Source organism: Triticum dicoccoides, chromosome 7B (assembly GCF_002162155.2).
Source record: "Triticum dicoccoides isolate Atlit2015 ecotype Zavitan chromosome 7B, WEW_v2.0, whole genome shotgun sequence".
NCBI lineage: Eukaryota > Viridiplantae > Streptophyta > Magnoliopsida > Poales > Poaceae > Triticum > Triticum dicoccoides.
Window position 1 is genome coordinate 247,708,105 of NC_041393.1, and position 64,139 is coordinate 247,772,243.

General features: G+C 46.3%; 1 protein-coding gene across 1 annotated transcript; it reads left to right on the forward strand.

The window, feature by feature from the left end:
* Positions 1 to 23,762: 23,762 nt before the first annotated feature.
* LOC119336300 (probable E3 ubiquitin-protein ligase ARI8) lies at positions 23,763 to 32,615 on the forward strand. The gene is made up of 15 exons (XM_037608295.1): positions 23,763 to 24,112; positions 25,193 to 25,314; positions 25,816 to 25,918; positions 26,043 to 26,133; positions 27,958 to 28,130; positions 28,259 to 28,360; positions 28,501 to 28,589; positions 29,097 to 29,204; positions 29,298 to 29,388; positions 29,490 to 29,579; positions 30,588 to 30,635; positions 30,758 to 30,829; positions 30,932 to 31,025; positions 31,126 to 31,276; positions 32,002 to 32,615. Exons 1-15 carry the CDS (start codon positions 23,906 to 23,908, stop codon positions 32,258 to 32,260), a joined length of 1,800 nt encoding a protein of 599 aa, XP_037464192.1. The 5' UTR covers positions 23,763 to 23,905; the 3' UTR covers positions 32,261 to 32,615.
* The last annotated feature ends 31,524 nt before the right edge of the window (positions 32,616 to 64,139 follow it).

The window sequence follows — 64,139 nt, forward strand, 5'->3', positions numbered from 1 at the left end:
TGAGACCTACGCCAAAAATTCCTATAAATACTGAAACCTCCAAAAAATAACCTGGATCGGGAGTTCTGCCGCCGCAAGCCTCTATAGCCATAGAAAACCAATGTAGACCCGTTCCGGCACCCTGCCGGAGGGGGGATCCCTCACCGGTGGCCATTTTCATCATCCCGACGCTCTCCATGACGAGGAGGGAGTAGTTCATCCTCGGGGCTGAGGGTATGTACTAGTAGCTATGTGTTTGATCTCTCTCTCTCTCTCTCGTGTTCTTGATTTGGCACGATCTTGATGTATCGTGAGCTTTGCTATTATAGTTGGATCTTATGATGTTTCTCCCCCTCTACTCTCTTGTAATGAATTGAGTTTTTCCTTTGAAGTTATCTTATCGGATTGAGTCTTTAAGGATTTGAGAACACTTGATGTATGTCTTGCATGTGCTTATCTGTGGTGACAATGGGATATTCACGTGATCTACTTGATGTATGTTTTGGTGATCAACTTGCGGGTTTAGTGACCTTGTGAACTTATGCATAGGGTTTGGCACACGTTTTCGTCTTAACTCTCTGGTAGAAACTTTGGGGCACTCTTTGAAGTTCTTTGTGTTGGTTGAATAGATGAATCTGAGATTGTGTGATGCATATCGTATAATCATACCCACGGATACTTGAAGTGACATTGGAGTATCTAGGTGACATTAGGGTTTTGGTTGATTTGTGTCTTAAGGTGTTATTCTAGTACGAACTCTAGGATAGATCGAATGGAAAGAATAGCTTCATGCTATTTTAGTACGGACTCTTGAATAGATCGATCAGAAAGGATAACTTTGAGGTGGTTTCGTACCCTACAATAATCTCTTTGTTTGTTCTCTGCTATTAGTGACTTTGGAGTGACTCTTTGTTGCATGTTGAGGGATTGTTATATGATCCAATTATGTTATTATTGTTGAGAGAATTTGCACTAGTGAAAGTATGAACCCTAGGCCTTGTTTCGAAGCATTGCAATACCGTTTGTGCTCACTTTTATCATTAGTTACCTTGCTGTTTTTATATTGTCAGATTACAAAAACCTATATCTACCATCCATATTGCATTTGTATCACCATCTCTTTGCCAAACTAGTGCACCTATACAATTTACCATTGTATTGGGTGTGTTGGGGACACAAGAGACTCTTTGTTATTTGGTTGCAGGGTTGTTTGAGAGAGACCATCCTCATCCTATGCCTCCCACGGATTGATAAACCTTAGGTCATCCACTTGAGGGAAATTTGCTACTGTCCTACAAACCTCTGCACTTGGAGGCCCAACAACGTCTATAAGAAGAAGGTTGTGTAGTAGACATCAAAGACGTTCGACTACATCAACCGCGTTAACATAACGCTTCCACTTTCGGTCTACGAGGGTACATGGACACACTCTCCCCCTCTCGTTGCTATGCATCTCCTAGATAGATCTTGCGTGATCGTAGGAATTTTTTTGAAATTGCATGCTACATTTCCCAACATTAGTTTTCTTTTGAGCTTTCATAAACTTATAGCTCTAGTGCATCCATTGCATGGCAATCCCTACTCACTCACATTGATATCTATTGATGGGCATCTCCATAGCCCGTTGATACGCCTACTTTATGTGAGATTATCTCCTTCTTTTTGTCTTCTCCACAACCACTATATTCTATTCCACCTATAGTGCTATGTGCATGGCTCATGCTCATGTATTGCGTGAAAGTTGAAAAAATTGAGAACATCAAAAGTATGAAACAATTGTTTGGCTTGTCATCGGGGTTGTGCATGATTTAAATATTTTGTGTGATGAAGATGGAGCATAGCCAGACTATATGATTTTGTAGGGATAAGATTTCTTTGGCCATGTTATTTTGAGAAGACATAATTGCCTTGTTAGTATGCTTGAAGTATTAATGTTTTTATGTCAATATTAAACTTTTGTTTTGAATCTTATGGATCTGAACATTCATGCCACAATAAAGAAAATTACACGGATAAATATGTTGGGTAGCATTCCACATCAAAAAATTTGTTTTTATCATTTACCTACTCAAGGACGAGTATGAATTAAGCTTGGGGATACTTGATACGTCTCCAACGTATCTATAATTTTTGATTGTTCCATGCTATTATATTATCTGTTTTGGATGTTTTATATGTATTAATATTTTATATTATTCTTGGGACTAACCTATTAACCTAGAGCCCAGTGCCAATTTTTTGTTTTTTCCTTGTTTTTGAGTCCCGCAGAAAAGGAATACCAAACGGAGTCCAAACGGAATGAAATCTTCGCGATGATATTTCTTGGACCAGAAGACAACCAGGAGACTTGGAGATGAAGTCGTAGGAGCCACGAGGAGGCCACAAGGACGAAGGGCGCGCCCAGGGGGTAGGGCGCGCTCCCACCCTTGTGGGCCCCCCGTGACCCTCCTGACCTAATTCCTTCGCCTATATATTCCCAAATATCCCCAAACCACCAGAGGCATCCACGAAAACACTTTTCCACTGCCGCAACCTTCTGTACCCGTGAGATCCCATCTAGGGACCTTTTCCGGCACCCTGTCGGAGGGGGATTCGATCACAGAGGGCTTCTACATCAACTCTATCGCCCTTCCGATGAAGCATGAGTAGTTTACCATAGACCTACGGGTCCATAGCTAGTAGCTAGATGGCTTCTTCTCTCTCTTTGATTCTCAATACCATGTTCTCCTCGATGTTCTTGGAGATCTATTCGATGTAATACTTTTTTGCGTTGTGTTTGCCAAGATCCGATGAATTGTGGATTTATGATCAGCTTATCTATGAATATTATTTGAATCTTCTCTGAATTCTTTTATGCATGATTTGATATCTTTGTAATTCTCTTCGAACTATCGGTTTGGTTTGGCCAACTAGCTTGTTTTTTTGCAATGGGAGAAGTGCTTAGCTTTGGGTTCAATCTTGCGGTGTCCTTTCCAAGTGACAGTAGGGATAGCAAGGCACGTGTTGTATTGTTGCCATCGAGGATAAAAAGATGGGATTTTCATCATATTGCTTGAGTTAATTCCTCTACATCATGTCATCTTACTTAATGCGTTACTCTGTTCTTCATGAACTTAATACTCTAGATGCAGGCGGGAGTCGGTCGATGTGTGGAGTAATAGTAGTAGATGCAGAATCGTTTCGGTCTACTTGACATGGACATGATGCCTATATTCATGATCATTGCCTTAGATATTGTCATAACTTTGCGCTTTTCTATCAATTGCTCGGCAGTAATTTGTTCACCCACCGTATTATTTGCTATCTTGAGAGAAGCCCCTAGTGAAACCTATGGCCCCCGGGTCTATTTTCTATCATATTAGTTTCCGATCTACTATTTTGCAATCTCTTACTTTCCGATCTAAACCAAAAATACCAAAAATATTTACTTTACCGTTTATCTATCTCTATTAGATCTCACTTTTGCAAGTAACCGTGAAGGGATTGACAACTCCTTTATCGCGTTGGGTGCAAGTTGTTTGATTGTTTGTGCAGCTATTAGGTGATTTGTGCATTGTCTCCTACTGGATTGGTAACTTGGTTCTCAGACTAAGGGAAATACTTATCTCAACTTTGCTGCATCACCCTTTCCTCTTCAAGGGAAAAACCAGCGCAAGCTCAAGAAGTAGCAGGCCAGACGCCGAGGACCGTGGTGTCTGGTATTGGAAACCAAGGACTCTTCCTTGAATACCAAACAGACTTTTAGGAGGCTCTTTCTCTAAGAAATGACCCCGGGGCTCAACATATAAATAGAGGAGCAGGGCTAGCCCCTGGGGGACACCACGATTCACCAAGCCTTGTGCCGGCGCCCCCTCTCCCTTTGTTCATCCTCCGTCCTAAGTCTGTTGTGCTTGGCGAAGCCCTGCGGAAATAGTTTCACCACCATCGTCACCACGTTGTCGTGCTGCCGGAACTCATCTTCTACTTTGCCTCTGTTACTGGATCGAGAAGGCGAGGATGTCATCGAGCTGAAGGTGTGCTGAACGCGGAGGTGCCGTACGTTCGGTACTTGATCAGGACGAATCGTGAAGGTGTACGACTATATCAACCGCATTGATAAACGCTTCCGCTTAGCGATCTACAAGGGTATGTATATGCTCTCCTCATCTCATAGCTATACATCTCCATGGATAGATCTTGCGTGTGCATATAATTTTTTCTGTTTTCCATGCAACGTTCCCCAACAGTGGCATCATGAGCCAGGTCTATGCGTAGATGATATGCACGAGTAGAACACAAAGGAGTTGTGGGCGGTGAGGTTCATATTGCTTCTCACCAATGTATTATTTTGATTCGGCGGCATTGTGGGATGAAGCGGCCTGGACCAACCTTACATGTCCACACACATGAGAACGGTTCCACCGACTGACATGAAACTTGTTTTGCATAAAGGTGGCCAGCGGGTGTCTGTTTCTCCTACTTTAGTTGAATCGGATTTGACTACGGCGGTCCTTGCAGAAGGCTAAATAGCAACTTGATAATGACCTTTGTGGTTTTGCGTAGGTAAGAACGGTTCTTGCTAGTTGCCCATAGCAGCCACGTAAAACTTGCAACAACAAAGTAGAGGACGTCTAACTTGTTTTTGCAGGGCATGCTGTGATGTGATATGGTCAAGATATGATGTGATATATGTTTATGTATGAGATGATCATGTTTTGTAATAAGTTCACGACTTGCATGTCGATGAGTACGACAACCGGTAGGAGCCTTAGAGTTGTCTTTAATTATTATATGACCTGCGTGTCAATCACTAAGCACCACGTAATTGCTTTACTTTATCGCTATACGTTAGCAATAGTTGTAGAAGCAATAGTTGGCGAGACGAGCCCGACTCAACGATGGAGATCAAGGTGTCACGCCAATGACGATGGAGATCATGCCGATGCTTTGGAGATGGAGATCAAAAGCACAAGATGTTGATGGCCATATCATGTCACATATTTTGATTGCATGTGATGTTTATCCTTTATGCATCTTATTTTGCTTAGAACAACGGTACATTATAAGATGATCCCTTCACTTAATTTCAAGATAAAAGTGTTCTCCCCGAGTATGCACCATCGCTAAAGTTCGACGTTTGGAAGCACCTCGTGATGATCGGGTGTGATATACTCTAAGTTCACATACAACGGGTGTAAGTCAGTTTTGCACATGCAGAATACTTGGGTTAAACTTGACGAGCCTAGCATGTACAGACATGGTCTCAGAATACTGGAGACCGAAAGGTCGAACATGAGTCATATAGTAGATATGATCAACATAGATATGTTCACCATTGAAGACTACCTCATCTCACGTGATGATCGGACATGGGTTAGTTGATTTGGATCATGTATCACTTAGACAACTCGAGGGATGTTGATTTAAGTGGGAGTTCATTAGTAATTTGATTATTTGAACTAAAATTTATCACGAACTTAGTCTTAATAGTTTTTGCATATTTATGTTGTAGATCAATGGATCGTGCTACCGTTCCCTTGAATTTTAATGCGTTCTTAGAGAAAACTAAGTTGAAAGATGATGGTAGCAACTACACGGACTAGGTCCATCACTTGAGGATTATCCTCATTGTTGCACAGAAGAATTATGTCCTTGATGCACCGCTAGGAGACATACCTGCTACAGGAGCTGAAGCAGATGTTATGAACGTCTGGCAAGCTCGATCTGGTGACTACTCGATAGTTCAGTGTGCCATGCTTTACGGCTTAGAACCGGGACTTCACAAGCGTTTTGAACGCCATAGAACATATGAGATGTTTCAAGAGCTGAAGTTAATAATTCAAGCAAATGCCCGGGTTGAGAGATATGAAGTCTTCAACAAGCCGATGAGCACAGGAAGCCGGAAAGAGCGCAACTTCTAGAGTGCTGGGGGTTAGAGCCGTCAAAGCGCCGATGAGCCCAAGAAGCCAGAAAAAGCACAACTTCTAGAGCGTTGGGGTCGGAGCCACTACAGGAGGAACGCCAGCAAGCTAGACGAAAACGCGGGTCCATGCCTACTGGGGCCGCAACAGAGATGGCCAGATCCACCGTGTGCACGTCGTCGCATCATCGACGATGAGGAGATACGCACCACCACCAAGCAGAAGGGCTGCAGGCCTGAGTGGGCCCAGATTGGGTCTGCCTGCAGCACCAGTGCACAAAGCATGCATCCACCGGCGCACCACGCACGACCACGGCCCCATGTGCGCACGCGCTAGAGAAAGGAAGCGCATCATGCACGACCATGGCCGGTCCATGCACACGCGCCAAAGAAGGAAGACGCACCACACACGAGCAGCGCGCCCACGCACGCGCCGCGAGATGCACGGGCAACACGCACACGCAGCGGGGACTCGATCCCTCCATCGTGGTCCCGGTGGCCAAAACCATCGCTCTCATGCGCGTAGCCAGGGAGGTAGGACGCCGCCAAGGATAGGAGTGCTGGCTAGAGAGGAGAGGCACCGCCACGAAAGAAGGAGCCCCCACCACAGAACCGCCCGCGTCGTCGGGAGGCCATGGCCTCGCATCTCGCCGCCACAAAAGTAGGAACGCTCCGCTGCCACCATCCTTGGACATGCACAGACTTCGTCGGCATCCCCTTCGGCAGTGTCAACACGAGTGGGGGCAGATCTAGGGGTGGCTGGTGACGCGGGAGGGTCCCCTCGAGTTGCTTGGGAGGTGATGACACCGGGGGGGGAGGGGAGGGCGACATGTGAACATAAACAAAAAAAAAGAGTAGTCCATCCAAAAAAGAAAGAAAAAAGAGTGTGAAAGCATGTTCCAAACACACATATAATTAAAACGAGACGCATTAAATACGATACTACTCTAACACCGACAGAAATAGAGTGACTAATACTTAACTATAATACTCATAAAACATGTGAACACAAACAGACTCACAACAAGTAAAGAAAGTAGTCCATCTAAAAAGGGAAACGATTAGAATCAACCGTCCCATCACGGCCCGCCGCACACGCAGCCGATATGAGTTTGATCCTACGATGCACGACCTCTAATCAACCGGCCAGGAACTTCATCATTGGACGCCTCTGCCACCTTTACAATTTTTCTGCAATATCATCTGTGTTGTAAAAGTCTTTCCACAACAACATCCATGCTTCAAAAAGGTTAAGATGGTTTTTTCCCTGCAACATTATCTATGTTGCAGAAGTTCTTTCACAGCGACACCCACATGTTTAAAAAAAGTCAAGACGGAACTAATAATTATATCACATAACCTCTATTTGCAAATGTTTATGTAACAAAAGGTCTGTTATAAAGGGTTGTGAACATTGTCTTTGTTGCACTTGTGACGAAAGGGGCGAGCCGATGGATGGCCTCGACCGTGGAAGCAGCAAAGATCCGCTGGCTGACGCGTAGCGTTGCCCATTAAAAAAGAAAGAAAGAGAAAAGAATAGTGCGAAAGCATGTTCCAAACATACGTGTAACTAAAGCGAGAAATCTTAATATTCCAGAGTTATACACGAAATCTTAATCTTACAGAGTTTTTTTTTTATAATTAATATCTTCCTTTATTCCATCAAAACGATCGTATCACTTACAAGGAAGGAGATCAGCTCATCTGGTGGTGAATCCATCCAGACACTGGGTTTAGAGTGCCGAGAGCATCTCCACTCGCGCCCCTAACAAGCCCCCAAGGGCGACTTTTTTAGCGCCGACGTCGAAAAAATCACCCAGTCGCACCCCCAGGACGCCTAAATCCGTCGGATCGGCCCGTTTTTGGGCCCGGCAATCCCAGACCGAACCCAGCGCACTGGGGGGGCCTGGGGGCTCCGGCGAAAGGGAAAACACATCTAGGCCACCTCTGTCAGGCGAAAACGCATCTTGGACGTCCAGATTTGCCGCTCGCGCGCACGCCCTCCCGCCACCTTGCCGATCCCGACGGCGCCCACCCCCCCACCGCCGCTAGATAGGCCATTCGTCCGCCGGAAAAGAGAGAGGGTTTCGCCACGCCATCCTCCACCCCGTCCCTGTGCGAGCTTTCCAGCGCCCCGGCCGCGCAGGGCGGGATACCGGCGGCTACGCGCCTACCACGCCCGCCAGGTGTTTGGCGATTTGTCTGCTCGACGATGGACTCGGACTATTGGGGAACGTAGTAATTTCAAAAAAATTCCTACGCACATGCAAGATCATGGTGATGACATAGCAACGAGAGGGGAGAGTGTTGTCCATGTACCCTCGTAGACCGTAAGTGGAAGCGTTATGACAACGTGGTTGATGTAGTCGTACGTCTTCACGATCCGACCGATCCAAGTACCGAACGTACGGCACCTCCGAGTTCAGCACACGTTCAGCTCGATGACGATCCCCGGACTCCGATCCAGCAAAGTATCGGGGATGAGTTCCGTCAGCACGACGGCGTGGTGACGATGATGATACTCTACCGGCGCAGGGCTTCGCCTAAACTCCGCGACGATATGACCGAGGTGGAATATGGTGGAGGGGGGCACCGCACACGGCTAAGGAATGATCCGTAGATCAACTTGTGTGTCTCTAGGGTGTCCCCCTGCCCCCGTATATAAAGGAGCAAGGGGGGAGGCCGGCCGGCCCTAGGGGGCGCGCCAAGGAGGGGAGAGTCCTCCTCCTAGTGGGAGTAGGACTCCCCTTTCCTAGTCCCACTAGGAAGGAGGAAGGGGGAAGGAAAGAGAGGGAGAGGGAGAGGGAAAGGGGGGCCGCGCCCCCTCCCCTAGTCCAATTGGACTCCTCAAGGGGGGAGTGCCACCTCCTGGGCTGCTGCCCTCTCTCTCCCCTCAGGCCCACTAAGGCCCATTACTTCTCCCGGGGGGGTTCCGGTAACCCTCCGGCACTTCGATTTTCTCCGAAACCACCCGGAACGCTTCCAGTGTCCGAATATAGTCGTCCAATATATCAATCTTTATGTCTCGACCATTTCGAGACTCCTCGTCATGTCCGTGATCATATCTAGGACTCCGAACAAACTTCGGTACATCAAAACTTATAAACTCATAATAAAACTGTCATCGTAACGTTAAGCGTGCGGACCCTACGGGTTTGAGAACTATGTAGACATGACCTAGAACTATTCTCGGTCAATAACCAATAGCGGAACCTGGATGCCCATATTGGTTCCTACATATTCTACGAAGATCTTTATCGGTCAAACCGCATAACAACATACGTTGTTCCCTTTGTCATCGGTATGTTACTTGCCCGAGATTCGATCGTCGGTATCCAATACCTAGTTCAATCTCGTTACCGGCAAGTCTCTTTACTTGTTACGTAATGCATCATTCCGTAACTAACTCATTAGCTACATTGCTTGCAAGGCTTATAGTGATGTGCATTACCGAGAGGGCCCAGAGATACCTCTCCGACAATCGGAGTGACAAAACCTAATCTCGAAATACGCCAACCCAACATGTACCTTTGGAGACACCTGTAGTACTCCTTTATAATCACCCAGTTACGTTGTGACGTTTGGTAGCACCCAAAGTGTTCCTCCGGCAAACGGGAGTTGCATAATCTCATAGTTACAGGAACATGTATAAGTCATGAAGAAAGCAAGAGCAATATACTAAACGATCAAGTGCTAGGCTAACGGAATGGCTCATGTCAATCACATCATTCTCCTAATGATGTGATCCCATTAATCAAATGACAACACATGTCTATGGTTAGGAAACATAACCATCTTTGATTAATGAGCTAGTCAAGTAGAGGCATACTAGTGACGTTATGTTTGTCTATGTATTCACACATGTATCATGTTTCCGGTTAATACAATTCTAGCATGAATAATAAACATTTATCATGATATGAGGAAATAAATAATAACTTTATTATTGCCTCTAGGGCATATTTCCTTCAGTCTCCCACTTGCACTAGAGTCAATAATCTAGTTCACATCGCCATGTGATTTAATACCAATATTCATATCTGTATATGATTAACACCCATAGTTCACATCTTCATGTGACCAACACCCAAAGGGTTTACTAGAGTCAATAATCTAGTTCACATTGCTATGTGATTAACACCCAAAGAGTACAAAGGTATGATCATGTTTTGCTCGTGAGAGAAGCTTAGTCAACGGTTCTGTCACATTTAGAGCCGCATGTATTTTGCAAATATTCCATGTCTATAATGCTCTGCACGGAGCTACTCTAGCTAATTGCTCCCACTTTCAGTATGTATCCAGATTGAGACTTAGAGTCATCTGGATCGGTGTGAAAGCTTGCACCGATGTAACTCTTTACGACGGGCTCTTTTATCACCTCCATAATCGAGAAATATTTCCTTAGTCCTTACTAAGGATATTCTTGACCAATGTCGAGTGATCTACTCCTAGATCGCTATTGTACTCCCTTGCAAAATAAAGAGCAAGGTATACAATAGGTCTGGTACACAGCATATCATACTTTATAGAACCTATGACTGAGGCATAGGGAATAACTTTTCATTCTCTTTCTATTTTCTGCCATGGTCGGGTCTTGAGTCTTACTCAACTTCACACCTTTGCATCACAGACAAGAACTCCTTCTTTGACTGTTCTATTTTGAACTATTTCAAAAATTTATCAAGGTATGTACTCATTGAAAAATCTTATCAAGTGTCTTGATCTATCTATATAGATCTTGACGCTCAATGTGTAAGCAGCTTCACCGAGTTCTTTCATTGAAAAACTTTTATTCAAGTATCCCTTTATGCTATCCAGAAATTCTATATCATTTCCGATCAACAATATGTCATCTACATATAGTATTAGAAATGCTACAGAGCTCCCACTCACTTTCTTGTAAATACGGGCTTCTCCAAAAGTCTGTATAAAACCATATGCTTTGATCACACTATCAAAGCGTTTATTCCAACTCCGAGATGCTTGCACCAGTCCATAAATGGATCGCTGGAGCTTGCACACTTTGTTAGCACCTTTTGGATCAACAAAACCTTCTGGCTGCATCATATACAACTCTTCCTTCCAGAAATCCATTCAAGAATGCAGTTTTGACATCCATTTGCCAAATTTCATAATCATAAAATGCAGCAATTGCTAACATGATTTGGACAGACTTAAGCATCGCTACGGGTGAGAAAGTCTCATCGTAGTCAACCCCTTGAACTTGTCGAAAACCTTTTGCAACAAGTCGAGCTTTATAGACAGTTACATTACCATCAGCGTCAGTCTTCTTCTTAAAGATCCATTTATTCTCAATGGCTTGCCGATCATCGGGCAAGTCAACCAAAGTCCATACTTTGTTTTCATACATGGATCCCATCTCAGATTTCATGGCCTCTAGCTATTTTGCGGAATCTGGGCTCATCATCGCTTCATCATAGTTCGTAGGTTCGTCATGGTCAAGTAACATGACTTCTAGAATAGGATTACCGTACCACTCTGGTGCGTACCATACTCTGGAAGACCTACGAGGTTCTGTAGTAACTTGATCAGAAGTTTCATGATCATCATCATTAGCTTCCTCACTAATTGGTGTAGGAATCACTGGAACTGATTTCAGTGATGAACTATTTTCCAATTCAGGAGAAGGTACAATTACCTTATCAAGCTCTACTTTCCTTCCACTCACTTCTTTCGAGAGAAACTCCTTCTCTAGAAAGGATCCATTTTAGCAACGAATATCTTGCCTTCGGATCTGTGATAGAAGGTGTACCCAACAGTTTCCTTTGGGTATTCTATGAAGACGCACTTCTCCGATTTGGGTTTGAGCTTATCAGGATGAAACTTTTTCACATAAGCATCGTAGCCCCAAACTTTAAGAAACGACAGCTTAGGTTTACTGCTAAACCATAGTTCATACGGTGTCATCTCAACGGATTTAGATGGTGCCCTTTTAACGTGAATGCAGCTGTCTCTAATGCATAACCCCAAAACAATAGTGGTAAATCAGTAAGAGACATCATAGATCGCACCATATCCAATAAAGTGCGGTTACGACGTTCGGACACACCATAACATTGTGGTGTTCCAGGTGGCGTGAGCTGTGAAACTATTCCACATTGTTTTATATGAAGGCCAAACTCGTAACTCAAATATTCGTCTCCGCGATCAGATCGCAGAAACTTTATTTTCTTGTTACGATGATTTTTCCACTTCACTCAGAAATTCTTTGAACCTTTCAACTATCTCAGACTTATGTTTCATCAAGTAGATATACCCATATCTGCTCAAATCATCTTGTGAAGATCAGAAAATAACGATACTTGCCACGAGCATCAGCGCTCATTGGATCGCATACATCGGTATGTATTATTTCCAATAAGTCAGTAGCTTGTTCCATTGTTCCGGAGAACGGAGTTTTAGTCATCTTGTCCAAAAGGCACGGTTCGCAAGCATCAAATGATTCATAACCAAGTGATTCCGAAAATCCATCTTTATGGAGTTTCTTCATGCGCTTTACACCGATATGACCCAAACGGCAGTGCCACAAATAAGTTGCACTATCATTATTAACTTTGCATCTTTTGGCATTAATATTATGAATATGTGTATCACTACCATCGAGATCCAACAAACTATTTTTGTTGGGTGTATGACCATTAAAGGTTTTATTCATGTAAACAGAACAACAATTATTCTCTGACTTTAAATGAATAACCGTATTGCAATAAACATGATCAAATCATATTCATGCTCAACGCAAACGCTAAATAACATTTATTTAGGTTTAACACTTATCCCGAAAGTTTAGGGAGTGTGCGATGATGATCATATCAAACTTGGAACTACTTCCAACACTCATCGTCACTTCACCCTCAACTAGTCTCTGTTTATTCTGTAACTCCTGTTTCGAGTTACTAATATTAGCAACCGAACAAGTATCAAATACTCAGGGGCTACTATAAACACTAGTAAGGCATACATCAATAACCTGTATATCAAATATACCCTTGTTCACTTTGCCATCCTTCTTATCCACCAAATATTCAGGGCATTTCCGCTTCCAGTGACCATTTCTTTTGCAGTGTAAGCACTCAGTTTCAGGCTTTGGTCCAGCTTTGGTCTTCTTCACGGGAGTGACAACTTGTTTGCCATTCTACTTGAAGTTTCCCTTTCTTTCCCTTTGCCCTTTTCTTGAAACTAGTGTTCTTTGTCAATCATCAACACTTGATGCTCTTTCTTGATTTCTACCTTCGTCGATTTCAACATCACGAAGAGCTCAGGAATCGCTTACGTCATCCCTTGCATACTATAGTTCATCATGAAGTTCTAGTAACTTAGTGATGGTGACTAGAGAATTCTGTCAATCACTATCTTATCTGGAAGATTAACTCCCACTTGATTCAAGCGATTGAAGTACACAGACAATATGAGCACATGGTCACTAGTTGAGCGATTCTCCTCCATCTTTTAGCTATAGAACTTGTTGGAGACTTCATATCTCTAAACTCGGGTATTTGCTTGAAATATCAACTTCAATTTCTGGAACATCTCATATGGTCCATGATGTTCAAAACGTCCTTGAAGTCCCGATTCTAAGCCGTTAAGCATGGTGCACTAAACTATCAAGTAGTCATCATATTGAGCAAGCCAAACATTCATAACGTCTACATCTGCTCCTGCAATAGGTCTGTCACCTAGCGGTGCATTAAGGACATAATTCTTCTGTGCAGCAATGAGGATAAACCTCGGAACATGGATCCAATCCGCATCATTGCTACTAACATCTTTCAACACAATTTTCTCTAGGAACATATCAAAATAAACATATGAAAGCAACAACGCAAGCTATTGATCTACAATATAATTTGCAAAATACTACCAGGACTAAGTTCATGATAAATTTAAGTTCAATTAATCATATTACTTAAGAACTCCCACTTAGATAGACATCCCTCTAATCCTCTAAGTGATTACGTGATCCATATCAACTACACCATGTCCGATCGTCACGTGAGATGGAGTAGTTTCAACGGTGACCATCAATATGTTGATCATATCTACTATATGATTCGCGCTCGACCTTTCGGTCTCCGTGTTCCGAGGCCATATCTGTTATATGCTAGGCTCGTCAAGTTTGACCTGAGTATTCCGCGTGTGCAACTGTTTTGCACCCGTTGTATTTGAACGTAGAGCCTATCACACCCGATCATCACGTGGTGTCTCAGCACGAAGAACTTTCGCAACGGTGCATACTCAGGGAGAACACTTCTTGATAATTTAGTGAGAGATCATCTTAAAATGCTACCGTCAATCAAAGCAAGATAAGATGCATAAAGGATAAACATCACATGCAATCAATATAAGTGATATGATATGGCCATCATCATCTTGTGCTTGTGATCTCCATCTCCGAAGCACCGTCGTGATCACCATCGTCACCGGCGTGACACCTTGATCTCCATCGTAGCATCGTTGTCGTTACGCCATCTATTGCTTTTACGACTATCACTACCGCTTAGTGATAAAGTAAAGCAATTACAGGGCGTTTGCATTTCGTACAATAAAGCGACAACCATATGGCTCCTGCAAGTTGCCGATAACTTCGGTTACAAAACATGATCATCTCATACAATAAAATATAGCATCACGTCTTGACCATATCACATCACAACATGCCCTGCAAAAACAAGTTAGACGTCCTCTACTATGTTGTTGCAAATTTTACGTGGCTGCTACGGGCTTAGCAAGAACCGTTCTTACCTACGCATCAAAACCACAACGATAGTTCGTCAAGTTAGTGTTGTTTTAACCTTCGCAAGGACCAGGCGTAGCCACACTCGGTTCAACTAAAGTGAGAGAGACAGACACCCGCCAGCCACCTTTAAGCACGAATGCTCGTAACGGTGAAACCAGTCTCGTGTAAGCGTACGCGTAATGTCGGTCCGGGCCGCTTCATCTCACTATACCGCTGAACCAAAGTATGACATGCTGGTAAGCAGTATGACTTGTATCGCCCACAACTCACTTGTGTTCTACTCGTGCATATGACATCTACGCATAAAACCAGGCTCGGATGCCACTGTTGGGGAACGTAGTAATTTCAAAAAAATTCCTACGCACACGCAAGATCATGGTGATGACATAGCAACGAGAGGGGAGAGTGTTGTCCACGTACCCTCGTAGACCGTAAGCGGAAGCGTTATGACAACGCGGTTGATGTAGTCGTACGTCTTCGCGATCCGACTGATCCAAGTACCGAACGTACGACACCTCCGAGTTCAGCACACGTTCAGCTCGATGACGATCCCCGGACTCCGATCCAGCAAAGTGTCGGGGATGAGTTCCGTCAGCACGACGGCGTGGTGACGATGATGATGCTCTACCGGCGCAGGGCTTCGCCTAAACTCCGCGACGATATGACCGAGGTGGAATATGGTGGAGGGGGGCACCGCACACGGCTAAGGAACGATCCGTAGATCAACTTGTGTGTCTCTAGGGTGTCCCCCTGCCCCCGTATATAAAGGAGCAAGGGGGGAGGCCGGCCGACCCTAGGGGGCGCGCCAAGGAGGGGGGAGTCCTCCTCCTAGTGGGAGTAGGACTCCCCTTTCCTAGTCCCACTAGGAAGGAGGAAGGGGGAAGGAAAGAAGGGAGAGGGAGAGGGAAAGGGGGGCCGCGCCCCCTCCCCTAGTCCAATTCGGACTCCTCAAGGGGGGGGGCGCCACCTTCTAGGCTGCTGCCCTCTCTCTCCCCTCAGGCCCACTAAGGCCCATTACTTCTCCCGGGGGGGGGGGGTTCCGGTAACCCTCCGGCACTCCGGTTTTCTCCGAAACCACCCGGAACTCTTCCAGTGTCCGAATATAGTCGTCCAATATATCAATCTTTATGTCTCGACCATTTCGAGACTCATCGTCATGTCCGTGATCATATCCGGGACTCCGAACAAACTTCAGTACATCAAAACTTATAAACTCATAATAAAACTGTCATCGTAACGTTAAGCGTGCGGACCCTACAGGTTCAAGAACTATGTAGACATGACCTAGAACTATTCTCAGTCAATAACCAATAGCGGAACCTGGATGCCCATATTGGTTCCTACATATTCTACGAAGATCTTTATTGGTCAAACCGCATAACAACATACGTTGTTCCCTTTGTCATCGGTATGTTACTTGCCCGAGATTCGATCGTCGATATCCAATACCTAGTTCAATCTCGTTACTGACAAGTCTCTTTACTCGTTACGTAATGCATCATTCCATAACTAACTCATTAGCTACATTGCTTGCAAGGCTTATAGTGATGTGCATTACCGAGAGGGCCCAGAGATACCTCTCCGACAATCGGAGTGACAAAACCTAATCTCGAAATACGCCAACCCAACATGTACCTTTGGAGACACCTGTAGTACTCCTTTATAATCACCCAGTTACGTTGTGACGTTTGGTAGCACCCAAAGTGTTCCTCCGGCAAACGGGAGTTGCATAATCTCATAGTTACAAGAACATGTATAAGTCATGAAGAAAGCAATAGCAATATACTAAACGATCAAGTGCTAGGCTAACGGAATGGGTCATGTCAATCACATCATTCTCCTAATGATGTGATCCCATTAATCAAATGACAACACATGTCTATGGTTAGGAAACATAACCATCTTTGATTAATGAGCTAGTGAAGTAGAGGCATACTAGTGATGCTATGTTTGTCTATGTATTCACACATGTATCATGTTTCCGGTTAATACAATTCTAGCATGAATAATAAACATTTATCATGATATGAGGAAATAAATAATAACTTTATTATTGCCTCTAGGGCATATTTCCTTCACGGACGACGAGGAGGCGCTCGCGGCGCTACTGGAGGAGGAAGCCAAAGCCGACGCCCAGGACGAAGATCATCTCATGGTCCTCGCCGCCCTGGCCAGCCTGCTCGCGAGCAATGTAAGCCTCAGCGAGGTGGCTCGGCGCCGGGCCAGATGAAGGCAAAGAACCGGCATCGACTGGAAGGCTATTGCTTGCCCTACTCGGACTACTTCTCCGACGCTCCACTGCATGGCGACAAAGTATTTCGGCGCCGTTATCGGATGAGCCGAAAGCTCTTCCTCAGGATTGTGAAATCCATTAGGGAGTTCGACAGCTACTTCAAGTGCAAGAAGGATTGCACCGGCACACTTAGATTCATATCACACCAGAAGTGCACGACAACTATGAGGATGCTTGCATACGGAGCTCCTGGTGATTCACTAGACAACTATGAGCGCATGGCCGAGTCCACGACCATTGAGTGTTTCTACAAGTTCGGATCCTAGCACATAATGCATCAAGAGGATTTCATGGGATGCTTGGAAGCATCGACTGCATGCATTGGAAATGGAAGAACTGTCCATTTACTTGGCATGGGATGTACAAAGGTGCCAAAGGCGGTTGTAGTGTGGTACTTGAGGCAGTTACCACACACGACCTCTGGATTTGGCACTCCTTCTTTGGTATACCAGGAACTCACAATGACATCAACGTACTGCAGTGCTCCCCTGTCTTTGCCAGCTTGTTGAATGTCATTCTCCTCCGGTGAACTTCGATGTCAATGGGCGGCACTACAACAAGGGATACTACCTAGCAGATGGCATCTATCCAAGATGGTCCATATTTGTGAAGACTATCTCAAACCCTGTGCCAGGAGGCGGGAGCTCCCACTTTGCGAAGGTTCAGGAGGCTTGTAGGAAGGATGTCAAGCGGGCATTTGGTGTGCTCCAATCTCGATTTACTGTTGTCCGGTACCCTGCTCAGACCTGGTCGAAAGATCAAATGTGGGAGATCATGACTTGCTGTGTCATCTTGCACAACATGATCATTGAGAGTGAGCAGGAAGAACCAGTGTTTGACACTGAACCATATTACAGGCAGGGTCCTCTTGCCCAAGTTGATCACCAGCTACCGGCAACCTGGACTGCCTTCCTCAATATGCGTTAGGAGATCCGAGACCGACAGGTGCATCAACAACTGCAGCAGGATCTGGTGGAGCACCTATGGAGGCCCAAGGGCAATGCCTAGCTCGGCGTGTGATGAAATATGAGTTTTCATTTGTTGAACTATATAATTTGTATTGAACTATTTGATTTTTTATTGATTTTCTGTGATGAACTACGTGATAAAAATAGCTTATGTTCAATTTATGCCGAAGCACGCCGAATACGGGTCGAAATTGGTCAATTTGCGTCTATAGTGGGCCAATTTGCGTCGAAAATGGGTTGAAAAGTGGACCAATTTACGTCAGGCGGCATGGGTGCGGCGGTTGGGAAACAGATCGCCCCAAGCCGATATTTCAACCGGCGCGCCACCAGGGCGGCGCTTTTTCTAGCCCCTGGGGTACCGAACGAGTGGAGATGCTCTTAGCTAATTTAGCTAGCTCATGAGCAACCTAATTACAATCTCTACTACAATGCTCAAACATAACATGATTAAAATCTAACTTCATGAAGAAACATTCATCGATAATGGCACTTGCTACTAAATTCGAGCCACTTTCATTAAGATCATTGACAACCCCTTCATTATCCGAGGCCACTTCAATCTTGCTGCAACCCACCATACGTACCAAGTTCAGTTTGAATCTAACTGCTATTGCTCCAGCGGTGAAAGCATCATAACAAGGACTCAATCTTTCGTTTGCAGCGGCAATAAACTTTAATCTCTACCTAATAATAAAGCAAATTGGGTTTCGGCGGTCCGTCATGCACTTTTGCAGAAACCTCCCTGCGTTTTCTATGAATTAACCCGCAGTACACACTTAAGTCATAACCGAACCGTTATTTTACGTTTTTACGGAAACCCCCCTGACGTATTAGATAATCCACCCGCCAATCATATACAAGTCAAACACATGTTTTTTCTAAATTATCCATATCTTTTAAACCGTAACTCCGATTTTAACATGTTATATATGAAAATTGATTAGAAAAATGTGTAGAATCTGAATATGATGTTATTTTGTTTGTAAAATATTTTTTAAATATTATTTTGGAAGATATTTAAGTCAAACAAATATTTTTCTTAAATATCCATATCTATTAAACCGTAACTCTGATTTTAACATGTTATATATGAAATTTGAATAGAAAAATATGTAGAATTTGAATATGATGTTATTTTTACCTATTAAATATTCTAAAATATTATTTTAAAAGCAAACTTGTAACCTATAGGGCACGCCCGTTTTTCTTTCGTACCCCGCGACGATCTGGATTGCAAATAAACAACCACTAAAATCATAAAGAGACGAAAGAAAACATCGATAACCACACATGAGCACCTCTGAACAAACTGGCAGGGGAAAAACAACATTCAAACACACTTTGGTTTGTGTGAACACCAAGGCCACTGAAGATGAGAAGGAGGATAAGCGGCAACACAAAAATGATGCCTCGCTAAAATAAAGGGCATGAACATATTATGCTTATTGGGTTTAGAGTGTGTGTTATTTTTTTCTCCCGTTGCTACGTACGACACCTCCGAGTTCAGCACACGTTCAGCTCGATGACGATCCCCGGACTCCGATCCAGCAAAGTGTCGGGGATGAGTTCCGTCAGCACGACGGCGTGGTGACGATGATGATGCTCTACCGGCGCAGGGCTTCGCCTAAACTCCGCGACGATATGACCGAGGTGGAATATGGAGGAGGGGGGCACCGCATATGGCTAAGGAACGATCCGTAGATCAACTTGTGTGTCTCTAGGGTGTCCCCCTGCCCCCGTATATAAAGGAGCAAGGGGGGAGGCCGGCCGGCCCTAGGGGGCGCGCCAAGGAGGGGGGAGTCCTCCTCCTAGTGGGAGTAGGACTCCCCTTTCCTAGTCCCACTAGGAAGGAGGAAGGGGGAAGGAAAGAGAGGGAGAGGAAGAGGGAAAGGGGGGCCGCGCCCCCTCCCCTAGTCCAATTTGGACTCCTCAAGGGGGGGGGGGCGCCACCTCCTAGGCTGTTGCCCTCTCTCTCCCCTCAGGCCCACTAAGGCCCATTACTTCTCCCGGGGGGGTTCCGGTAACCCTCCGGCACTTCGGTTTTCTCCGAAACCACCCGGAACGCTTCCAGTGTCCGAATATAGTCGTCCAATATATCAATCTTTATGTCTCGACCATTTCGAGACTCATCGTCATGTCCGTGATCATATCCGGGACTCCGAACAAACTTCGGTACATCAAAACTTATAAACTCATAATAAAACTGTCATCATAATGTTAAGCGTGCGGACCCTACGGGTTTGAGAACTATGTAGACATGACCTAGAACTATTCTCGGTCAATAACCAATAGCGGAACCTGGATGCCCATATTGGTTCCTACATATTCTACGAAGATCTTTATCGGTCAAACCGCATAACAACATACGTTGTTCCCTTTGTCATCGGTATGTTACTTGCCCGAGATTCGATCGTCGATATCCAATACCTAGTTCAATCTCGTTACCGACAAGTCTCTTTACTCGTTACGTAATGCATCATTCCGTAACTAACTCATTAGCTACATTGCTTGCAAGGCTTATAGTGATGTGCATTACCGAGAGGGCCCAGAGATACCTCTCCGACAATCGGAGTGACAAAACCTAATCTCGAAATACGCTAACCCAACATGTACCTTTGGAGACACCTGTAGTACTCCTTTATAATCACCCAGTTACGTTGTGACGTTTGGTAGCACCCAAAGTGTTCCTCCGGCAAACGGGAGTTGCATAATCTCATAGTTACAGGAACATGTATAAATCATGAAGAAAGCAATAGCAATATACTAAACGATCAAGTGCTAGGCTAACGGAATGGGTCATGTAAATCACATCATTCTCCTAATGATGTGATCCCATTAATCAAATGACAACACATGTCTATGGTTAGGAGACATAACCATCTTTGATTAATGAGCTAGTGAAGTAGAGGCATACTAGTGATGTTATGTTTGTCTATGTATTCACACATGTATCATGTTTCCGGTTAATACAATTCTAGCATGAATAATAAACATTTATCATGATATGAGGAAATAAATAATAACTTTATTATTGCCTCTAGGGCATATTTCCTTCACGGACGACGAGGAGGCGCTCGCGGCGCTACTGGAGGAGGAAGCCAAAGCCGACGCCCAGGACGAAGATCATCTCATGGTCCTCGCCGCCCTGGCCAGCCTGCTCGCGAGCAATGTAAGCCTCAGCGAGGTGGCTCGGCGCCGGGCCAGATGAAGGCAAAGAATCGGCATCGACTGGAAGGCTATTGCTTGCCCTACTCGGACTACTTCTCCGACGCTCCACTGCACGGCGACAAAGTATTTCGGCGCCGTTATCGGATGAGCCGAAAGCTCTTCCTCAGGATTGTGAATTCCATTAGGTAGTTCGACAGCTACTTCAAGTGCAAGAAGGATTGCACCGGCACACTTAGATTCATCTCACACCAGAAGTGCACGACAACTATGAGGATGCTTGCATACGGAGCTCCCGGTGATTCACTAGACAACTATGAGCGCATGGCCGAGTCCACGACCATTGTGTGTTTCTACAAGTTCGGATCCTAGCACATAATGCATCAAGAGGATTTCCTGGGATGCCTGGAAGCATCGACTGCATGTATTGGAAATGGAAGAACTGTCCATTTACTTGACATGGGATGTACAAAGGTGCCAAAGGCGGTTGTAGTGTGGTACTTGAGGCAGTTACCACACACGACCTCTGGATTTGGCACTCCTTCTTTGGTATACCAGGAACTCACAATGACATCAATTACTGCAGTGTTCCCCTGTCTTTGCCAGCTTGTTGAATGTCATTCTCCTCCGGTGAACTTCGATGTCAATGGGCGGCACTACAACAAGGGATACTACCTAGCAGATGGCATCTATCCAAGATGGTCCATATTTGTGAAGACTATCTCAAACCCTGTGCCAGGAGGCGGGAGCTCCCACTTTGTGAAGGTTCAGGAGGCTTGCAGGAAGGATGTCGAGCGGGCATTTGGTGTGCTCCAATCTCGATTTACTATTGTCCGGTACCCTGCTCAGACCTGGTCGAAAGATCAAATGTGGGAGATCATGACTTGCTGTGTCATCTTGCACAACATGATCATTGAGAGCGAGCAGGAAGAACCAGTGTTTGACACTGAACCATATTACAGGCAGGGTCCTCTTGCCCGAGTTGATCACCAGCTACCGGCAATCTGGACTGCCTTCCTCAATATGCGTCAGGAGATCCGAGACCGACAGGTGCATCAACAACTGCAGCAGGATCTGGTGGAGCACCTATGAAGGCCCAAGGGCAATGCCTAGCTCGGCGTGTGATGAAATATGAGTTTTTATTTGTTGAACTATATAATTTATATTGAACTATTTGATTTTTATTGACTTTCTGTGATGAACTATGTGATAAAAATAGCTTATGTTCAATTTGTGCCGAAGCACGCCGAATACGAGTCGAAATTGGTCAATTTGCGTCTATAGTGGGCCAATTTGCATCAAAAATGGGTTGAAAAGTGGACCAATTTACGTCAGGCGGCATGGGTGCGGCGGCTGGGAAACAGATCGCCCCAAGCCGATATTTCAACCGGCGCGCCACCAGGGCGGCGCTTTTTCTAGCCTCTGGGGTGTCGAACGAGTGGAGATGCTCTTAGCTAATTTAGCTAGCTCATGAGCAACCTAATTACAATCTCTACTACAATGCTCAAACATAACATGATTAAAATCTAACTTCATGAAGAAACATTCATCGATAATGGCACTTGCTACTGAATTCGAGCCACTTTCATTAAGATCATTGACAACCCCTTCATTATCTGAGGCCACTTCAATCTTGCTGCAACCCACCATACGTACCAAGTTCAGTTTGAATCTAACTGCTATTGCTCCAGCGGTGAAAGCATCATAACAAGGACTCAATCTTTCGTTTGCAGCGGCAATAAACTTTAATCTTACAAGAGTTACGATCGAAACGCATACTACTCCGATACCGACACGAAGACAGAGTGACCGTACTAGTTGGAATACTCTCCGGCCCCGGCCCTTCGGAAAACCCGAAAAGACTCATTAAAAAACCCACCACCACCACGGTGCCGCTGCCGACTGAATTTTTGTCAGAAAAGACCACCTACACATTTATATTGCCAGAAAAGACCGCACCCAAAACGTATTGGCAAAAAAGACCACATGCACTGTGGCGGCAGGTCCGGCAGCCGACACGTGGAACCTGCCGCCACAGCAGCTGGCGGTAGGACCTGCCGCCACAGCCGACGGCGGCAGCTTGCATGTAACAGGTTTTTCGCCTCTACAGTGATACATAACAGAACGGAGATGGCATGTGAGCCATGCCGTCAAAGAAGGTGGCGGCAGCTCATTTTACTGCGCTAGTTAGCCGCTCGTTGGTTGTTAGTAATTACCAAGATAGTAGCGTTGATTGGCAAGAGTGCGTTGAACGTGAGCCGAGACTGCATGGTGGAGTAGGGTCAGGTCGTTGGCTTAATTGCGAGATTTTTCAGCGTAGAGTGATTGGTTTAATTCTTGCCCAGCCCATGTATTTTCCTCGCGCCGCTAAGTGCTAGGCGTAGAGTACCTTCTCAATGAGATGCTGCGTCGCACGACAGTAAAAGAAGCTGCCGTCACCCTCTATGGCGGCAGGGCCCACCTAGCCTTTCCGTTCCGTTGTGGATCGATGCAGAGGCGAAAAATCTGTTAAACAGAAGCTGCCGCCGCCGTCTGTGGCGGCAAGTCCTGCCGCCGGCTGCTGTGGCGGCAGGTGCCACGTGTCGGCTGCCAGACCTGCTGCCACAGTGTACGTGGTCCTTTTTGTCAATACGGTCCGGGTGTGGTCTTTTTTGACAATACGAAAGCATAGATGGTCTTATATGACAAAAATTCCTGCCGACTCGCCCACGCAACTCCATCGGTCTCGCCTCGCACATCTTCCTCACCGCCTCCTGCCCCGCCCCGCCCACCTCGCCGGAACCCTACCTCCTACCCCTTCGCGCCCCTGCCCGATCCGCCGATCATCGGACTTGGCAAGCGCAATGGACTCCGACTCCGAGATGCCCGTCGCTAGCGACGAGGAGATGGTGGACGACGAGGACTACTACTACTACAGCGACGAGGGTGAGGGCGACGACGGGGACGCCAGCGGCGGCGGCGGCGCCTCCGGCGACGAGGATGTATCGGCTGGAGACTACGAGGGCCGGGAGGCCGAGGGGAGCGACGAGGCCGTCTCCACGCGCGAGCAGGTGAGCCGGTGAATCAATCCATATGGCCGGACACAGATCGGGCCCTTGCTTCCCTGGTGCTTTCGCCTTTTTGGGGATTGTTAGGGTTTGAGACCAAACGGGCTAAAAAAACACTATAGAGTAATGATGTCACATCCACTCGGAAAGGTGAACAGTTCTTGGTTAGTTCTTGGCTGCTTTAGCGGTGAGCGGTGGCCTGTTGCCTGATGCTGAATGGAGCGGTTCTCTTGGGAGACCGGTTGCTAAAACTAAAGGGGTTAAGATGCCCTTGCGGGGTGTGACGAATAATGAGATTTGGCATTTGAATGTGGGGAATTTTTCAAGGAGCATTGATGTTCATTGCCAAACTGTTAGCGTTTGTTAGAGCTGGCTTGACCTGCTTGTACCTGTCGCTTTTAGTTATAATCCTTGTTGTAGTTATTCAATGAGTCAAGTATTTTCCTTAATAAGGAGTAAGATAGCGAGTCAAGTTCTTGTCTACAATTCAGTGGGTCAAGGCAAGAAGTCTTGGGCTGTAACAAAGCCACTAAGCTGGATAATGCTTGATTTACTTGTGATACTGTTCTGTTGCAAATTGATGATTAAACACAAATTATGCACGGGATAATGCTTGATTTACTTGTGATATAATTGGTGAGTATCATATCAGTTAATGGATCAGATTTGTCACTAGTAAGCAGTGAGATGGGTTGCAGGCTTGCAGCTCTGTTTATTTCTGTAGTTTGCTCGTTCCGTCTATGTAATGGACGATTAGCTTGATCAGGGATGCACTGCTTCTACGGGCTCTGCCTAGTGTTCAGCAGGCAAGAGTTATGCTTGGACGCATCCAATAGCTGTACCAATTCATGATATATGTTAACCTTTAGATGCTTGATAATAGGTTGCCGATTCGATAACTTTCTGTCCTGAGCTGGAGAACCAGTTGGATACTGTGTTTTTTCTGGAAAATCAAGTTGTTCTTTCTTTACATGATTTACAAACTGGCATTGCATTCCCCTGTTGCATTACTCTTCCATGTCATATTGCTTCATTCTATATGCTTGAGTTCTCTAAAAGAGTTTTTGTTCCTGCTATCTACAGAGATACATTGTTTTAACCGAAAAGGATATATCTGAACGCCAAGAGGAAGATATAAGCGAGGTATCTGCATTACTGTTGATTCCAAGGGAAGAAGCATCTGTCCTTCTTCACCACTATAAATGGTCAGTTTGTTATCTCAGTCCGGTAACTTCTAGTAATATTTGGATTGTGCTCTGCGATACACAGGCTACTCATGTCACATCTAAACATAATATTCTATGGTTATAATCTCTTTCTAACTTTCTACCACATCTAAAGATGCTCTACGAGCATACCACCTCATTGGTATTTCAAAAATTTGCAGTGTAGTTTTGGATAGAGCCCGCAACTGTTCCTGCAAAAATACCCTCCTGAGAATAATCCTATAATTGTGCCTTTTTATCCGTACATCTTGTATCTAAAGTTCTAAACACCAGACATTGATTTTTTTTAAATTTTTTTGTGCCTTACGTTCTTTGAATTTACTAATTTCACCTTGATTGTGAAATTTTACGTAAGGCAATGCGCACACTTTTCTTGCTTGGTGGTTGGAAATTGAAGAGTTGGATCTTTTGGTACTATTTGGAAGTAATGTTGTTTATTTGTATTTGTTCTCTGTTGATACGTTCTAGTTCTTTATTCAGGGACATCAGCAAGGTGAATGATGAATGGTTTTCTGATGAAGACAAAGTCCGTGGTATTGTTGGCTTACTTGTGAATGGAACTGATTTTCATAACTCGAGGAAGGTATGTACTATTTGTTAAAATATTGGCACTTCTGTTTCCTATGTCAGATCAGGGTCATTTTGCCCCATTGGTTCTGGGTCTATGTATACCATTTTCTAACCTCTGACAGTTGTTTTGGTTGCAGCTAACTTGTGGAATATGTTTTGAAGGGTACTCTTCAGATATGATGAGTTCTGCGGGCTGCGCTCATTTTTATTGCCATGAATGTTGGGAAGGTCTCTCTCTCTCTCTTTGTGTGCTTGAACGTCTGGTCACATTACTGTCTATTTCTCTGCTTCTGACTTTCTGAGTACCAGTTCTTTCATGCAGTTGTAGGTAAGCATGCATAGCACACTTACTACAAAATTATTTAATTTCGCCTTGTTGGCTTTCCCAAATTTATTTTGTTTCGGTGGCTGTGATTTGAGTCATTGAGCACCGCTTAAGAAGAATGACAAGCGTGACCAAAAATCAGTTTGGTTTCATGCCTGGGAGGTCGACCATGGAAGCCATTTTCTTGGTACGACAACTTATGGAGAGATATAGGGAGCAAAAGAAGGACTTGCATATGGTGTTCATTGACTTGGAGAAGGCCTATGATAAGATACCGCGGAATGTCATGTGGTGGGCCTTGGAGAAACACAAAGTCCCAGCAAAGTACATTACCCTCATCAAGGACATGTACAATAATGTTGTGACAAGTGTTCGAACAAGTGATGTCGACACCGATGACTTCCCGATTAAGATAGGACTGCATCAGGGGTCAGCTTTGAGCCCTTATCTTTTTGCATTGGTGATGGATGAGGTCACAAGGGGTATACAAGGAGATATCCCATGGTGTATGCTCTTTGCGGATGATGTGGTGCTAGTTGACGATAGTCGGACGGGGGTAAATAGGAAGTTAGAGTTATGGAGACAAACCTTGGAATCGAAAGGGTTTAGGCTTAGTAGAACTAAAACCGAGTACATGATGTGCGGTTTCAGTACTACTAGGTGTGAGGAGGAGGAGGTTAGCCTTGATGGCCAGGTGGTACCTCGGAAGGACACCTTTCGGTATTTGGGGTCAATGTTGCAGGAGGATGGGGGTATTGATGAAGATGTGAACCATCGAATCAAAGCCGGATGGATGAAGTGGCGCCAAGCTTCTGGCATTCTCTGTGACAAGAGAGTGCCACAAAAGCTAAAAGGCAAGTTCTACAGGACGGCGGTTCGACCTGCAATGTTGTATGGCCGGAGTGTTGGCCGACTAAAAGGCGACATGTTCAACAGTTAGGTGTGGTGGAGATGCGTATGTTGAGATGGATGTGTGGCCACACGAGGAAGGATCGAGTCCGGAATGATGATATACGAGATAGAGTTGGGGTAGCACCAATTGAGGAGAAGCTTGTCCAACATCGTTTGAGATGGTTTGGGCATATTCAGCGCAGGCCTCCAGAAGCTCCACTGCATAGCGGACGGCTAAAGCGTGCGGAGAATGTCAAGAGAGGGCGGGGTCGACCGAATTTGACATGGGAGGAGTCCGTTAAGAGAGACCTGAAGGATTGGAGTATCGACAGAGAGCTAGCTATGGACAGGGGTGCGTGGAAGCTTGCTATCCATGTGCCAGAGCCATGAGTTGGTTGCGAGATCTTATGGGTTTCACCTCTAGCCTACCCCAACTTGTTTGGGACTAAAGGCTTTGTTGTTGTTGTTGTTGTTGTTTGGCTGTGATTTGAGTAATGTTTGACATGTGTCTGTGCTTAAGACATGATGATATTATGAGTAGGACATAAAAGGTTTAGTTTTGATTTTCTTTAAAGAACCTGAAGGTTCGAAGTATTCTACTTTGCATCCTTTCATTTTCGATAGATATGCATTAGGCGCAGTTGGGTGATATATCCTGCTGTGAAGGTTAAGATTTAAAGGTTTCAACAGCACACAAGATCTTTCACGTGCATGCAATGTTAATGTCAGTTAATATTTGGTCCTATGATGCTACTATTCAACTCTCCTGTTTCACACTTATCTCTCCGTTTCAGTCTTTATTATGGAACTTCTGATAATTAAGTCAAAATTTGTAGGTTATATCAGCGCTGCTGTAAGTCAGGGTCCGGGATGTTTGTCATTGCGATGCCCTGATCCATCGTGCAGTGCTATTGTTCTTCAAGGCATGATAAATAAGTTAGGCAAACACGAAGATAAAGAGAAGTACGCACGATTTGCCTTGCGTGCATATGTGGAAAGTCGCAAGAAGGTAAGTTGTTCACACGATTATCTGGGGGGCTTTCTTGTTTCTACTCTATACCTGCAGATACATTAGCAATTCTGATATTATGTACTTTTTATGTTACACCTTTATGTAATCTTAATTATTTCGTGCAGACGAAATGGTGTCCAGCTCCTGACTGTACATGTGCAGTGGAATTTGTTAGTGATGTAAACTATGATGTCTCATGTAACTGCACATTCCGATTTTGCTGGAATGTGAGTGCTACTGCTTCCATTTTACTATCAACCTGTTGCTTCTGTTTTTCCTAGCGATTGGATGCTTCTGTTTTAATCTTTTATTGGTTCTAGTGATAATACATGCTCTGGATTCACTAATGCTCGTTCTATGTTTGCAGTGCACAGAAGAAGCTCACAGACCAGTGAACTGTGAGACTGTTTCTAAGTGGATTCTGAAGAACAGCGCTGAATCTGAAAATATGAACTGGTTGGTTACTTGCTCAGTATAGTAATATTTGATGCGTTCTTATCCTTCACCTCAAATACTATGTTTGCGCTGCTAGTGGTCAGTTCAGATAAATAGATTATTATGTAAGCAGTTTCCTGATTTTGTGTGGACTGTAGGGCAGGTTGGTTGATACATGATCTGTTCGCATTTTCCATTTTCTTACCTATAATAATTTTAAAAACCAAACGGGGCCTCAGTGGTTTCTGATTGCCTACTTTGTTTTTTTTTTGTTAATGGACACTTGGAAGTGGTTCATTCGTTCATTTATTCAATTGACGTGTTCTGCCATTTATTTGAAAAATCTGAACTGAGCAATAGAGGCACAAGTGAAGATACTGCTATATGTTAGTAATAGCAGGAGCATATACCATTAAATTGGTGTATCAACATGATGAATGGGAGTTAGCCCATAAATGCGCTAATGAGTATTTATGTTGCTTTAAATCATATCAGCTGGCTTAACATGTCATGGGTGCTCATTTTCAGGATACTGGCTAATTCTAAGCCCTGTCCAAAATGCCAACGACCGATAGAGAAGAACCAGGGATGCATGCATATGACTTGCACACCTCCTTGCAAATTTGAGTTTTGCTGGTATATTTCACTGCCCATTCTTGATGAAAGGCGTTAAGATTTACAGTTATCATGTTTTCATGCTTGTCATTTGATTTTTTTTAAACATTTTAGGTTATGTCTGGGTTCATGGGTAGAACATGGTGAGAGGACTGGTGGCTTTTATGCTTGCAATCGCTATGAATCGGCAAAGAAAGAAGGAGTTGTACGTTTTTTCGACTATGCATCTGTACCCTATATTTATGGCCCTGTGTGGTTCGCTGTATTGTTTGCTGCTCTTCTTTAACCTAATTAGTTATGTTGCAGTATGATGAGGCTGAAGCAAGGAGGGAAAGGGCTAAACACTCACTCGAGAGATATATGCACTACTATGAACGCTGGGCATCTAATCAGACAGTATGTTCAAGATACTTAAGTTTGGTGTCTATGAGTTTCTCTGTTTCTATGATTACCACACATGCAGCTTGCATTATTCTCCTGCTCATGAGTTACCTTTATGTTTTTTACCCGTCTCACCTACCTGGACAAGTATTGCATTATCCACAAATGCGGCTTGCATTATTCTCATGGTCATGCGTTACCTTTATGTTTTCTAACCTCCTCACCTACCTGGACTACTATTGTGTTATCCATGCATTTTAGAATGTGCTATTCAGCTACATTACAAAGCCGCAACTACAGCTGTCAGTGCAGTAACCTAACCAAAGAAGACAAAAGATGAGATACTAGATGGGAGACAGACTCTGGCATCACCATACATGATAATTTCTCTGTACAGAAAAAATTAGGCATATTATTCTACAAATGCAGTCAAGGTTCTAAGATTTTAGCTACCAATATGTCCAAAAGTTTCTGGAACACTTAGTCTCACAAATTACAGTTTTTAGGAATATCACAATTGAAAATCATAGTCACATAATCATGCTTTACGGTCTGAAAAGTCAAACACCTTATATTTTTTTGGTGGAGGGAGTATTAGCAAAGTTGTAACTCTTGCAACCTTGTTTCATCAGACATCCTAAACAAATTAGGCTGGTAAAAAGTCATCTTATGAAAGAACCGTCAAATACAGACAACTGCCCTAACTCTTGAAAAACAACCAACACCCTTCAGCTGTTAGCATCTTCTTAGGACCATCTCTTTGGCTTCGTTGAGGCTTGTCCTTTTCGTGAGCTTCTTCTGATGAGCAAGTATTGTGTCCATGATTATACTTGGTTGGAGCACTAACCCAAGTCCTAATAAAACCAAATATTTTTTTACTTGCATTGTCGTGTGTATTACCTGACCAGTTGGCAAACATTTTTTTAATCTGTTGGGCATGTCTATGATGAATGGTTCGATGAAGTCTTTTTTCAACTATATTAAGTTTCTGTGGTGCTGATGTGCTGATGTGTCTATTGACAGTCGAGGCAGAAGGCAATAGCAGATCTGCAAAAGGCGGAAAAGGAACAAGTAAGGATCTACATTATGTTATTGGCACTGCCTTTAGTGCTCCAGATCTGAGTTTTTCTGTTTGTTCTTTCCTGATTTGCTCTTTTATGTAACACTAATTTTGTTTCTCTTGTGTGCTAAAGCTTGCAAAGTTAACTGATATTTATGGAATACCGGAGACACAACTGAAGTTCATTATTGAAGCTTGGTCACAGGTTCGATGTCATAGTTTTATGTTATGGTCAAACAGACTTTTGACACTTTGTACTCAGCAAATCTTCTTATATCTGATGATGCATCACTACACTACATTACAGATTATAGAATGCAGGCGAGTGCTTCAATGGACGTATGCGTATGGCTATTATCTCGAGGACAAGGTCAAGAGTGGATTTTTTGAGTATCTGCAAGGTTGCTATTTCTGTGCATTTACAGAGGTCGTCCATAATTCAGAAGGTTTTTCACATGCTTGCAAAAATCTTAGAACTTCTGTAATCCTAAATGTTCACAGGTGAAGCTGAGTCTGGTTTGGAACGTCTCCATCAGTGTGCTGAGAAAGACCTGCTAGCGTTTTTGCCATTCTCAAAACATGATACTACTGAAGATCATCCTTCACCAGCTGAATTTGGTGAATTCCGTGTGAAGCTTGCTGGTCTGACAAGGTATTACAGACTTGCAGTCTTCATATCGTTGTGTTATCTAGTTAATATATGTTGGTTCTTCTCCTTGAGTTTTCTCTTCTGCTCATTGGAGCTTATTCTCTCTTTGAAAGTTGAACTGAACTTGACCAAGGGCCAGTTCTTTTGCTGGCTTCTAGAATAAGCTGGAATTAGCTACCCCCTACCCAGCTTATTGTAGAAGCCCAACCAATATTTTTTTTAGATTAGCATGCACTTCTCTTGGTGCTGAACAGATGGTAAAAGTGAGAGATTGTCTAGCATCGTTGTTTAGGGTTGGGAGAGTAGGTGCAGATAAAGAGAAGCTAGCACCCACGCTAAGCTAAATAAAGTACTTTTGATTAACTTTTGTGTAGTTCAAACGATAAATAATTTAAAATTCTTAGCACTACAGGTGGTGCTAACAGATGTTGTAAAAGAAGTTTATAGGGTTGAATGGTGGGAGAAGGCTGATGTGTCAACCTAATTTTTGGGTGCCAAGGATGCTGATGCTCTTTGAAATTGTTGATTCTATTAGATAACATTCTGAGGGCCCAAATTCATCAAAATAGTGGTACATGAAAGGCGATGGATGGATGAATTAATTAGGCTTCTTTGATTCACTGGTCATGCTAGCAACGCATTATGTAATGACATTTTGTCTGAGCAACATGTTTCCATGCTCATAGATGGCCATTGTGATGTGCTTATATGCTAATGTTGCGCTGCAGTATAACTCGGAATTACTTTGAGAACCTTGTTCGAGCATTGGAAGATGGGTTGGAGGATGTCCAGTGTGCCGGAGAGGCTGCAACCTCAAGCAAGGCCACCAACTCGAAGAAAGCAGGAGCTAAAGGCAAAGCGGCGAAGAAGCAGCCGTCCAGATCATCTTCGGACCATTCTGATGATACTTGGCCATGCGAGCGCTGCACATTTCTGAATCCCTCTTCAGCGGATGCGTGTACTGCCTGTGATAAGCAGCGGTACTAGTAGATTAATAAACGGCTCAAAAGGCAGTGACACAAGAAGCTCAAAGCGCATGAAAACATGTGTGTGCTTATGCTTTAGAAGGTGAAGCAGAGCTCTCAACGGATGCAACGGTGTACATAAGAAAGGTCCAAGGCCCGCCCTATGTTTTATGTAGATCCCAACGGATATCATTGGTTACAAGGTCAATGTGCTTTTGCCTGTGTGTTGTAAATATTGGTTACGCATAGGTGTAGTGTGGTGGGTTTCTTATGCGGTCCATCCACCTTGCTCCCTTCGTTTCTCCTAACCTAAAACATATTAGGTTAAGACTTACCAAGAATTGTTTTATTAATATATGATTTCTTTTTGTGTGGAATGTGTGATCCATGTGATCTGAAATTGTTGTTTCCAAAACATTTCTCTGTTCCTAAATATAAGTGTTTTCCGATATTCAAATAGACTACTACTCCCGTAAAGAAATATAAGAGCGTTGCAATTGAAGAAAAATAATTAGATTATACAGATATGCCCGTGCGTTTGCAACTGAAGAAAAATAATTAGATTATACAGATATGGTAGAGACAATATAAGTTTGAAACATATGCCAGTATTAGGAAAGGACTTTTGAAAGATTTAAGCTGTGTCAATTTTTTGGGCAGAAAAACGGAAACCCTTTTCGCCACCCATGATGTACTAAATAAAATCATAAAATGACATCCATAGATCCTCAAAAAACCTCTATGTTTATTTTGTTTGTTATTTACAACACATGATGCACGGGTTTATTTTGTTTGTTATTTACGGATCTGTTTGAATGGATCCGTTTGAATTTTGTGAACATCTTCTTAATTTTTTTTTCTAAACTCCCAAATATGTTTTGAATACACAATAAAATCATGAATATTTTTTATCTGTGAACATTTTTGCAAAATCATGAATTCTTTTATAATGTGTGAAGAGTTCTTTTTTAAATACCAGACACTTTATGATTTTTAAAATATTTTTTGAAATCATGAACATTTTATGATTTCTTAAAAACATCCGAAAGTCGTAATTTTTGGAAATTTGAAAATTTTGGAATTCCAGAATTAATTTAAAGAAGAAAAAAACAGAAATAAGAAAAGAAAAAAAAGGAGCGTCACACACGGCAATGGGCCAGCCCATCAACACCTGCGGGTGGTGGAGGAGGCATGCTCGCAAGACAAAAAAACAGAGGAATAAAGGAGAACAACTAATTAACGAGCGCTCCTTCGGGAGCCTCGCAACGATCAATGCCATTTGGCGTGCTCTCAGCCATTCATCACGTGTCGCGCTCTGGGCGCTCTTTTCGAATTTTTTTTCCGCACGCGTTTTCGACTTTTTAACGGTTTTTTTGAGTTTTTTCGACGTTTCGGTTTTCCACCGGTCTTCCTTAGCTTTTCGATCAAAATAAAAAAAATATTATTTTTTACGCAAAAAAACGCATTTTTTTCCTTTCGCGAGAGTCACGGTTTTGCTTCCGCGAGAGGCACGGTTTTGCTTTCGCGAGAGTCACGGCCATGCCTCTTAGAAACGAAAAAAAACACGTTTTCTGTTTTTTTCCTTTCGCGAGAGTCACGGTTTTGCTTCCGCGAGAGGCACGGTTGTGCTTTCGCGAGAGTCACGTCCGTGTCTCTCGAAAACGAAAAAAACACATTTTCTGTTATTTTTTTATGAGAGTCACGGTTTTGCTACCGCGAGAGGCACGGTTGTGCTTTTGCGAGAGTCACGGCCGTGCCTCTCGGAAACGGAAAAACACGTTTTTTTTTCTTTCCCGAGAGTCATGACCGTACCTCCTTGAAAACGGAAAAAACGCGTTTTTTTCCTTTCGCGAGAGTCACGGTTTTTGCTTCCGCGAGAGGCACAATTGTGATTTCGTGAGAGGCACGGGCGTGCCTCTTTCGGAAAGAGAAAAAATCCATGCTCCCAATTCGGTTTTTTCGTCCGCTTTTTTGTCCTTTTTTTGTAAAAAAAGTTCATCAAAATCTATCAACATTGGATCTAGTTTTGAAGATCTCGATGCGAGGAATTGTTCGAGATTTGGATGCACGGTAAGAGATAAAACATTTGAATAAACAGATCTACGAAAAAAGGAAAAACTCCCGGGTTGCGACAAATGGCGCACATGCAGCGCGCCACTTGTCGCAACCCTGGGGAGGTTGGAGTGATATTTGCAACAAGTACTCCTCAACTAGTGATTTCGGGAATAAATGGCAGATCCTAGGATCGAATCCGGGTACCCCGAGCTGAAGGGAGAGGCTCTAGCCATTGCGGTACTGGTGGGCTTTTACAATATATGGGTATCATGCTATAAGAACCATATCCGACGATGATGAATTTTTAAAAACCGAATCACTTTTGGCACTTACGTGTGGCACTGGTGGGTAATTGTTATCAACTTTGAGGGTAATTTAGATGACGGTGAACGGGCAGAAGCACTCCGTGCTTTATTATTATATAGAAAGATAGAAAGATAAAGTAGTTGTCTAAAGAGGGAAATACATGAGTGGTGTTTGAACTTGCCACGAATGTGCACGTTAGTGCATGAACTTGCAAAATACATTGAATTGGTTTCATAACTTGGCATGGGCGTGCATATACGGTTCAAATCTCGTTTGTATACGGCAGACACGCCAACGTGGCACGGGACCCGCTGTTAGTGATAGCAAAAACAAAGGCGTGTGGACTAGGTTGTTGTGAAAACCCCCCAAATTATTACTATTTTCTTACAAAAAGGCCCTCTGAGGGGAAACCGATAAATTATTATAAAATAAAAACAACAACCTACCGTCACATGCATGCGTGGCTAGCCAGTCGACCAATTCACATTTGCTGCTAATTAATGATTCATAAGCTTTATTTATACATTTGGCTGAACAACATAAATAAAAGGAATTTAATCCAGCAAAAATAGTACCAAGTCTGTGATTTGAACAACTGACCAAAATGTTAAAACTAATTATGTAATTAGGGGAAAATCTCCCCTTGCCCAACCGTCGTGCGGTTGTTCCCGCAACGGACACCTCCCTTCTATTCCTTGGAACCGACGCCCCCTAGCGATGGATCGTCATGTCTCTTCGGGACGTATAAAAGGGGTATGTAACCATCGATCAAAACACTCGATCACTTTTGATTCGAAACACGTTATCAGCCGTAGGACTCTACCAGAGAGCGAAAAAATACAGAGAAGAGGAAGAGATCGAGAGTTCGAGACTTGCCGTTTTCTACGGGGACAATGCGGTGGATGAGGAATTATGCCTTGTGGACAGTGGTACCACAAACTCCATACTGAGGGAGATGAAATATTTCCAAGCTCTGAAAAAGATGAATGGAGATATTCTAACTATCGCTGGACGCGATACAGTGATTGTTGGTACCGGACGTGCCATATTCACCCTCCCAAGTGGTACACAAGTGACGATTGAGGATGCTTTATTGTATCCCGACTCATCACGTACCCTGATCAATTATCGAGATATCTGTAAGAAATGATTTTCATATTGTGACGTCCGGATAATCAAGCTACAGTAATTTCATGCTAATGGTGCCATGTCATCATTTTCACTGTTGCTAAATCCCCCTTTGATTTAATCCGGTTCAAATTCAAATTTCAAATTCTAAGTAAAATCCAAAAGTTCTCAAACATAATAACTAAAATGTTGATCATGTGATAAACATTCATTTCTTAATATTGGTGGTGAGCCAACTTTTTAGAAAGTGGCTTAGTGCCCTAGAATGAAATGAAATAGAGGCTTTTAAAAAAAAGGAAAGGCTATAAAAAAGGGCTTCACTTGCTCCCCCGGGCCTCGGCCCATCAGGGATAGGCCCAGCTGGTCCGGCCCAGCCCCTCCCCGGGTCGCCTTCTCCCCCTGTTCCCTCAACCGGGGTCGCAACAGGGGCGAGCCCCGCCGGACCGCCTCTTCGGCGGCTCCCGGAGAGGATAAGGTCGAGCCCCCCCTCCTCGACGCCTCGGCCTCCTCCCCACCTACCTCCACTCGCCTCTCTCGCCTCCCAGATCCACCTGCTCATCCCCCTCTCTGTCTCGCTCGCCCGCCTCACCCGAGCGCCATCGTCGCCGTCTCCACGTCGATTCCCCGGCCACCAGCCGCCCCGCGCCGCCCGGAGGCGTCCAGGAGGACTACCGCCGTCCGCTCCATCGTCCACGCCCACGCGCAGGAGCTGGGAGCCCCTTCATCGCCGGGCCGACCCTTCTTCCTCCGCTCTGGCCACCACGAGCTCGCCAATGACTCCGGCCACCTCGACTCTCCCTCGGGCCTTCCCAGCAACGGCTGTGAGCACCTCGTGCTCCCCTTCCTCCTACCCCCTCGTTTTCTATGCCCTAGCCGTCCCGCCACGTTACCGAGCTCCGCCGCCCGCCATCCGCCTGCGCGCCCGCGTTTGGGCACGCGTCAGGGCGCCCGCGGCGCCGCCCCGTGCTCGCGTATAGTCCCCATAGTCGCCCCGCCTCGCTTTCGATCGAGGCCCGAGCGCCGCCGTCCGCTGATGGGCTCGCCGTCGTCGCTTCGGTGCTCCTCCGGCCACGCCACCGCCATAGATTACCTCGCCGTCGCACGCTCATTCCAATGCACCCACGCGCGGCCCTTCCCTTGCTCTGTGCGCGATTTCCGACCACCCCCGCCGCGCGCCGCCGCGCAGTTTGCTCGCCGGCGCAACTCCGACGCCGGCCGCCGACGTGGCCGACCTGGGGCCACTCCCAGAGTCGCTGCCAGCGGGCCCCGCGGGCCTCAGTTGACTGGGTTGACCCAGTCAACTGCTGACTGGGCAGCCCAGTACCACTGACATGCAGGCCCCACCGCATATTAAGCTAATTAAAATGTTTTTATAATTAAAAGTAATTAGTAAACTAATCTGCCTTTGACATGTGGGGCCTAGCTATTAATTAACTCCATTTTAGTTAGTTTAGACTTTTGTTAGTCCACTGTCTATGACAGGTGGGACCCACTGGTCAGTTTGACCTGGTCAGCCGTCCTGTTGACTGCTGACGTCACAATGATGTCATGCTGACGTAGTAATTCCTTTCTGTTAATTTAAATAATTTCAGAATATTTTTAAAACTTTGAAAATTCATGTAAAATAAACCGTAACTCGGATGAAAAAGTTTTCTACATGAAAGTTGCTCAGAACGACGAGACGAATCCGAATGCGTGGTCCGTTCGTCCGCCACATGTCTCTAGCATAGCAAACATGCAGCCTTTCCCCTCCGGTTCATTAGTCTGACATACATTCAGAACCGGGAAAACTTTCCCGCATGTTTCCCCCTTCGCCAGTATCGCCTAGCGCTGCGTTAGAACACCTCTAGCCCCGCTTATTGTCTTGTTATGCTTATGTTTGCGTGTATTTACTATTTCTTCCCCCTCTTCTTCTCCGGCAGACCTCGAGACCGCTGCTGATGCCCTTGTGATCGACTACGTCGACGACGACCCTCCTTCTTGTCTGAGCAACCAAGCAAGCCCCCCCTTTGATCATCCCGATATCGCCCATTCTATACTCCCATGCTTGCGTTAGATTTTGCTACTGTTATTGTTTGCTCCTATTCTGATGCATAGCCTGCTTTTGTACCTGCTTATTGTTACCCACCTGCTTATCCTAAACTGCTTAGTATAGGTTGGCTAGTGATCTATCAGTGACCCCCACCTTGTCCTTGTTGCCCCTGCTTCATCTTCGACGACTCGATCAACATGATCGATGACCAGAGCCTGACACCTCACATCACGTCACGCCCCTTTAGTTGCTCGACTCTGCAGAGCTACTATCAAGTGCCGAGGGTGAGACCTCATAATGCACTCCCGATGACAACTCTGTAGTGTAGCTATTCGGTCGTGGTTAACGAGGGTGATTTCCTCTTTCACCATTCTCGATACGGCTCTGTCGTGCAACCCCTCAAGTGTGAACCTCGGGGGTGGTTCCTCTTACGTTCACCTTGATGATTACATCAAGTGGAATCCTCCGTGGGTGATTCCTCGGGTTTTCCCCTTGATGTTTGGACACACAGTTACCTTGACTTTACTTGAGACCTTTGGGAAAGTTGGGCGGGCCTAGAGAGCACCCGCAAGATGGTTACGAGGCACGGCCGGGCCAGCAGGCCGCCCCCGAGTGGGCTGGGCTAGCCCTTGCCGTATTTCCTTGAGACGGGGCGACGGGGTCACCTTATCGTGAGTCTCTGCTCGTCTCCGCAAGCTAATAATACACTATGGTTTGGGTATTTGTTCTGAGTTGGCCTTTGGCCTTTACGCACCAACCACCACGCGAGAATAGATATGGGCCTCGATGTCGCAGTATCAGCCGAAGCTTTGTTAGACGTCCAGTTCAGCATTGCGGCACGGCCTGGTCGGCGCCCCAGTGGAGGTGGCCTGGATCGCCCTGCGCGCAACGATCTAGAGTGCAACGGGCGATGGGCCCAGACCCCGGAGTGCTTAGGATGTAGACCGGCGGGGACCTCTCTGCTGAGCCTAGGTAGGGCTGCCACGTGTTGATCTTCTGAGGCTGGGCATTGACTCAAAAAAGTGTGTCCGGCCAGAGTGATCGAGCATGTTGGAAAACGTGGTATACCCCTGCAGGGAAGATTATCTATTAATAGCCGTGTCCACAGTAACGGACGTTCAGACTTATATCCTGATCTTATACAACTACAAATGGATACTTGAATATGTGGCTCCGGGATTGCTTTCTCCTAGGGAGTCGAGGAAGGATCTCTGGGCATTAATGTTACAACATGCTTGTCAATTATAAACTGCTATTCTTTACTCTTCTACATGCTTCAAGATGCTTGGAGCTGCTTGAAGATGCTAGTCTTCGATAGGCTAGGCCTTCCCCTCTATTCTGGCATTCTACAGTTCAGTCCACAGATACAAACCTTCCATTTGATACCAATGCATACTTAGTATAGATCTGATGCTTGCGAGTACTTTGGATGAGTACTCACGGTTGCTTTGCTACCCCTTTCCCCTTTCTTTCTTCTTTCCGGTTGATGCAACCAGATGGTGGATCCATGGAGCCAGATGCCACCGCCGACGGTTACTGCTACGTGAAGACCGCCGACAACCAGGTGTAGTTAGGAGGTCCCAGACAGGAGGCCTTGCCTCTTCGATCGCGTTGCTTTTGTGCTAGCCTTCTTAAGGCATCCTTGGTTAACTTATGTCTGTACTCAGATATTTTTGCTTCCGCTGTCTCTTGTGTATCGAGCTTGTATTCGAGCCCTCGAGGCCCCTGGCTTGTAATATAAAGCTGGTATTATTTTATTTGTGTCTAGAGTGGTGTTGATACTCCATAACACAGAGGGCAATTCTTCCACCCAACAACCCGACGTCCGCTTCAACGGGACCATAAGCCTGGGCTTAATACCCTTCAAGATTTCTTGATTCGCCCACTCGGCTTGACCATTGGACTGGGGATGAGCCACGGATGCTACATCAAGCCGGATGTGCTCTCGTTGGCAGAACTCCTCCATCTCACCTTTAGAAAGGTTTGTGCCATTATCTGTGATGATGCTGTGAGGAAACCCAAAACGAAAAATAATCTTTTTGAGAAATTGAACCGCCGTGGCCGCATCACACTTACTGACAGGTTCCGCTTCAGCCCATTTAGTGAACTTGTCAACCGCCACCAACAGGTGGGTCTTTTTATCCTGGGAGAGCTTAAAAGGTCCCACCATATCAAGCCCCCAAGTGGCAAACGGCCAAGTGATAGGAATCACCCGTAACTCCTGAGCCGGAACATGAGCTTGACGTGAAAATTTCTGACAAGCGTCACACCGCTTTACCAGATCCTCCGCATCAGCATGAGCTGTCAACCAATAGAACCCATGACGAAAAGCTTTAGCCACCAGGGATTTTGAACCGGCGTGGTGACCACAATCCCCTTCGTGGATTTCACGTAGAATCTCTTGACCTTCTTCAGGGGAAATACAACGTTGAAAAACGCCTGAAACACTGCAACGGTGTAACTCGCCATTGTGAATAACCATGGACTTGGACCGCCGGATGATCTGTCTAGCGAAAACCTCATCATCTGGTAACTCGCCCCGGTTTAGATACGCCAAATATGGAACCGTCCAATCCGGAGTAGTATGTAAAGCGGCCACCAACTGGGCCTCCGGATCAGGAACAGCTAAATCCTCCTCTGTAGGCAACTTGACAGACGGGTTATGCAAGATATCTAAAAAGGTATTGGGTGGTACCGGTTTACGCTGAGATCCCAGACGGCTTAAAGCATCTGCTGCCTCGTTTTTGCACCGGTCAATATGCTCAACCTGATAACCCTTAAAATGACCTGCCACAATATCCACCTCGCGTCTGTAAGCCGCCATTAGTGGATCCTTAGAATCCTAAGTACCATAGACTTGCTGAGCCACCAGATCAGAATCTCCGAAACAGCGAACCCGGCTTAAGTTCATTTCCTTAGCCACCCGGAGACCGTGGAGTAAGGCCTCGTACTCAGCTGCATTATTAGTACAAGGAAACATTAAGCGGAGAACATAACAAATTTTATCACCGCGAGGGGAAGTAAGAACAACTCCAGCCCCCGAGCCCTCTAATTGCCTGGATCCATCAAAGTGAATGGTCCAATATGTATTATCCGGTTTGTCCTCTGGTGCCTGTAACTCGGTCCAATCATTGATGAAGTCAACAAGTGCTTGTGACTTGATTGATGTCCGAGGCATATACTTCAATCCGTGCGGGCCAAGCTCAATTGCCCACTTTGCAACCCGGCCAGTTGCCTCCCTGTTCTGAATTATATCGCACAAAGGAGCTGAACTGACCACTGTAATGGGATGGCCTTGAAAGTATTTTTTGAGCTTCCGACTTGCCATAAAAATCCCGTAGACCAGCTTCTGCCAATGCGGATATCGCTGCTTTGACTCGATAAGCACTTCACTGATGTAGTAAACCGGCCGTTGAACCGGGTATTCCTTACCAGCCTCCTTGCGCTCTACCACAATCGCCACGCTGACAGCACGGGCATTAGCAGCCACGTACAATAACAAGGGCTCTTTGTCAACCGGAGCAGCAAGAACCGGCGGTTCAACCAACTGCCGCTTTAAGTCCTCAAACACCGCATTAGCCGCATCACTCTAGACGAAATTGTCTGTCTTCTTCAACATCTGATACAAAGGAATTGCCTTTTCTCCCAAACGGCTAATAAACCGGCTAAGGGCGGCGATTCGACCCGCCAAACGCTGAACATCATTGATACACTTTGGTTTAGCCAAAGATGTAATCGCTTTGATTTTTTTTTCTGGATTAGCCTCAATTCCTCTGTTGGACACCAGAAAGCCTAAGAGCTTGCCTGCCGGAACACCAAAAACACATTTGTCCGGATTAAGCATCATTTTGTAAACCCGAAGATTGTCAAATGTTTCCTTGAGATCACCTATCAAGGTTTCCTTCTTCCTGGATTTTACCACAATGTCATCCACATAGGCATGAACATTACGCCCAATCTGTGTGTGAAGACAATTTTGCACACAACGCTGATAAGTAGCCTGGGCACTTTTGAGCCCAAAAGGCATAGAAACATAGCAGAAGGCTCCAAAGGGAGTGATGAAGGCTGTCTTCTCCTGGTCCTTAACTGCCATCTTAATCTGATGATAACCTGAATAGGCATCCAAGAAACTCAGGCGCTCACAACCCACCGTCGCATCAATAATCTGATCAATACGCGGGAGAGCAAAAGGATCTGTCGGACAAGCCTTGTTCAAATCTGTGTAGTCCACACACATACGCCAAGTGCCGTTTTTCTTAAGAACGAGCACCGGATTAGCCAACCACTCGGGATGGAACACTTCAATGATAAACCCAGCAACCAACAACCGGGCTACCTCTTCACCAATGGCCTTGCGTCTTTCTTCATTAAACCGCCGAAGAAATTGCTTGACCGGTTTAAACTTGGGATCAATATTGAGAGTGTGCTCAGCGAGTTCCCTCGGTACACCTGGCATGTCAGAAGGTTTCCATGCGAAGATGTCCTGGTTCTCACGGATGAACTCGATGAGCGTGCTTTCCTATTTCGGATCCAGATTGGTGCTGATTCTAAACTGTTTGGATGAATCGCCAGGAACAAAGTCAACAAGTTTAGTCTCATTAGCCGGTTTGAAATTCAGAGTCGGGTCATGCTCAGTGGTGGGCTTCTTCAAAGGAGTCATGTCTGCCGGATCAACATTGTCCTTATAAAACTTCAGCTCCTCCGTAGCACAAACCGACTCAGTGTAAGCCGCATCACCTTCCTCACAATCCAAAGCGAACTTTCGACTCCCATGTACTGTGATAGTTCCCTTGTGGCCCGGCATTTTGAGCTGTAAATAGATATAGCAGGGCCTCGGCATGAATTTTGCGTAAGCCGGCCGTCCAAACAGTGCGTGATACGGGCTCTGGATTTTCACCACTTCAAAGGTCAATTTTTCAGACCTGGAGTCATGCTCATCTCCAAACACAACCTCCAGAGAGATTTTGCCAATAGGATATGCCGATTTACCTGGCACCACACCATGAAAAATAGTGTTGGACGGTTTAAGACTCTTGTCTGTCAACCCCATACGACGAAAAGTCTCATAGTACAGGATGTTGATACTGCTCCCTCCATCCATCAGGACTTTGGTAAACTTGTAACCTCCCACCTGAGGTGCTACTACCAAGGCCAGTTAACCCGGATTGTCAATCCGGGGCAGATGATCCTCCCTGCTCCACACGATGGGTTGCTCGGACCACCGTAAGTAACGTGGCACTGCCGGTTCAACATTATTAACTGCCCTTTTGTGAAGCTTCTGATCTCGCTTACACAGGCTAGTAGTGAACATATGATACTGCCCACCGTTCAACTTCTTGGGGTGACTCTGATAACCTGACTGCTGCTGATTCCCTTGATTATTCTGTTGGCCATACCACCTTGGTTATGCTGGTTGCCCTGATTATTCTGAAATCCAGAGCTTGAACCGCCGCCACCATGAAAACCTGGACCTGAACCGCCCGAAGGACCCTGATCATACCGGAAAATATCGGAATTCTTGAACTCCTTCATGATATAACAATCTTTCCATAGATGTGTGGAAGGGGCCTCCTTGGTCCCATGTTTGGGACAGGGCTGGTTCATCAAACGCTCTAGATTCATCCCTCCACCCGCTGCGGCGGTTTACCTTTATGACGCTACATATTAGTGTTAGCCATAAGATGAATTATCCGCCTTGCGCTTACCATTATTCCCATGGCTTCCTTGGTTGTGATGCTGTCCCTTTGCGCCGTCGTTCTTCTTTCCCTTCTCCGGTTTCTCCTCATCAGAATCGGGACCCTTGGTATTGTCAGAATCGGCATACTTGACCAAGGCTGCCATAAGGGTTCCCATGTCATTGCAGTGGCGCTTGAGCCATCCCAACATCATCTTCAGCGACTTAAACCGGCAATTACGCTCCAGCGTTATGATCGCTTGACCAGCGTTAATCCGGCCGGACGAGTGCAAAACCTCTGAAACCCGGCGTACCCAATGAGTTGTTGACTCGTTCTCCCCTTGAACACAAGCGTCCAGATCCACAATAGACATGGGCTGTTTGTATGGGTCTTTGAAATTGGCTATAAACCGGGCCTTCAACTGATCCCATGACTTGATGGAGTTAGCTGATAAATTTTTCAACCAAGTACGGGCCGTTCCTTCCAACATCATCGTGAAGTACTTTGCACAGGCCGCTTCACCTACATCCAGCATCTCCATTGCCATCTCATAACTCTCGACCCACGCCTCAGGTGGCTGATCCACCGTGTAGTTAGGCACTTTACGCGGACCCTTGAAATCTTTGGGCAGACGCACATTACGGAGAGCTAGAATAAGACATGACACTCCCCAAGAACTGAAGGCAAGCCTGGTGCCTTGGTCTACTGATGCAGCTGGCTGAAATGGGGCAGGTTGATGACGACCCAAAGCGGCCTCTCTTCGTGCTCTGCCATTATTCACCACATCTTGGGCATTACGATGCCACGCACTACTAGACACTTCCGGTTCATCCATGTGCCTGCTATAACTCAGGCTTGGACGAGGGGTTGAATGAATTCTATCCCGGCTATAAGAATAAGCCTGTTGCTGCACCACGGCGGTTTGAAGAAGGTCCCTAGCCCGTCATGTTTCAATTGCTGCCAGTGAATTGCCCTCCATCGGAATGGCTGCCAAGCGCGATGCTGCGGCAATCATGTCATCCAGAGGGCTCGAGAAGTGACCCAGCAGTGTGGACACGTATTGCGGTTGGTTATCTGTTCGCCGGGGCGGTTCTGTCATCCGTAGCTGATCCGGAGCTGTCCTAGGCGCATCAGTCCGATTTGCAGCTGCCGGATTGCTTGGCCCGGCGCCCGGTGTTTGAAAGAGGTTCAATCCTTCGTAGACCAACGGCAGACGAGACCGGTATTTCCTTCGCATTACATCCTCTGATGTGGTCCGATCCAGCATGAGTCGATAATTCTGCGCCTGTATCTGCTGTGACTGGGCATCCAAAGCGGCCCGCTCTTCAGCCATCCTAGCATCCTTAGTTGCCAGGTCCTCCTTAGCCTATGTTATCTGGTCTTTCAACTTTGCAATGTCCGCATTATGCTGATCCCGCGTCTCCGGGGTGACTGCCGTGGTTAACAAAGTTGCCCAGGCATCCATCAAACCGGAGAGGACTTGAGCCGGTCGGCGTGCCGGGGCTCCTGCCGCGGCCGCTGATCCGGTATTCATTGCCGCTGTAGATGACGACTGCAAAGTGGGCTGTGTTCCGGCCATGTAAACAGCAACCCAACTTGGCGGTTCAAGGAGGTCCGGAATACTGTTGCCATCGGAATATCCTTCGAACACTCCATTATGAATCTGGTACAAGGACTCGGTTTCGCCAGTGGATGATTCGCCGTCGGAATAAACAACCGTCTCGCCTTCAGACACCGGTTCAGATCCGACCTCATGGACACATCCTACGAACACACGCTTCATGGCGGGCTTAACCTGGGTTAGACTCGCACGCTGAGCTGTTTCGACGAGGTCGGTGCAGATGTCCGGCTCAGGGCCCGGTTCGCCGATCTTGCCGATGAAGACATGAATTCCGCCAAAGGGGACCCGGTACCCGTACTCGATTGAGCCGGCCTCAGGGCCCCACCCTTCATCATCGATGTAAAGCTTGCCGCGATGATTCTTGGTCATCCGGCCAACCACGTACCCCTTGAGTCCTTCAAAGTTGCCCTTCAAGAACTCGAGACCATCGTGCGATAGCCCCACGGTGGGTGCCAACTGTCGTGGAATTAACACGTCAAATGTCCTCATGAAAGGACTTAGTCGTGGAGCCATCGCAACGGGTTAGCTTGAAGGGGTTAAACCGGACAAGGGACACAGGAGTTTTATACTAGTTCGGCCCCTTCAATGAAGGTAAAAGCCTACGTCTAGTTGTGATGGGATTGATTGGGTCTCGATGACCAGGGAGCAAATATGCTTGCCTGAGTCTCGAGTTGTTGTTTATTGTCCCTGAACCGCCGCCGGGTCATCCCTTTATATACATAGGTTGACGCCAGGCCGGTCTACAGAGCCCCGAGGCCGACTCATACAAAGTGTCCGGCTCGGTCTCTCCTTTCCTAACTTACATTACAAGTTACATAGTCATGGCGGTTTACCACTATGGGCCCTAATCCGCCTTTGGGCTTCGGGTTCCTAAGCTTCATTAGTAAAGTGCCATCTTCTGGATCTTCATGGGCTTCAGCATATTCGAGGGTGAACCGGGCCCTCCTGGCCGGTTTACACTCAGTAGTTATATCCCCAACACCTTGCCTCTTCGACCGCGTTGCTTTTGTGCTAGCCTTCTTAAGGCATCCTTGTTTAACTTATGTCTGTACTCAGATATTGTTGCTTCCGCTGTCTCTTGTGTATCGAGCTTGTATTCGAGCCCTCGAGGCCCCTGGCTTGTAATATAAAGCTTGTATTATTTTATTTGTGTCTAGAGTTGTGTTGTGATATCTTCCGGTGAGTCCCTGATCTTGATCGTACACATTTGCGTGTATGATTAGTGTACGATTGAATCGGGGGCGTCACAAGTTGGTATCAGAGCCGACTGCCTGTAGGGTCCCCCTTTCCAACTCCTTGGCCGAAGTTGAGTCTAATCTTTGAAAAACTGTTTTACTAACATGGCTGTGTGGCTTACGGGCCCACGTTGCCATTGGGTGGTAGTAGGATCTTTTATTCCTCGTCCTTACTCTAGGAATCTGATCTCTCTTCTATTCGGGTTAACTGATTTTGCTAACAACTCTAGGTTCTCGTAAATAATTTCTCCTGGAGAGCCCCTCACTCCAGATGATTGCTTGGTGCACCAAAAGATTCTGAAGATACTCTCCGATGTTTTACCGAGACCCTTCTGCCCTTCGCCGTTACAATCCCTACCACCGATAAATCCTTATGCGTAACTACCTATGTTATCGTTCATACCTTCATCCTCAGTTGCTCTTGTTATGACAAGATGTCCTGAAATATTCTCCGATGTTCCGAGGATCCTTTATACTTGCTGTCTTGCAGTCCTTTACCACAAGAATACCCCTACGGATAATTACTCGCGCTTGCCGAGTATCCGTTCGACCACAGTTAATCCTGTGTTTCACTAAATTCTTTGGAATACTATTTGATCTTCCGAAAATCCTCAGTAGCCTATTGCTCTTGTTCCTCCTTATCTGCTTGCATTATGGTTACTTCCATATGTTTGGCAATAATCAGTGGTATCATTTTTCATCGTCATTTTGAACGTTTGATTCGATATGTTCGTGAATGCTCACAATCATCAATCACAACTAGAACTCTTTCCTTCGGCTCAGACGTCACCACGGACATGAGCTGGTGTTCGACAAATCAAGCCTTGATTGATTATTGATCTATGTCTATTCAACTTACTTGTCTTTGATCAGAGCCTCTGCTTCTGACCCACCGTTTCGGAAATCATAATTCCTATGCATTTGAGCTTTGAATTAGTCAGTTGTTTCTATAACCTGATCTCCTTGCCTTTTCTTCTTCTTCTGGTTGAGTATCGATACTCACATCAGATCCCTTGTGAACCACCAGATCCTTTGTGGGGTTCTATCCGACAACGTCCTTCATATACAGTAACCTTGTGAGCCTTTCCTCAGATACATAATGCCTTTGGTAAATTGTATCCCCCGCTCTTGCCAACCATACTCTGCTTTTGGGCTTTATTTACTCGTGAAGTTTGCGTTATATGTTCCTAAGATGCCCCGATGGGTTGAATCTATGTCTTCCCTAAATCCATGTGAACTCAAAAGTTATGTGGGTTATACTCTGCTGGCTTTTTGCCAGGTAAATTTTCAACACTACAACTTCTTCGAATGCGAGAAGTGAATGGAAGGTTGTGCACTGGAGAAGTGGGAGTAGACCTTGAACTTTATGTTCATGCCCATGGACACGATGTAGATCCTATCATGGAAGCTTCTTGTTATAATAATAATCCTCTTGTGATAAGTTCATCTTGTATCTATGTTTGGTCCTTCGCAACCGTGGTTCCAACCATGATTGTTCTTCTTTGATTTCATTTCTTGGACAAGTGGAAGTACTTGTCTTCTATAGATCATTTCACCCGTCCAACCTCTGTTCTTCTATACCCTCAAGTATTACCCTCTGGTATCTCGAGAATATCCCGGAACTACATAACTTCTTATGAGTTCTTCATCAACTATTATTCTCGCCGACTCAAAAATTTCCACGTGTTCTGAGTTGTTACACACTCGAGAACACCGATAACTGATTCGAGTCTACACTTTCCTTTCCATTGTTTTGTTTAACCTTTCTTATAACCTAACATATCTGAGCAGTGGTAATTCCCTGCTTATGTAAACACATCGGTGTACAAACTCTGTTAGAAAGACCTTGTTACTATTGTTGATAACATTCTGGTAGCCACCGATGGACGAGAACTTTGCCTATTGATCCGCCTCGTCTTAACGAGCAGTAAAATGGTTCTCTTCGTCCCTCGCCCTTGGTACCAACGTTGTTGCCAACATAACTGCTAGGCTATCCTCTGACCTGCCTTGCTATCATGACCGTTTAAATGTTAGCACCCTTCCCGCTTTTAACCCACATGGTGGGCCCATAACCCACAGTTCCACAGGATCAAAATTTGACTCTCCTATACATCCTTGTTTTCAAAGTTATCCCTCGCGCTTGGGTTCGTATGTAATTCATGGGCCACCTTCCTTGTGATTCGTTCTGGTATCAGACGCAATACTTATTCCCATTGCTCTGAACCCCTTTCACCCTTTGTTTTAGGCAACGAACGGTTGCCTACCCACTTGAAGCTTTTTTTTGCATCTTCTTGCCTTGCCCTTGATGACTTCCTTGTATTTCAACTCGAGAGATGCCTCTAGGCCACGTTCATTGAGATAGCCCCCGGTTACATATCTTTTGTTGAGCTCCGTCCTTCCCGAGTCTTTCCCCCTTACCCCCTCCTAAATCTCGGGATGAGATTTCTTGTAGTGGAGGAGAATTGTGACGCCCGAATAATCAAGCTACAGTAATTCCCTGCTAATGGTGCCATGTCATCATTTTTAGTGTTGCTAAATTCCCCTTTGATTTAATCCAGTTCAAATTCAAATTTCAAATTCTAAGTAAAATCCAAAAGTTCACAAACATGATAACTAAAATGTTGATCATGTGATAAATATTCACTTCTTAATATTGGTGGTGAGCCAACTTTTTAGAAAGTGGCTTAGTGCCCTAGAATGAAATAAAATAGAGGCTTTTTTTAAAAAAGGAAAGGCTATAAAAAGGGGCTTCACTTGCCCCCCGGGCCTCGGCCCACCAGGGACAGGGCCAGCTGGTCCGGCCCAGCCCCTCCCCGGGTCGCTTTCTCCCCTAGTTCCCCCGACCGGGGTCGCAACAAGGGTGAGCCTCGCCAAACCGCCTTGACGGCAGCTCATGGAGAGGATAAGGTCGAGCCCCCCTCGACGCCTCGGCCTCCTCCCCACCTACCTCCACTCGCCTCAATCGCCTCCCAGATCCACCCGCTCCCCCCCTCTCTGTCTCGCTCGCCCGCCTCACCCGAGCGCCATCGTCGCTGTCTCCGCGTTGATTCCCCCGCCACCAGCCGCCCCGCGCCGCCCGGAGGCGTCCAGGAGGACCGCCGCCATCCGCTCCGTCGTCCACGCCCACGCGTAGGAGCTGGGAGCCCCTTCATCGGGCCGACCCTTCTTCCTCTACTCCGGCCACCGCGAGCTTGCCAATGACTCCGGCCACCTCGACTCTCCCTCGGGCCTTCCCAGCAAAGGTGGTTAGCACCGCGTGCTCCCCCTCCTCCTACCCCCTTGTTTTCTATGCTCGTAGCCGTTCTGCCACGTTACCGAGTTCGCCGCCCGCCATGGCTGCCGCATATGCGCCGTGCTAACTCCGGCGCGCTCGCGACTACTTTGGGCGCGCGTCAGGGCACCCGCGGCGCCACCCCGTGCCCGCGTATAGTCCCCGTAGTCACCCCGCCTCGCTCTCGATCGAGGCCCGAGCGCCGCCGTCCGCCGATGGGCTCGCCGTCGTTGCTACGGTGCTCCTCCGGCCACGCCACCGCCGCAGATCGCCTCGCCGTCGCACGCTCTTTCCAACGCACCCACGCGCGACCCTTCCCGTGCTCTGTGCTGTTTCCGACCACCCCCGTCGCGCGTTGCCACGCAGTTTGCTCGCCAGCGCAACTCCGGCGCTGGCCGCTGACGTGGCCGACCTGGGGCCACTCCCGGGGTTGCTGCCAGCGGGCCCTGCGGGCCTCAGGTGACTGGGTTGACCTAGTAAACTACTGACTGGGAAACCCAGTACCACTGACATGGAGGCCCCACTGCATATTTAAGCTAATTAAAATGTTTTTATAATTAAAAGTAATTAGTAAACTAATCTACCTTTTACATGTGGGGCCCAGCTGTTAATTAACTCCATTTTAGTTAGTTTAGACTTCTGTTAGTCCACTGTCTATGACATGTGGGACCCACTGGTTAGTTTGACCTGGTCAGCCGTCCTGTTGACTGCTGACGTCACAATGATGTCATACTGATGTAGTAATTCCTTTACGTTAATTTAAATAATTTCAGAATATTATTAAAATTTTGAAAATTCATATAAAATAAAGCATAACTCGGATGAAAAAGTTTTCTACATGAAAGTTGCTCAGAACGACGAGACGAATCCGAACACGCGATCCGTTTGTCTGCCACACATCCCTAGCATAGCGAACATGCAACCTTTCCCCTCCGGTTCATCTATCTAACAGACATCCGGAACCGGGAAAACTTTCCGGGATGTTTCCCCCTTCGCCAGTATCGCCTAGCGCTGCGTTAGAATGCCTCTAGCTCCGCTTATTGTCTTGTTATTCTTATGTTTACGTGTATTTACTGTTTCTTCCCCCTCTTCTTCTCCGGTAGACCTCGAGACCGCTGCTAATGCCCCTGTGATCGACTACGTCGACAATGACCCTCCTTCTTTTCCGAGCAACCAGGCAAGCCCCCCCTTTGATCATCCCGATATCGCCCATTCTATACTCTCATGCTTGTATTAGATTTTGCTACTGTTATTGTTTGCTCCTATTCTGATGCATAGCCTGCTTTTGTACCTGCTTATTGTTACCTACCTGCTTATCCTAAACTGCTTAGTATAGGTTGGCTAGTGATCCATCAGCGACCCCCTGATAACCCACAAGTATAGGGGATCACAATAGCTTTCGAGGGTAGAGTATTCAACCCAAATTTATTGATTCGACACAAGGGGAGCCAAATAATATTCTCAAGTATTAGCAGTTGAGTTGTCAATTCAACCACACCTGGATAACTTAGTATCTGCAGCAAAGTATTTAGTATCAAAGTAATATGATAGTAATGGTAACAGAGGCAAAAGTAAAGATAGCGGTTTTGTAGTAGTTGTAACAGTAGCAACGAAAAAGTAAATAAGCAAAGCACAATATGTGAAAAGCTCGTAGGCATTGGATCGGTGATGGATAATTATGTCGGATGCGATTCCTCATGTAATAGCTATAACATAGGGTGACACAGAACTAGCTCCAGTTCATCAATGTAATGTAGGCATGTATTCCGAATATAGTCATACGTGCTTATGGAAAAGAACTTGCATGGCATCTTTTGTCCTACCCTCCCGTGGCAGCGGGGTCCTAATGGAAACTAAGGGATATTAAGGCCTCCTTTTAATAGAGTACCAGACCAAAGCATTAGCACTTAGTGAATACATGAACTCCTCTGAAATGATCGATATAGTTGACTAGAGGGGGGGGGGGATGAATAGGCAACTAACAATTTTTAGCTTTTCTTTACCAAATTCAACTTTGCACCAAAGTAGGTTGTCGAGATATGCAACTAGGTGAACAACCTATATGATGCAACAACAACAAGCACACAAGCAAGCAAGGGATATAACACAAGTAAGCTAGCAAAAGTAAAGGGGCGAGATAACCAAGAGTGGAGCCGGTGGAGACGAGGATGTGTTACCGAAGTTCCTTCCTTTTGAGGGGAAGTACGTCTTCGTTAGAGCGGTGTGGAGGCACAATGCTCCCCAAGAAGCCACTAGGGCCACCGTATTCTCCTCACGCCCTCACACAATGCGAGATGCCGTGACCCTTGAAGGCGGCGACCGAACCTTTACAAACAAGGTTGGGGCAATCTCCACAACTTAATTGGAGGCTCCCAACAACACCATGAAGCTTCACCACAATGGACTATGGCTCCGAGGTGACCTCAACCGTCTAGGGTGCTCAAGCACCCAAGAGTAACAAGATCCGCTAGGGATTAGTGGGGGGAATCAAATTTCTCTTGGTGGAAGTGTAGATCGGGGCCTTCTCAACCAATCCTGAGCAAATCAACAAGTTTGATTGGCTAGGCAGAGAGATCGGGCGAAAATGGAGCTTGGAGCAACAATGGAGCTTAGGGATGGAAGAGGTGAGTCTTCTTGGAGAAGAAGACCCCCTTATATAGTGGGGGAACAAATCCAACCGTCACCCACCACTCAGCCCGCGACCCGCGGTACTACCGCACCACAGGAGCGGTACTACCGCACGGGCCTGCTGTACTACCGCGGCGGACTGCGGTACTACCGTGGGCGCGGCAGAACTTGGACATGAACAGATGAGCACAGACAGGGCACGGTAGAACCGCAGGCGCGGTACTACCGCGACCCTGTGCGGTACTACCGCGACCCTGTGCGGTACTACCGCAGGGCAGCCACAGTCCAGGCATGATAGGCACAGATGTAAAAAATTACATCCGTGCCTACCTCCGCTGAGATTTTATCAGTGCGAAAATCCAACACGGTATTACCGCGACCATGGGTGCGGTACTACCGTGAGGGGTGCGGATGTAAAAAACTACATCCGCCCTACCTCCGCTCCTGCTGCTGCACTAGGCCAGGCGACACGGTACTACCGCTCCATAGCACGGTACTACCGCGTAGGGCGCGGATGTAAAAAATTACATCCGCTCCGTACTACCGCTTGAGCAGCTGCGCCAGGCCAGACCTCACGGTACTACCGCTTAGGAGGAGCGGTACTACCGTGGAAGCCCGCGGTACTACCGTGCCGGAGCCCGGTACTACCGCTGGCTTCTGCGGTAGTACCGCTCAGAGGAGCAGTACTACCGCCAGCCTGAGAAGAGCAACTCGGAGTCCTTCATTTCGCAGAGACAAGGTGAGACGGAGGAGAACTCCAAAGAGCCAAAGGAAAGGAGGTGCAAAGGGGACGTGTACGTGAGATTCCACCAAACCTTTCCAAAGCGGACCCCCTCTTAATAGTACGGCTTTCCTATGACTCAACTCCACCGAAAAGAACCGTAGAGAAATGCCGTCTTCAATAATCTTCGAGGGGCAACAAATCGTCTTGTGTTTAGTCATGATATATCTGAAAAGCTCAGTACACACGATTAGTCCGCAAAAGCGTTGTCATCAATCACCAAAACTACTAAGGGACAAGGATGCCCTTACAATCTCCCCCTTTTTGGTGGATTGATGACAATACGGGATTTGCACAAAGGGAAAGAGTATAGCACAAGCAAACCCCACATCTCTAGAATATAGACGAGCTCCCCCTAGATTTGTGCTAGAGAGTAAGGTGCTTTGGACTGCACGGCATGAATACTAGGATCACCACTCCCCCTATATTTTAGAGACAAAGCATATCTTGCAAAGATAAGGTTGACACTAAACAAGATAGTAAATATGAGCATAACATGAATAGCACAATATAGCATAAGCTCAGTAAGATAATAAGGTACGATAGAGTGCATATGTCTTACAGCATATGATAAACTTAGTCTCACGAGCACAACCAAAGCAAATCAAACAAGTTAAACAGACGAAAAGCAAAGCAAATGGCGAAGCACACACACACACACGATACGCAAATCCTACACTCTCTCCCCCTTTGGCATCGAGACACCAAAAAGGCAGAGAGGGCACCTACAACAAGGGTGGTAGCTCAGGCGGAAAAAGACTCCTCGTCGCCAGACTCTGCAGCAGGAATGTAATCCTCCTCAGAATCGGTCCACTTGTAGCCCTTCTTAGCCATCCAGGCAGCCTCGGGGGTGATGTGCCTCTCAGAGCCGCTGGCCACGTCCTCGCCGCACGCCCTCACAATCCTGTTGTCGCGATGACGGCCCTCCTTTTGAGCAACATGAGCCTTGTACTGACTCTGGACTTGCATGTAGAAAAGCCTCTTCATCTTGATCTTCATCTTCTTCGCCCAAGAGGGCTCGGCAGAGGGAGTAGTGAATGCAGAACGGTCCGCAACAGTTTCTTCCTCCTCAATCTCCTCCTCATCCACCGCCCTCCTGGCAGCCTCACCAGAAGTGGTGGTGTTAGCCCATTGTGGCTTGATGCGGGGCCTGATGGGCTCATGACGAATCCACCCTGGAGCTTCAAACTAATCATTGGGAAAATGCTTCTCCCAAGTCTTGGAGATCATGTGGAACAGGTAAGACCCATAGATGGGGACCTTACGGTTGAACACGGCGAACTGAAGCTCACACCACATGATATGTGAGACATCAAGTGGATGAGTCCGAGCCTGACGGGCCTCCTCACAGATAAGCATCATGTCAACGAGGTAAGCATGCACCTGGCCCATGTCACCAATGCGTGGGAAGAGGGTGTTCCAGAAGAGCCGATGCATGATGTCAAGGAAGGGATTAAGCACCCACGTTGTCTTCTTGTTGGGAAGAGTCTTCGGAACAAGGAATGGCATGAGCTTGTTCTTGTTGGCAGACTCAGAGTTGGCATGAGGGCGAACTCCAACTGGCGTGTCGAGCCCTTCATCTGGAATGTTAAGCAACTCCATGAACTCCTTCCAAGTAGCAGACATCCGACGACCATTAGTCATCCAAGTCATGGTCCTTGCATCATCGACGCCGAAGTAGACTGAAGCAAAGAACTGTGCGATGATCTCTGGATCAAAATCCTTGTGGAAGGTGAGCATGTGCTCAATGCCGAACTGCTCCACAAGATCCAAGGCCTCTCCAAAGTACCCATGGTGCTTGTCCTGCCTCATATGATGCATGTCAATATAGTGAACTTCCACGTAGAGGTTCTGCTTGGCCTTGATCACATCCAGATAGATCAGATTCTACTGCTTGGTCCAGGAGAGATCATTGCCTCGCAAGTTAGCCCGGGGATTCACATAGGGATTGCGCTTCCTTCGAATGACAAACTCTGCCTGGGGCATCTCATCGATGCCCATGACGGGCTACTTTTGCTTGCTTGCGGTGGTCTTGGTCCTACGTTGGGGGGCATTGGAGCCCTCAGGAGCTTCATCTTGATTGCGCAGACGCTTTGACCCTGTGTCATGGCTGGGATTCGAGCGACGAGCAAAGGAACCGGAGCCACCACCTAGACACAAAGACACAAAAACACGCACGGGAACAAGACGGATCAAAAACCGAACCGAAAGAAACACAAAGCATGATATCTGGACAACACAAAAGGGCGCAAGATGAATCTACGGTAGTACCGGGCAGGGTTACGAATGTAAAAAATTACATCCGCTCCAGCCGCGGTAGCCGTGTCGGGGTGGCACGGTAGTACCGCGCTTGGGGCGGAAGTAATTTTTTACTTCCAGATGCCAAGCGGTAGTACCGCACCAAGGTGTGGAAGTACCGCACCAAGGTGCGGAAGTACCACAAGTCGTCAGAACTAGGTGAGGCTGCGGTAGTACCGCTCCAGGAGGAGCGGTAGTACCGCACGGATCGAAAACCGCGATAGAGGTCGCGGATCTGGATCTAGAACCTCCGCACGACAACTTCGGTACTACCGTTGATCAACCGGAACTATTTTGACTATCCAAAGAGCATGCAAACTACACTACCACTCTCCTACGAATCCCACTTGCAAAGATTTAGCCAAAAATCTCAAGAACACCACATGCATCTCCCCAAAACCTAAAAGCACAACGAAGGACAAAAGGGAGAGGAACTTGGGGAAAAACCTTGGTCCATGGCAAGAGGGCGAGGTGGGGAATGATCCCACCGGTCGGAATCTGAGGAGAGCGGCCGGAGACCGAGATCCGGTGAAGGCCTCCGGTGTCGTTCTTGGGCAGGAGAGAGAGAGATGGGGTGGGGAATAGAGATGAATGGGTATGGGGGAGTTAGAACTCCCCCTGTCCCGCTCTTAACCCCCACCCGCTCACGTGGGCACGGAAGTACCACGGGTCATCGCGGTAGTACCGCCCAGGCGAAAGTACCGCACTATGGGCGGTAGTACCGCTCTTTCAGCGGCAGTAAAAAATTACTGCCGCGGAGGTAGCGGTAGTACCGTGCCCCTGGAGGGCCACACACTAAACGTAGAGCCACCAACTCCTGCGGTAGTACCGTGGTTCACCACGGTAGTACTATAAACCAAGAAAGTGCAAGAACACACAAGAGAAAGGAAGAAAAAGCAAAACAACCTCCGGAAGAACACTGACCAACTAAGAAGCAAACACAAACGATGACCCAAACACGGCAAGGAGAAGAGGAAGCCACACGACAACGAAGAGTAACTACAAGACACACCTTCTCCAAAGGGAGGGCGGTGGCCGGAGCCACCTATGTTTGAGTCAATTGGTATGGCACCGCGAAGAATTATCGTTGGGTCCATGACCAAAACTCGTCTTTGAAGAACAACTACCATCAAAAATGGCTAATGTGAAAGAGTTGATCGATTTATGCATAATGGGGGGAGGAAGAGTTCATTGAGAGAACAACACTCCCCCTATGTCCATGCCTACACCTAAACTAGACAACAAGTTGAGTGTGGTGGGAGGTGCAAGGGTTCAAGTCACATTGCTCGAATCAATGGTATTTAGCTCATGCCTTAACTCGCGAAATCTTGCTTCATCCAAGGGCTTCGTGAAAATATCTGCAAGGTTATCATGAGTGTTGACGTACTTGAGCTCGATCTCCCCTCGCCTAATGTGATCCCAGATGAAGTGATACCGAATCTCAATATGCTTCGTCTTGAAATGTTGCACCGGGTTGAGAGAAATGTTGATGGCACTTTCATTATCACACCAAAGAGGCACTTTGTCACAAATGACACCGTACTCCTTTAAAGTTTGCCTCATCCATAAGAGTTGTGCACAACAACTACCGGCCGCCACATATTCCGCTTCGGTGGACGAGAGAGACGCACAACTTTGCTTCTTGGAAGACCAACTCACCAAAGAGCAACCAAGAAATTGGCACCCTCCGGAAGTGGACTTCCTATCCACTTTGTCTCCCCCCAGTCGGAATCCGTATATCCTTCAAGCTTGAAGTTTGCTCCTCTTGGGTACCATAAGCCAAAGTTTGGGGTATGAGCCAAATATCGAAAGATTCGCTTGATCGCCACATAGTGGCTTTCCTTCGGTGCGGCTTGAAACCGTGCACATATTCCCACACTCAACATGATATCCGGTCTAGATGCACAAAGGTAAAGCAAGGAGCCAATCATGGAGCGATATACCTTTTGATCCACCGCTTTACCATTGGGATCAATGTCAAGTTGGCACTTCGTAGTCATTGGGGTAGAAGCCGGCTTGACATCACTTAGCTTGAATCTTTTTAGCATGTCTTGAGTGTATTTGGCTTGGTTGATGAAGGTACCTTCTCCTCTTTGTTTGATATAAAAACCAAGGAAGAACTTCAACTCTCCCATCGAAGACATCTTAACTTAGAGGTCATGAGAGCGGCAAATTCCTCATTGAAAGCTTTGTTAGGGGAACCAAAGATAATGTCATCAACATATAGTTGGCATACAAACAACTCCCCTTTGACCTTCTTAGTAAAAAGAGTGGGATCGATTTGCCCAACCTCAAATCCACGATCTTGTAAAAACTCGGTAAGGTGGTCATACCACACACGTGGGGCTTGTTTAAGGCCATAGAGTGCCTTATCAAGTTGATACACATGATCCGGGAAGTAGGGATCCTCGAACCCGGGGGGTTGCTTGACATAAACCAACTCATTAATAGGACCATTAAGAAAAGCACTTTTCACATCCATTTAATGTAACTTAAAGTTGTGATGGGAAGCATAAGCAATCAACAAACAAATGGATTCAAGGCGAGCAACGGGAGCAAAAGTTTCACCATAGTCGATACCCTCAACTTGGGAGTAGCCTTGTGCTACCAATCTTGCCTTGTTGCGAATGATGTTCCCATGAGCATCTTGCTTGTTCTTGAATATCCACTTGGTTCCAATAACATTGTGGTTCCCTGACGGCCTTGGCACCAATCTCCACACCTTGTTGTACTCGAAGTTGTTGAGTTCTTCATGCATGGCATTGAGCCAATCCGGATCTTTGAGCGCCTGATAGACCTTTTGGGGTTCAACACAAGAGACAAATGCGTGATGTTCACAATAGTTTGATAATTGTCTACGAGTGCTTACCCCCTTTCTTAGGCTTCCAACCACATTCTCCATGAGATGACCTTTGGTGGTGAGCTTGGAAGCAATCTTCGCGGCACGACGCTCCAATTCCTCCTCTGATGTGGAAGGAGGAGGGTTAACTTGATTATCCTGAGTGCCGTCTTGATCTTGTTCTAGATCTTGAGCTTGCTCATGATCTTGAACTTGCTCGAGGGGGAGAACTTGACCTTGGGCATCATTTGGTGGTTCACCACCATCTTGAGGTTGATCTTGCCCTTGGTCTTGTTCACGAGGTTGAGGGCCTTCACTTTGTTCTTCGGAAGCATGTGGGTCTTGGGGAGGTGATGGCTCCACTTGAGTGGAGCATTGTCCTTCTCCTTCGGCCACAAGGGGTTCCTCAATGGGTAGAATATGACCAATACCCATTCTTCTTATGGCTTGGGGAGGAATTTCATCACCTACATCATAAGTACCACTTTGCTCCACTTGGGAGCCGTTATTTTCGTCAAACTCCACATTACACGTCTCCTTAATGTGTCCGGTGGACTTGTTGAGGACACGGTAAGCATGAGAGTTTGTAGCATAACCAACAAATATGCCCTCATAAGCTCTAGCCTCAAATTTAGACAAACGAACACCTTTCTTGAGAATGAAACACTTACACCCGAACACCCGGAAGTACTTGAGGTTGGGCTTGTTACCGGTGAGTATTTCATAAGGAGTCTTGTTAAAGCCTTTGTGAAGATAGAGCCGATTGGATGCATGACATGTTGTGTTGATGGCTTCAGCCCGAAAGTTGTATGGAGACTTGAACTCCGCCATCATGGTCCTTGCCGCATCCATCAATGTCCGGTTCTTCCTCTCCGCGACACCATTTTGTTGAGGGGTATATGGTGCAGCATATTGATGCTTGATCCCCTCATCAGTAAGAAACTCATCCAAGGTGTAGTTCTTGAACTCGGTGCCGTTGTCACTTCTTATTGTCAAGATCTTTGCATCATGTTGACATTGAGCTTCATTTGCAAAATCGATGATGGTTTGTTGAGTCTCACTCTTCCTCTTGAAGAAAAATACCCAAGTGTACCTTGAATAATCGTCCACAATCACCAAGCAATACTTTCTGCCTCCAAGACTATCAAAGGATGGAGGCCCAAAAAGATCCATCTGAAGGAGCTCCAAGGGTCTCTTCGAGTAGATGATAGTCGTGGGAGGGTGAGCCTTTTCATGAAGCTTCCCTTCGATACAAGCACTGCAAGCACGATCTTTGGCAAAACTAACATTTGTTAGTCCACGGACATGGTCCCCCTTGAGGAGACTTTGCAAAGATCTCATATTGACATGGGCTAAACAGCGATGCCAAAGCCATCCCACATCAACTTTAGCCATTAGGCATGTTGCGGTCTTAGTGGGTTGCTCCAAAAAGTTAATCACATAAAGACCATTCTCGACATGCCCAACAAAGGCTACTTTAAGAGTCTTGCTCCACAAGAGGGCCACGGTATCAATATCAAAGAAAGTGGCAAAGCCCATGAGTGCAAGTTGACGAACGGAAAGAAGATTGAATGCAAGTGACTCAACAAGCATGACTTTCTCAATCATTCGATCATGAGAAATGACAACCTTGCCAAGACCCAATACCTTAGAAGATGAGGCACCACCCCACTCGACATTGGTGGGCATAGAAGGAATCTTGTGCACGTCCACCACCAAGTCCTTGCTCCCGGTCATATGATTTGTTGCTCCACTATCGAGCAACCATGACCCCCCACCGGAAGCAAACACCTACAAGATATCAATGCTTGGTTTTAGGTACCCATTTAGTAATGAGTCCTTTGATGTTAGCAACAAGGGTCTTAGGAACCCAAATAGACCATTCAATGTACTCATAAGGAGAACCAACAAATTTAGCATAAACATGCCCATCACTAGCACGGCACAACACATAAGAAGGGTTAAAATCGCCGGCTTTGTTGGAGGAGGTGGTTTTGCCCTTTTTGACATCGACATCCTTCACATTTTTCTTCTTCTCCTTAGGAGCACCCTCTCCCTCTTCCACGAAAGTTTGCTTGAGAGGAGGTAGTGGTTTGGTCTTGTCGTTCTTCTTCTTGTTCTTGGACTTGGGTGCGAACCCAATTCCCTCCTTGGCCACAACTTCCTTTTGATTGCTCAAAAGGTCATTGAGGTTCTTCTCACCTTGAATACATGTCACAAGGCCTTTCTCAAGTTGATCCTTCAACTTGGCGTTCTCCTCCACAAGATGCACATGCTCACAGCACGGGTTAGTGGCATATGCATTATCAATTAATACTATATGAGGAAAGGTGGCCTTTTCCTTGGTTAGCTTAACTTGGAGTTGAGCATGAGACTCCTTGAGGTTAGCGTGAGAACCCTTCAAGACCTTGTGGGCCTTGTCAAGTACATCAAACTCCTCCTTGAGTCTAGCATGATCAACCCCAAGTTTAGCCTTCTCGGAAGTTAGCACACGAGACACAACAAGAGCATGATAAAGATCTTTCTTTAACTTAGCATGGTCGTCGTTGTGTGACTCCTCAAGAGCCAAAGGATGCCCACGCTCTTCCTCAAGAGCATTAGAGAGATCCGATATCTCATCGGCATAGTCACGACTATGACCTTCCATCTTAGAGATGGTTTCTTCGTGAGCCTCGATCATGTCATTGGCTTCACCAAGTTGTTCCAAGAGAGCAACAAAGTGCTTCTTGGATTTGCCCTTGAGCTTACTCATAAATGACTCAAATTCATTCACATCCTCATTAGACCCCTCATGTTCATCAATGCAAGCCGTCAAAGAGGGATTAGTAATGATGGTGGTTTTGATGTTGGGGGTTACCTTGTTAGAGGCTTTGGCCATGAGGCACTTGGCGGTGATGTTCTCGTTGGGTGAGCGAAGAGAGACATCCAGGGAGTTGTGGCAATGGCAACGGATGCCATGGCCATTGCGTCACCATCTTCATCATCATCGTCATCCTCACGGTATTCTTCTTGAACCACCAACCCACGAGTAGGAGTCTTTTTGGTGAAGTTGTTCTTGTTGGGAAAGGACTTGGCTTTGTCTTTTTGGATAAACTTGCCACCATTGTCTTCCCGCTTCTCGTAAGGACAATCCGCAACGAAATGGCTCACATTGCCACAGTTGTAACAAGTTCTTACTCGTTGCTTGCCCTTGAATCCACTTGAGTTGGTCTTGTTGAAATTTGGCCTTGAGTTCTCTTGAATTGTCTTGAAGCAAGAGCCATGTGCTCATGATAATCATATTTCGTATCTTCGGGGTTGCTCTCCTCATCCTCCTCTTCTTCCTCTTCTTCCACAATAACCTTGGCCTTCAAGGCAAGGTTGGGCTTCTTTTCCCTTTGAGAGTGGAGCACCGCGTTGTTGGCGGTCTTGTCCAAGATGCTCATTGCAACGAATTCATCCAACACTTCACTTGAGGTCATGGAGTGGAAGTCCGGTCTTTTACGAATGACGGAGGACATGGCATTATTGTAGGGCATCATGGCCTTGAGGAACTTGCGCTTGATCCAATTGTCATCCGTTTCCTTGCTCCCATGATCTCGGAGTGAGACCGCGACTTTGGTCACTCTTCGAAAGAGCTCACGAGGTTCTTCATCTTCTTTCATTGCAAACTCATCGGCTTCATCTTGCACCACTTCATAGTTGGAGCATGCTTGCACTTCCCCGATAGAGAGACACAACACATTGCCATGCATCTTTGGCCATGGCATGGGGTCAAAGATGAGGGAGATCTTCGGGGAGGATAGCATCCTGGATGATGAAGAGAGGATTCTCGTTGAATTGATTATCCACTACTTCTCTAGGGGTGAAGTTGCTTCGGTCATGTGGATAGAAACCTTCTTCAATGATTCTCCAAAGATTAGTATTCACATGATTTAAATGACGCTTGAAGCGATACACCCAAGAATCAAAATCCTCATTTTTCACAATCTTAGTAGGAGGACCGGCATGATTTAAATGAGTAGAGGGAATCGGTCCTCCATAAGTTGGAGGTTCCACATGGGCAAAGATGCCGGTGCCATTTCTACCACTAGTAGAAGGACCCTTCTCACTATTAGCTTCCCCCTTGTCGGAGTTAGCATCCATCACCTTGTTAGTGGGATCACCCACTTTTAACGGCGAGGTAGGTAGTTTAAGTCCTTCAAAGAATTTATTAAACATGCTTTCAACCGTGGTAGTCATTGAGGTTTTCAATGTGTCCAAGGCCACATTGAATTCCTCACGGGACATCGTGGTTTCCCCATCACCCGTAGACGAGATCGGATTCACACCAGAGTGCTCCTCCTCCCCACCATCTACAGTGTCAACCATACTCTTCGGACGGCAAACTCTTTAATAAAGAGATGAGGCTCTGATACCAATTGAAAGGATCGATATAGTTGACTAGAGGGGGGGGTGAATAGGCACCTAACAATTTTTAGCTTTTCTTTACCAAATTCAACTTTGCATCAAAGTAGGTTGTCTAGATATGCAACTAGGTGAACAACCTATATGATGCAACAACAACAAGCACACAACCAAGCAAGGGATATAACACAAGAAAGCTAGCAAAAGTAAAGGGGCAAGATAACCAAGAGTGGAGCCGGTGGAGACGAGGATGTGTTACCGAAGTTCCTTCCTTTTGAGGGGAAGTACATCTCCGTTAGAGCGGTGTGGAGGCACAATGGTCCCCAAGAAGCCACTAGGGCCACCGTATTCTCCTCACGCCCTCACACAATGCGAGATGCCGTGATTCCTCTATTGGTGCCCTTGAAGGCGGCGACCGAACCTTTACAAACAAGGTTGGGGCAATCTCCACAACTTAATTGGAGGCTCCCAACGACACCACGAAGCTTCACCACAATGGACTATGGCTCCAAGGTGACCTCAACCGTCTAGGGTGCTCAAGCACCCAAGAGTAACAAGATCCTCTAGGGATTAGTGGGGGGGGATCAAATTTCTCTTGGTGGAAGTGTAGATTGGGGCCTTCTCAAACAATCCCGAGAAAACCAACAAGTTTGATTGGCTAGGGAGAGAGATCGGGTGAAAATGGATCTTGGAGCAACAATGGAGCTTAGAGATGGAAGATGTGAGTCTTCTTGGAGAAGAAGACTCCCTTATATAGTGGGGGAACAAATCCAACCGTTACCCACCACTCAGCCCGCGACCCGTGGTACTACCGCACCACAGGAGCGGTACTACCACACGGGCCTGCGATACTACCACGACGGACCGCGGTACTACCGTGGGCGCGGCAGAACCTGGACATGAACAGATGAGCACACACAGGGCACGGTAGAACCGCGGGCGCGGTACTACCGCGACCCTGTGCGGTACTGTAACGCCCCGGGTCCGATGCGCCAGGTGTCTGCCAGTTATTCGCCGTCGTTGCCATGTCATTTGCTTGCGTGTTGCATTTTATCATGTCATCATGTGCATCTCATTTTGCATACATGTTCATCTCATGCATCCGAGCATTTTCCCCGTTGTCCGTTTCGCAATCCGACACTCCTATGCCCTCCGGCGTCCCCCTCTTCTCTCTTTTCATGTGCGGGTGTTAAACTTTCTCGGAATGGCCCGAGGCTTGCCAAGTGGCCTTGGTATACCACCGGTAGACCGCCTGTCAAGTTTCGTGCCATTTGGAGGTCGTTTGGTACTCCAACGGTTAACCGGGTAACCGCAAAGCCCTCTTTTGTTGCAGCCCAACATCCCTTCCAAAGTGGCCCAAAACCCAGCCAATTCCCCTCCATGCTCTCGGTCGTTTGATCACGATCGCGTGGCCGAAAACCACTCCTCATTTGGACTCTCCTAGCTCCCCCCACCTATAAAAACGTCTTCCCCTCTCCATTTTCGGATCATTTCCCCCCGAAACCCTAGCTTTTCCCTCTCCGCCGCCGGACGCGTCCGCCCCCGGCTGGACACGTCCAGCCAGCCACGTCGCCCGACCAATGGGGACATGCCACGTCGCCTCCGCCGCCTCCCTCCTCCACTCCGCGAGCGCCACGTGGCCCCCG

Coding starts and splice junctions, on each gene's coding strand:
- LOC119336300 (XM_037608295.1), top strand. CDS start 23,906: ATGGACTCCGACTCCGAGATGCCCGTCGCTAGCGACGAGGAGATGGTG. Junction 28,131..28,258: donor ATGTGGAAAGTCGCAAGAAG/GTAAGTTGTTCA, acceptor TATTTCGTGCAG/ACGAAATGGTGTCCAGCTCC. Junction 31,277..32,001: donor AAGCTTGCTGGTCTGACAAG/GTATTACAGACT, acceptor GTTGCGCTGCAG/TATAACTCGGAATTACTTTG.